The 69,203-nt window shown below is 39.5% G+C and overlaps 1 protein-coding gene across 1 annotated transcript; it reads right to left on the bottom strand.

Annotated features, from left to right (window-relative positions):
- Positions 1–23,881: 23,881 nt before the first annotated feature.
- Positions 23,882–60,688, bottom strand: ubl3b (ubiquitin-like 3b). The gene is made up of 6 exons (XM_061930090.2): positions 60,521–60,688; positions 59,969–60,081; positions 35,848–35,956; positions 35,630–35,716; positions 30,180–30,257; positions 23,882–25,328 (listed from the first exon to the last, which is right to left on the bottom strand). The coding sequence occupies exons 2-6, from the start codon at positions 59,993–59,995 to the stop codon at positions 25,276–25,278; spliced, it is 354 nt and encodes a 117-aa protein (XP_061786074.1). The 5' UTR covers positions 59,996–60,081; positions 60,521–60,688; the 3' UTR covers positions 23,882–25,275.
- Between the last annotated feature and the right edge of the window lie 8,515 nt (positions 60,689–69,203).

The following is a 69,203-nucleotide window of genomic DNA, read 5'->3' on the forward strand; positions in this document are numbered from 1 at the left end:
CATCTAGTCTTGGACTTAGATCAGTCACATTTAGCCTTAGACTTAGATTGGTCACATCTAGTCTTACACGTGTCTGGTCACATCTGGTCTTAGACTTATATCAGTCACATCTAGTCTTAGACTTAGATAGGTCAAATCTAGTCTTGGACTTAGATTGGTCACATCTACTCTTAGACTTAGATCGGTCACATCTAGTATTAGACTTAGATCTGTCACATCTAGCCTTAGACTTAGATCTGTCACATCTAGCCTTAGACTTATATCGGTCACATCTAGTCTTAGACATAGATAGGTGACATCTAGTCTTTGACTTAGATCTGTCACATCTAGTCTTAGACTTATATCGGTCACATCTAGTCTTAGACTTAGATTGGTCACATCGAGTCTTAGACTTAGATAGGTCACATCTAGTCTTAGACTTAGATTGGTCACATCTAGTCTTAGACTTAGATTGGTTACATCTAGTCTTAGACTTAGATCTGTTACATCTAGTCTTAGACTTAGATAGTTCAAATCTAGTCATAGACTTAGATTGGTCACATCTACTCTTAGACTTAGATCGGACACATCTAGTCTTAGACTTAGATCTGTCACATCTAGCCTTAGACTTAGATCTGTCACATCTAGCCTTAGACTTAGATAGGTCAAATCTAGTCTTAGACTTAGATTGGTCACATCGAGTCATAGACTTAGATTGGTCACATCTAGTCTTAGACTTAGATTGGTCACATCTAGTCTTTGACTTAGATCTGTCACATCTAGTCTTAGACTTAGATTGGTTACATTTAGTCTTAGACTTAGATCTGTTACATCTAGTCTTAGACTTAGATAGTTCAAATCTAGTCATAGACTTAGATTGGTCACATCTACTCTTAGACTTAGATCGGACACATTTAGTCTTAGACTTAGATCTGTCACATCTAGCCTTAGACTTAGATCTGTCACATCTAGCCTTAGACTTAGATAGGTCAAATCTAGTCTTAGACTTAGATTGGTCACATCGAGTCATAGACTTAGATTGGTCACATCTAGTCTTAGACTTAGATTGGTCACATCTAGTCTTTGACTTAGATCTGTCACATCTAGTCTTAGACTTAGGTTGGTCACATCTAGTCATAGACTTAGATTGGTCACATCTAGTCATAGACTTAGATTGGTCACATCTAGTCTTAGACTTAGATTGGTCACATCTAGTCTTAGACTTAGATTGGTCACATCTAGTCTTAGACTTAGATTGGTCACATCTAGTCTTTGACTTAGATCTGTCACATCTAGTCTTAGACTTAGGTTGGTCACATCTAGTCATAGACTTAGGTTGGTCACATCTAGTCATAGACTTAGATTGGTCACATCTAGTCTTAGACTTAGATTGGTCACATCTAGTCTTAGACTTAGATCTGTCACATCTAGTCTTAGACTTAGATCGGTCACATCTAGTCTTAGACTTATATCGGTCACATCTAGTCTAAGACTTATATCGGTCACATCTAGTCTTAGACTTAGATCGGTCACATCTAGTCTTAGACTTAGATCGGTCACATCTAGTCTTAGACTTAGATCGGTCACATCTAGTCTTAGACTTAGATTGGTCACATCTACTCTTAGACTTAGATCGGTCAGATCTAGTCTTAGACTCCAAAACCAGGAGGGTGTGCCTGGACAAGGATGGATATCGTCCTCATGTCGTGACATTGCTGGTTTTACGAGCAGAGGAGCATGTTCGGCAGCGCACACACACACAGAGTACTTACAAGCAGACAGTGTGTAGACAGAAAAGGGAGAATGGATGCATTTTGGTGTAAAAAGTAAAGATAAAGGTGAAGTTATAACACTGAAACACCCTCAGGAAGAGATGCTTTAAGACATGGCTAGCTAGCTTGTAGCTAACATGTGCAGTGTTTTAGCTACTTCTAATTCAATAATCCTCGCTTCCAAGGCGACAAAGTACGTTTCTTACAATTAACATTATCACTGGAGGACGAGGAATAGGTAAACATGCTTCACTACACACCGTAGGAGGATACAATAGCTCACCGGCGTCACAATGTAAACAAACGCCATGGGTGGATCTACACCTGACGTCCAGTTGTAATGATACCAAGTACAAGAGCGTATCGAGGCGATACTACTATGAGAACATCGATCTTCATAAAGAAATATAATCATGTGTGGTTACGGACTGTATCCCTGCAGACTGTATTTATCTATATTGATATATAATGTATATATTGTGTTTTTTATGTTGATTTAATAAAAAAAACAAAAAAAAACGGTGATTGGGGACCACTGCTCTCGGGTATGTTTTATACATATTCCAAACAGGAAAAAAAGTAAAACGACTTGCAAGGGACAAGAAAAAAGAAGTACTAAAAGAGATTTGTCCCTGCTTCCACCCACTGGTCTATGTCAGACTCCACTAAGAGACTGGGCTCTCTATTCATGCGCCAAATTCAACTTTGTTCTCCGATGGCAGCCAACATTGACGGTAACACTGGAGAACACGTCCAACATGTCAGTCAAGTCCAATGCGGCCCATTTGATACCCTCTAGTCCAGGGGAGTCCAACTCATTGTCGTTCAGGGGCCGCGTGGAGGAACATCTGTGCACACCGACTATTCAAATCATGGCATTAAAAGTAAAAAACAAAGACAACTTCAGATTGTTTTTTGTCTTACTTTGGCCAAAAATAGAACGAACACATTCTGAAAATATTGTTACGGCGCATGCTCATACTGCCATTATATATGTCATTACTGATATGATGAGGTTTGACGGTATAAGGACCAACGCAGCCGACGATCCAGCGCCGGAACGTAGTTCTCCGTTCCTTTTGTCTGCTCTCCATATTCCCTTGCTCCTTGTGCTGACTTGTCCCTGTCGCCTTGGAAGTGAGCTGTGCGCCTCATTTTTCTGGATCGCCTTCTGGACCCTCGACTTCACTCGCTTTGGACCCGGACCTCAGGACGCCTCTCTCCGGCCCCCACGGACCTCCCGCTTGGATCACGGACCTCTTTCTGCTCAGCCCCTTTGGACTTGTTTGCCTCTCCAAACCACACACACAACAAACTCCTGGTAATTCAAAATGTCCTTTGTGTTCTTTGATGTTTCCCTCTTACACACATGCTTATGTGTGCTATGGCTATGAGTTGTTTTTTCCCTTGGCCTCAGGCTTAGACCTCCCCCCCCCCATTGTTCACCTGTTTCTCACCTTTTTTGTAAGGGGCGCCGGAAGTTGGCAGATCCGTCAGCAATCCTGTTCTGTCTCCCTGGAATGTTTGGTCATGTTCTGTCTCCCTGGAATGTTTGGTCCTGTTCTGTCTCCCTGGAATGTTTGGTCCTGGAATGTTTGATCCTGTTCTGTCTCCCTGGAATGTTTGATCCTGTTCTGTCTCCCTGGATTGTTTGATCCTGCTCTGTCTCCCTGCAATGTTTGGTCCTGTTCTGTCTCCCTGGAATGTTTGGTCCTGTTCTGTCTCCCTGTAATGTTTGGTCCTGTTCTGTCTCCCTGTAATATTTGATCCTGTTCTGTCTCCCTGGATTGTTTGGTCCTGTTCTGTCTCCCTGGAATGTTTGATCCTGTTCTGTTTCCCTGGAATGTTTGATCCTGTTCTGTCTCCCTGGATTGTTTGATCCTGTTCTGTCTCCCTGGAATGTTTTGTCCTGTTCTGTCTCCCTGGAATGTTTGGTCCTGTTCTGTCTCCCTGTAATGTTTGGTCCTGTTCTGTCTCCCTGTAATGTTTGGTCCTGTTCTGTCTCCCTGGAATGTTTGGTCCTGGAATGTTTGATACTGTTCTGTCTCCCTGGAATGTTTGATCCTGTTCTGTCTCCCTGGATTGTTTGGTCTTGTTCTGTCTCCCTGGAATGTTTGATTCTGTTCTGTCTCCATGTAATGTTTGGTCCTGTTCTGTCTCCCTGGCATGTTTGATCCTGTTCTGTCTCCCTGGATTGTTTGATCCTGTTCTGTCTCCCTGGAATATTTGGTCCTGTTCTGTCTCCCTGTAATGTTTGGTCCTGTTCTGTCTCCCTGTAATGTTTGGTCCTGTTCTGTCTCCCTGTAATGTTTGGTCCTGTTCTGTCTCCCTGGATTGTTTGATCCTGTTCTGTCTCCCTGGAATGTTTGGTCCTGTTCTGTCTCCCTGTAATGTTTGGTCCTGTTCTGTTTCCCTGTAATGTTTGGTCCTGTTCTGTCTCCCTGGAATGTTTGATCCTGTTCTGTCTCCAAGGAATGTTTGATCCTGTTCTGTCTCCCTAGAATGTTTGATCCTGTTCTGTCTCCCTGTAATTTATTTTTATTTTTTATTAATCAATCCAACAAAACAATACACAACAATACCATAATAATGCAATTTAATTCCAAAACCAAACCCGACCTAGCAACATTCAGAATAGCAATCAACAGAGCAATTGGGAGGAGACACAAACATGACACAGAACAATCTAAAAGTAGTGAAACAAAAATTAATATTATCAACAACAGTACCAATATTAGTAACAATTTCAACATAGCCGTGATTAAAAATCCCTCATTGACATCATTACAGACATTTATAAAAAAATTTAAATAAAAAGAATAGTGTCACAGTGGCTTACACTCGCATCGCATATCATAAGATCCTGTTCTGTCTCCCTAGAATGTTTGATCCTGTTCTGTCTCCCTGGAATGTTTGATCATGTTCTGTCTCCCTGGAATGTTTGATCCTGTTCTGTCTCCCTGGAATGTTTGATCCTGTTCTGTCTCCCTGGAATGTTTGATCCTGTTCCATCTCCCTGGAATGTTTGATCCTGTTCCTTCTCCCTGGAATGTTTGATCCTGTTCTGTCTCTCTGTAATGTTTGATCCTGTTTTGTCTCCCTGTAATGTTTGGTCCTGTTCCGTCTCCCTGTAATGTTTGTCTGATCTTGAATGGCATTGTGCTGAAAATGTTAATTTCCCCTCAGGGATTAATAAAGTATAAAACTATTTCTGATTCTGCTCATTATAAAACAGCAGCAGGCGGCTGTGTTCTAATACTAATCAAATATCATCCCGGGGGCCATGAATCATTCATTCTCGGGCCGGATCTGGCCCGCGGGCCTTGACTTTGACACCCCTGATGTACAAACGTACATATATGTTATATTTTATATTGCTACTACGGTACATTTTTAGTCTATTTTATACCTGCATTGTCCTTTCCATCCTCACCCTTTCCACCCTTTGTAACTGAGCTACTGTGTGGAACAATTTCCCTTGTTTGTCTAAATCCAAGTCTATCAATATACTTTAATTTAACTTTGTGTAGTCTGTACGTTATTTAATTACACTAAAAGTCAGTCATTTGTGAGGTAATTAATGGCAATTTTTTGGCATATTTAGTCTATTTTATACCTGCATTATCCTTTCCATCCTTTCACTTTCCATCCTTTGTAACTGAGCTACTGTGTGGAACAATTTCCCTTGTGGATCATTCAAGTTTGTCTTAAGTCTGGTGGTTTGGGACATTTGAGTCAGGCGTCCTCTGAGTGGACCCGACCGACACTTTGTGCTGGACGTCATCCCTACTGAGCGGGTGTACCTAAAGTTACAACCCAGCGGAGAATATTCCGGTGGTTTCTTGCCTTCTCACGCTCCGACGCCCGTCCTCTGGACATGATTAAAGTGAGACGACGCAGTGGTTGAGTGTTCACCCGGTGTGTGATTATTGCTCAGTGACTCCACATGATGACCCAGTCTGAGGAGCGGAATTCAAGGTCATGGCGAGGGGGGAGCATCTCTCCAACGTGTCAGCCATGTTGGACGGCGTCCTCCTCCCGTGTGTGCTCGCCTCCTCCATGCCCTCCGTGTTGTGTGTTGTTCATCAGGACGTGCGCACGCTTCACAGCTCTTTTCACCGCCAGCTGGCGTGGGCGTTGTAATTCCAGTCAACGAGGGGTCAGGTGGAGGTCTGTGGGGGGTTTGCGTCCAGCTTCTCCGGGAATATCTTTTATCTGGACTAATGGGATCTCTGGCTGGGGAATCCCGAGGGTGCCGGGGATTAAGATACCTGGCCTGCGCTCCCACGAGCCGCACGCCTTTTAAGCTCGGAAGAGGCCGCAGAGGCGATTATTTCGCACCTTGTACTCGCCTCCACCCGCCGCTACAACTACAAACCCCGTTTCCATATGAGTTGGGAGATTGTGTTAGATGTAAATATAAACGGAATACAATGATTCGCAAATCTTTTTCAACCCGTATTCAATTGAATGCACTACAAAGACAACATATTTGATGTTCAAACTCATAAACTTTTTGCAAATAATAATTAACTTAGAATTTCATGGCTGCAACACGTGCCAAAGTAGTTGGGAAAGGGCATGTTCACCACTGTGTTACATGGCCTTTTCTTTTAACAACACTCAATAAACGAGTGGGAACTGAGGAAACTAATTGTTGAAGCTTTGAAAGTAGAATTCTTTCCCATTCTTGTTTTATGTAGCGCTTCAGTCGTTCAACAGTCCGGGGTCTCCGCTGTCGTATTTTACGCTTCATAATGCGCCACACATTTTCGATGGGAGACAAGTCTGGACTGCAGGCGGCCGAGGAAAGTACCCGCACTCTTTTTTTTTTTTTACGAAGCCACGCTGTTGTAACACGTGCTGAATGTGGCTTGGCATTGTCTTGCTGAAATAAGCAGGGGCGTCCATGAAAAAGACGGCGCTTAGATGGCAGCATATGTTGTTCCAAAAACTGTATGTACCTTTCAGCATTAATGGTGCCTTCACAGATGTGTAAGTTACCCATGCCTTGGTCACTAATACACCCCCATACCATCACAGATGCTGGCTTTTCAACTTTGCATCGATAACAGTCTGGATGGTTCGCTTCCCCTTTGGTCCGGATAACACAATGTCGAATATTTCCAAAAACAATTTGAAATGTGGACTCGTCAGAACACAGAACACTTTTCCACTTTGCATGAGTCCATCTTAGATGATCTCGGGCCCAGAGAAGCCGGCGGCGTTTCTGGATGTTGTTGATAAATGGCTTTCGCTTTGCATAGTAGAGCTTTAAGTTGCACTTACAGATGTAGCGACCAACTGTATTTAGTGACAGTGGTTTTCTGAAGTATTCCTGAGCCCATGTGGTGATATCCTTTAGAGATTGATGTCGGTTTTTGATACAGTGCCGTCTGAGGGATCGGAGGTCACGGTCATTCAACGTTGGTTTCCGGCCATGCCGCTTACGTGGAGTGATTTCTCCAGATTCTCTGAACCTTTTGATGATATTATGGACCGTAGATGTTGAAATCCCTAAATTTCTTGCAATTTCACTTTGAGAAACGTTGTTCTTAAACTGTTTGACTATTTGCTCACGCAGTTGTGGACAAAGGGGTGTACCTCGCCCCATCCTTTCTTGTGAAAGACTGAGCATTTTTTGGGAAGCTGTTTTTATACCCAATCATGGCACCCACCTGTTCCCAATTAGCCTGCACACCTGTGGGATGTTCCAAATAAGTGTTTGATGAGCATTCCTCAACTTTATCAGTATTTATTGCCACCTTTCCCAACTTCTTTGTCACGTGTTGCTGGCATCAAATTCTAAAGTTAATGATTATTTGCAAAAAAAAAAAAAAAAAGTTTATCAGTTTGAACATCAAATATCTTGTCTTTGTAGCATATTCAACTGAATATGGGTTGAAAATGATTTGCAAATCATTGTATTCCGTTTATATTTACATCTAACACAATTTCCCAACTCATATGGAAATGGGGTTTGTAATATTTACAGAATATATGTACAGTATATGATATATACTGATATATATATATATATATATATATATCTCCCATTGGGTTGAGTTTTTCCTTGCCCTGATGTGGGATCTGAGCCGAGGACGTCGTTGTGGCTTGTGTAGCCCTTTGAGACACTCGTGACTTAGGGCTATATAAGTAAACATTGATTGAATGATGATCATCCGTCCATTTTCTACCGCTTGTCCATCAGTGTTGGTGCTAGCAATTTTCAAAATGGGATCCCAGGGACCCCATCAAGTCATAAAAATGGGGTCCCACAGTAAATTTTTGGGGGCCCACTTTTTTGTGAGCGTTTTGAAAACAAATGATAAATGTATACATTATCCTGTTATATCTCACATTCTATATTGTGTTATATCTCACATTCTATATTGTGTTTTGGGAAAAAGGTTGTCATAAAGTTACTTCATTAAAAAAATAATACAAAAGACAACACATTTTTATACATCCATCCATCCATCCATTTTCTACCGCTTGTCCCTTTCAGGGTCGCGAGGGGTACTGGAGCCTATCTCTGCTGCATTCGGGCGGAAGGCGGTGTACACCCTGGACAAGTCGCCACCTCATCACAGGGCCAACACAGATAGACAACATTCACACACTCGGGACCATTTAGTGTTGCCAATCAACCTATCCCCAGGTGCATGTCTTTGGAGGTGGGAGGGGCTTATCCCCAGGTGCATGTCTATGTAGGTGGGAGGAGCCTATCCCCAGGTGCATGTCTTTGAGGTGGGAGGAGCCTATCCCCAGGTGCATGTCTTTGGAGGTGGGAGGAGCCTATCCCCAGGTGCATGTCTATGGAGGTGGGAGGAGCCTATCCCCAGGTGCATGTCTTTGGAGGTGGGAGGGGCCTATCCCCAGGTGCATGTCTATGGAGGTGGGAGGAGTCTATCTCCAGGTGCATGTCTTTGGAGGTGGGAGGGGCTACCCCCAGGTGCATGTCTTTGGAGGTGGGAGGAGCCTATCCCCAGGTGCATGTCTTTGGAGGTGGGAGGAGCCTATCCCTAGGTGCATGTCTTTGGAGGTGGGAGGAAGCTGGAGTACCCCGCGGTCACGGGGAGAACATGCAAACTCCACACAGAAAGATCCCGAGCGCAGGATCAAACCCAGGACCTTTGTATTGTGAGGCACACGCACTAACCCCTCTGCCACCGTGCTGCCCATATGTAAATGTATCCAGTTATAAACATTCATTCACTTTCTTCTTTCCTTCATGGATATAAACTTTACCACTGCCAGCATTTCTGTCTATATTTTTATTGTAATATTTTCAGAATGTGTTTGTTCTATTTTTGGCCAAAGTAAGACAAAGAAAACAATCTGAAAGTGTCTTTTTTTTTGTTGTTTTAATGCCATGATTTGAATAGTCCGTGTGCACACATTTTCCTCCATGAGCTACAATGACTTTATAGACACCCCCGTTCCAAATAAACTGATTTTCAGTGGACAGTAAATCTCCTCTGCTATAAAAACTGTGGACAATGAGTCCTCCACAGTCATTTTATGTCATGTGCACGCTCGTTACCACACACAGTTCATTATTCAAAGAATGAGTCATTAAAAAAGAGAATCAAGATGACCTCAATGCTCCAACTTTATGAGGGGGAAAAAAGCCAAAGCTGCAAAGTTAAGGAGGTGACTAATAACAATTTAGCCACAAGTGAGTGGCGTAAAAGATGAGATTGCACACAAATAAGAGACAAATAAGACACGTGTTCTGCTCAGTCGTCATTGTTTGTTTGGGGAGGAACCTTCTTCCTCTAACTTGAATAACACTGACCACATGCTAGACTCATTACACACACTAGCCAGGCCAAAATGTCACAAACCCAGTCCAGTAAAAATAAGTTTGTTTCTGTGCCTTAAATCAGTGTTTTTCAACCACTGTGCCGTGGCACACGAGTGTGCCGTGAGATACAGTCTGGTGTGCCGTGAGAGATTATCTAATTTCACCTAATTGGGTTCAAAATATTTTTGCAAACCAGTAATTGTAGTCTGCAAATGATGTGTTGTTGTTGAGTGTCGGTTCTGTCTAGAGCTCGGCAGAGTAACCGTGTAATACTCTTCCATATCAGTAGGTGGCAGCAGGTAGCTAATTGCTTTGTAGATGTCGGTAAACAGCGGGAGGCAGTGTGCAGGTAAAAAGATGTCTAATGCTTAAACCAAAAATAAACAAAAGGTGAGTCCCCCAAAGAAAAGCCATTGAAGCTTAGAGAAGGCTATGCAGAACGAAACTAAAACTGAACTGGCTACAAAGTAAACAAAAACAGAATGCTGGACGACAGCAAAGACTTACTGTGGAGCAAAGACGGCGTCCACAAAGTACATCCGAATATGACATGACAATCAACAATGTCCCCACAAAGAAGGATGAAAACAACTGAAATATTCTTGATTGCTAAAACAAAGTAGATGCGGGAAATATCGCTCAAAGGAAGACATGAAACTGCTACAGGTAAATAAATACCAAAAAAACAGGAAAAGCCACCAAAATAGGAGCGCAAGACAAGAAGTAAAACACTACACACAGGAAAACAGCAAAAAAAGTCCAAATAAGTCAGGGTGTGATGTACACCTACTTTGAGACAAGAGCTATAGTGATGCATGCTTGGCTATGCTTTAAAGTAGAGATGTCCGATAATGGCTTTTTGCCGATATCCGATATTGTCCAACTCTTTAATTACCGATACCGATATCAACCGATACTGATATATACAATCGTGGAATTAACACATTATTATGCCTAATTTGGACAACCAGGTATGGTGAAGATAAGGTTGTTTTTTTTTTTATTAATAAAATAAGATAAATAAAATAAAAACATTTTCTTGAATAAAAAAAGAAAGTAAAACAATATAAAAACAGTTACATAGAAACTAGTAATGAATGAAAATGAGTCAAATTAACTGTTAAAGGTTAGTACTATTAGTGGACCAATCAACAATCATGTGTGCTTACGGACTGTATCCCTTGCAGACTGTATTGATATATATTGATATATAATGTAGGAACCAGAATATTAATAACAGAAAGAAACAACCCTTTTGTGTGAAAATATGAGTGTAAATGGGGGAGGGAGGTTTTTTGGGTTGGTGTACTAATTGTAAGTGTATCTTGTGTTTTTTATGTTGATTTAATAAAATAAATAAATAAAATAAACGATAGATAAAAAAAAAAACGATACCAATAATTTCCGATATTACATTCTAAAGCATTTATCGGTTTAAAGTCATATCCAACAATTGCAGCAACAACTTTTTATTGTCTACTGAGTTTCATTTCTTAATGATTTCTGCTGGTGGTGTGCCTCCGGATATTTTCAATGAAAAAAAAAGGTTTGAAAAACACTGCCTTAAATGATGCGGAAACCTGCAATTATGGCAGTTCTTATTTATGTTGTTTGTCACAATCACAATTGAATATAAGTTGAAAAGGATTTGCAAATCATTGTATTCTCTTTTTATTTACCATTTACACAACGTGACAACTTCACTGCTTTTGGGTTTGAATATGTATTTAATGTAACTGGAGAGCCCCTGCTTGACAGCCTTTAACTATTGCATGGACCAGAACTCTTACACAAGAGTGTGTGTGTGTGTTTTCACACCGGCCCACTCAACTTTTACTCTCACCTCCAAAAAAGTAATGCATAAAGTGTTTCAGTCCGACCACTTCCTGTACGGGGCTGCCCCTAATGGAGTGTCCACTGTGTGTCTTACCTGACACGTCACAAGCGGTTCTCCTCAGGCGTGTGTTCACAGCTGCTTCTCATATCTGCCAGATAAGAACAACTATCAGGAGCCCAGAAAAAAAAAAAAACATCAATCTTAACTCCCAGATGACTCAAGAATGCCATTATTTTCTGAAATAAATCTGACAAGGCCACACAAGGCCAGCTTCATTACATGGCTGCACTTGAGCAGATTTATGTTCCTCGTGCACGTTTCTGACGCTCAAGGAACTCTTTGTTTTACAGCTTGTAGCATATGAAAATCACTTTTTCAACATTCCTGACTTGTATAAATGACCGCGCTCGGCATTGAAGGAATACTTGGAGAATTAATTGGAGGCTTCAGTGTTATTCATTCAAATCTACTAAGGAAATGTGCTTTTCCAGCCAGGGTACACACCTCAATTATTTGAAGGCACTTGGTTGGGGGGCACGGTGGTACAGGGGTTAGTGCATGTGCCTCACAATACCAAGGTCCTGAGTAGTCCTGAGTTCAATCCCGGGCTTGGGATCTTTTCTGTGTGGAGTTTGCATGATCTCCCCGTGACTGTGTGGACTTCCTCCCACCGCCAAAGACATGCACCTGGGAATAGGCTCCTCCCACCTCCAACGACATGCACCTGGGGATAGGTTGATTGGCAACACTAAATGGCCCCTAGTCTGTGAATGTTGTCTGTCTATCTGTGTTGGCCCTGCGATGAGGTGGCGACTTGTCCAGGGTGTACCCCGCCTTCCGCCCGAATGCAGCTGAGATAGGCTCCAGCGCCCCCCGCCAAGAGGTAAAAAATTGGATGGATGGATGGATGGTTGTGGGGCTGTTCAAAAAAAAAAAAAGAATTCCCTCAATAAATTGTTGTGTTGTAAAGAAAATCTCATTCTCAATATTTTGTTACCTCAGTGTTTTTCAACCACTGTGCCGCGAGATATTGCCTGGTGTGTCGTTGGAAATTATGCAATTTCACCTAGCCGTTGCTATAGTTATTATCAATTGTGCTGAAGTTGTACTTTTCTATCCGTGCAAAGGGACAGCTGGCAATCCAAAAGCTTGCGATTCGTCTCGTGTCAGTTTTTGTGTCCAGACTCGGCCTGCTGTGTTGTTGTTGAGTGTCTGTGCTGTCTAGAGCTCGGCAGAGTAACCGTGTAATACTCTTCCATATCAGTAGGTGGCAGCAGGTAGCTAATGGCTTGGTAGCTGTTGGAAACAGCGGGAGGCAGCGTGCAGGTAAAAAGGTGTCTAATGCTTAAACCAAAAATAAACAATAGGTGAGTGCCCCTAAGAAAAGGCATTGAAGCTTAGGGAGGGCTATGCAGAACGAAACTAAAACTGAACTGGCTACAAAGTAAACAAAAACAGAATGCTGGACGACAGCAAAGACTTACTGTGGAGCAAAGACGGCGTCCACAAAGTACACCCGAACATGACATGACAATCAACAATGTCCCCACAAAAAAAGATAGCAACAACTGAAATTTTCTTGATTGCTAAAACAAAGTAGATGAGGGAAATATCGCTCAAAGGAAGACATGAAACTGCTACAGGAAAATACCAAAAAGAGAGAAAAAGCCACCAAAATAGGAGCACAAGACAAGAAGGAAAACACTACACACAGGAAAACAGCAAAAAAGTCCAAAGAAGTCAGGGTGTGATGTGACAGGTGGTGACAGTACACCTACTTTGAGACAAGAGCTATAGTGATGCATGCTTGGTTATGCTTTAAAGTCATATCCAACAATTGCGACGACAACTTTTTACTGTCAACTGAGTATCGTTTTTTTAATGATTTCTGCTGGTGGTGTGCCTCCGCATTTTTTCAACGCAAAAAATGTGCCGTGGCTCAAAAAAGGTTGAAAAACACTGATGTAGACCATTCCTAAGTGAAAGTAGACTACCGGTACATCTCAATTTGGACAACATTCAACTGGGATTAAAAATATCATGGCTGAAAACGCCTGAAGGTTGTTGTTTTTTTTTTTACATAAAAACACCATTTGATGAAATGTAAAACTTGTTTTTGCAACTCTTCTTGATACTCCTCATCTGCTGCCAAAGAGGCCGCAAAAAGCGAGCGGTGAAAATTGCTCGGCTCGCCGCCCCGCACTTCAAAATTAAAACAAAAAATAATGTCCGTACGCGTGCTCGGAGTCACGTCGACCCCAGAAAACTCTCCACCGGTTAGCCCAAGTAACACATATTTCAACACGCGGGCCTCGTTAAAACGGCAAGCGATCATCTCCTGAGGTCCGACACGCTCGCACGTTGAAGCTCTTAAGAAAAAAACGTCACTTTGGAGAAAAACATGAGGTGTGGAAAGAAAAGGTTTTCTTGAATTGAGCGCAGGGTCGATGTGGAAACGTGGAAAGGAGGCTGCAGCTGGAAGTGGTTTGAAGTGTTTGGCACATGCAGCGATGAGATCTGGGGGATTAAGAACATCTATGTGACAACATGCCAACATTCCATGTGCTGCACTTCAAGCAAGCAGCAACAGAGGAAAGGAAGAGTGACATTTACATTTCTGCATGTCTTATGTACAGGAGGAGACTGCCACCTACAGGCCAAGTTGCTGTCTTACTGACAGGATGCAGTGTGTGACCTCGGACTAACGTGCAGAGTTCCCCAGGGTTCAGTTCTTGGCCCTGCACTCTTCAGCATCTACATGCTGCCACAAGGTGACATCATACATGTTAGCTTTCACTGTTATGCTGATGACAGACAACTCTACATGCCCGTAAAGATGACCAACACACCAGATTGTAGTCAGCTGGAGGCGTGTCTTAATGACATTCAACAATGGATGTCCAGCTACTTTTTGCATCTTAACGCTAAGAAAACGGAAATGCTGATTATCGGTCCTGCTAAACACCGACACTTATAATATAGTATTATAATAATACCACCTTAACATTTGACAACCAAACAATTATACACTTATTTAATAATACCACTTTAACATTTGACAACCAAACAATTACACTCCTATATAATAAAACCACCTTAACATTTGACAACCAAACAATTATACACTTATTTAATAATACCGCCTTAACATTTGACAACCAAACAATTACACTCCTATTTAATAAAACCACCTTAACATTTGACAACCAAACAATTACACTCCTATTTAATAATACCGCCTTAACATTTGACAACCAAACAATTACACTCCTATTTAATAATACCGCCTTAACATTTGACAACCAAACAATTACACACTTATTTATTAATACCACCTTAACATTTGACAACCAAACAATTGCACTTATTTAATAATACCACCAACCAAACAATTATACACTTATTTACTAATACCACCTTAACATTTGACAACCAAACAATTACACTTATTTAATAATACCACCTTAACATTTGACAACCAAACAATTACACTCCTATTTAATACCACCTTACATTTGACAACCAAACAATTATACACGTATTTAATAATACCGCCTTACCATTTGACAACCAAACAATTACACACTTATTTAATAATACCGCCTTAATGTTTGACAACCAAACAATTGCACTTATTTAATAATACCACCTTAACATTTGACAACCAAACAATTATACACTTATTTAATAATACCACCTTAACATTTGACAACCAAACAATTATACACTTATTTAATAATACCGCCTTAACATTTGACAACCAAACAATTACACTCCTATTTAATAAAACCACCTTAACATTTGACAACCAAACAATTACACTCCTATTTAATAATACCGCCTTAACATTTGACAACCAAACAATTACACACTTATTTAATAATACCGCCTTAATGTTTGACAACCAAACAATTGCACTTATTTAATAATACCACCTTAACATTTGACAACCAAACAATTATACACTTATTTAATAATACCGCCTTAACAATTGACACCCAAACAATTACACACTTATTTATTAATACCACCTTAACATTTGACAACCAAACAATTATACACTTATTTAATAATACCACCTTAACATTTGACAACCAAACAATTACACACTTATTTATTAATACCACCTTAACATTTGACAACCAAACAATTGCACTTATTTAATAATACCACCAACTAAACAATTATACACTTATTTACTAATACCACCTTAACATTTGACAACCAAACAATTACACTTATTTAATAATACCACCTTAACATTTCACAACCAAACAATTCCACACTTGATTATTAATACCACCTTAACATTTGACAACCAAACAAGTATACACTTATTTAATAATACCACCTTAACATTTGACAACCAAACAAGTATAAACTTATTTATAAATACCACCTTAACATTTGACAACCAAAAAATTGCACTTATATAATAATACCACCTTAACATTTGACAACCAAACAATTATACACTTATTTAATAATACCACCTTAACATTTGACAACCAAACAATTACACACTTATTTATTAATACCACCTTAACATTTGACAACCAAACAATTGCACTTATTTATATAATACCACCAACCAAACAATTATGCACTTATTTACTAATACCACCTTAACATTTGACAACCAAACAATTACACTTATTTAATAATACCACCTTAACATTTCACAACCAAACAATTCCACACTTATTAATACCACCTTAACATTTGACAACCAAACAAGTATACACTTATTTACTAATACCACCTTAACATTTCACAACCAAACACCTATGTAATAATACCACCTCAACATTTGACAACAAAACAATTACACACTTATTTAATACCACCTTAATATTTGACAACCAAACAATTATACACTTATTTACTAATACCACCTTAACATTTTACAACCAAACAAGTACACACCTATTTAATAATACCACCTTAACATTTGACAACAAAACAATTACACACTTATTTAATAATACCACCTTAACATTTGACAACCAAACAATTACACACTTATTTAAATAAAACCACCTTAACATTTGACAACCAAACAATTACACACTTATTTATAATACCACCTTAACATTTGACAACCAAACAATTACACACCTATTTAATAATACCACCTTAACATTTGACAACCAAACAATTACACAAGGCGACTCGATAACATTTTTTGGGTATTATCTTCGACCCAACTCTCTCGCTTGAGTCACACATTAAGAGTGTTACTACAACAACCTTCTTTCATCTCCGTAATATCGCTAGAAATTATCCCATTTTGTCCACTAGCGACGCTGAGATCATTATTCATGCGTTCGCTACCTCTAGTCTTGATTACTGTAACGTATTATTTTGGGGTCTCCCTATGTCTAGCATTAAACGATTACACTTGGTACAAAATACGGCTCCTAGACTTTTGACAAGTCTCACCTGCACTGGCTTCCTGTGCATTTAAGATGCGACTTTAAGGTTTAAGGGTCTAGCTCCATCCTATTTTGCTGATTGTATTGTACCATATGTCCCGGCCAGAAATCTGCGTTCAAAGAACTCTGACTTATTAGTGATTACCAGAGCCCAAAAAAAGTCTGCAGGCTTTAGAGGCGTTTTTATTGGGGCTCCAGTACTCTGGAATGTTCTACCGGTAACAGTTAGGGATGCTACCTCAGTAGAAGCATTTAAGTCCCATCTTAAAACTCATTAATACACCCCTTATATAGACCCCTTTTTAGACCAGTTGATCTGCCACTTCTCTTTTCTGCTTTGCTCTGCCCCCCTCTCCCTTGTGGAGAGGTTATCAGGTTACCACGGCACAGTCTCCACATAAGATGAGCGAGCTGTTCAAAGTCGGGACCCAGGATGGACCACTCCTCTGTGCATCAGTCGGGGACGTCTCTGCCCCACGACGTGTCTACATGCAAGATGATCTCCTGCTGGCCCCACTATGGACTGGACTCTCACACTATTATGCTAGATCCACAATGGACTGGACTCTCACACTATTATGTTAGATCCACCATGGACTGGACTCTCACACTATTATGTTAGATCCACTATGGACTGGACTCTCACTATTATGTTAGATCCACTATGGACTGGACTCTCACACTATTATGGTAGATCCACTATGGACTGGACTCTCACTATTATGTTAGATCCACTATGGACTGGAGTCAACACTATTATGTTAGATCCACTATGGACTGGACTCTCACACTATTATGTTAGATCCACTATGAACTGGACTCTCACTATTATGTTAGATCCACTATGGACTGGACTCTCACACTATTAAGAGTCCCACATCTGCGGTCCTCTCCAAGGTTTCTCATTGTCATCCCATTGGGTTAAATTTTTTCTTGCCCTGATGTGGGATCTGAGCCGAGGATGTCGTTGTGGCTTGTGCAGCCCTTTGAGACATTTGTGATTAAGGGCGATATAAGTAAACTTTGATTGATTGATAATCAACATAGTAATAAATAGGGTTGTACAGTATACCGGTACTAGTATAGTATCACGGTACTAATGAATCAAAAACGGTATTATACCCTGTTTGAAAAGTACCGGTTTGCCATATATATATATTCTTTTTTTACAGGCATGACGGCGCTTCGTCGTCATGTCGTGACATTGCTGGTTTTATGAGCAAAGGAGCATATTCGGCAGCGCACACACACACAGAGTACTTACAAGCACACAGTGCGTAGACAGAAAAGGGAGAACGGACGCATTTTAGTCTAAAAATTTTATTTATTTAGAAAAGTACCGAAAAATATCGAAATATATTTTGGTACCGGTACCAAAATATTGGTATCGAGACAACCCTAGTGATAACACAATTCATCATTTTATGTATTTTTCTAACGTTCTGTACGGTTTTAATATGCATGTATTGTATTATTTTCTTTTTAACATGTCTTATGAAGCACATTGGACACCCTTGTAATGTTGTAAGGTGCCATACAGATTGATTTGTTTGGACCTCGACTGATTTGCCCCAAAGATAATAATGGAATTCATCTGTTCCAGGGTCAAAGTGTTGCCATTGGCTTTTCCCTGCAAGTCAGTCTCATGAATGGGTTTGATTTCCTTTCTAAAACCCGATGCCTTTCATTCATTCATTCATTCATTTTTTATTTATCTCCTTCATTGATGTGCATTTTTGATCAATAGACAATTAAACTTTAGCAACTAAACACATATTTACACACCTATGCTTGAGAAGGAACAGGATGAAGAAAATCTTATATTTCCTGCCCCCTCCAACATAATAAGTAGTTAATGGATAGCCCAGATTCACAAGCATACAAACCAAACAAATACATCCAAATATAATGAAAACAAACAAAAAACACACAAAAAAAAACAAAAAGTGCAAAACTTCATGAAGTACAAACCGAACAAAAAAAATAATATACACCTCACGGGATGATACAAAACAAATACAAAACCAGACAAAAAAAATAGTAAAATAATAAATATAAAGCAAAATGTAGACACTTACCATATGATCTTATTGTTCTGTCTTTATATCTTTTTTCAACTGGAATATATTTCTACAATCTTTTATCTCATTGTAAAGAGAATTCCATAGTTTAACCCCCACCACTGATATACACATTTGTTTTAAAGTTGTCCTTGAATACTGATGTTTGACATGACCTTTTCTTCTATGCTCTTCATTCTCAGAAGTGATGGCAAATTGTTTTGGTAAATTTCCTGGTAATGTTTTACTTTTAGCCTTAAACATAACACATAATGTCTGTAACTTTACTAGCTCCTGTAGTTTCAATAAAGCAGGATTAATAAATAATATGTTAGTGTGTTCTACATAATCTGCTTTATGAATAATCCTTATAGCTCTTTTCTGTAGTTGATACAGTGCCTTTATGTTACTCTTTTATGTGTTCCCCCACAGTAGCTGATATATGGCAATATAAGTGCACAATACAATATACGCATTGCCCTATAATCTAACACATATTTTACCTAATTTAATATAAAAATACTCTTAGACATCTTATTCCGTACATGTGCAATATGAGATTTCCATGTCAGACCGTCATCCGGTATCACTCCTAAAAATCTAAGTTCAGAAATCCTTTCAATATCAATTCCATCTATTGACAGTTTGATTGTTTCCTCCCTTTTCCTCTTACAAAAAATCATAAACTTTGTTTTTTTTTTTACATTTAATGATAACTTATTGATATCAAACCATCTCTTAAGTTTAATCATTTCCTGGTCAATAATGTCTGATAACGCTTTTAAGTCATGTCTCGAACTGTAAAAGTTGGTGTCGTCCGCAAATAATACAAATTTCAATAACTTTGATACCTCACATATATCATTAATATATAAAATAAACAATGTTGGTCCCAAAACCGAACCTTGTGGAATTCCACATTCAATCCTCATTTGTTCAGATGTATTACCCACAAAATCCACAAACTTTTGTCTATTATCTAAATAACTTCCTAGCCAGTCTAAAACTACTCCTCTCACACCAAATGAATGCAACTTGGACAATAATATAGAATGATCTATAGCAGGGGTGCTCACACTTTTTCTGCAGGCGAGCTACTTTTCAATTGATCAAGTCGTGGGGATCTACCTCATTCATATATATAATTTATATTTACTTATTTATGAAATATATGTTTTTGTTAACAAGTTAAAGGTGTTTAATGATAATGCAAGCATGTTTAACACATATAGTTAATATTGTTAATAAATTAAAGGTGTTTAATGAAAATAAAAGTATGTTTAATACATATAGTTAATATTGTTAACAAGTTAAAGATGTTTAATGATAATGCAAGCATGTTTAACACATATAGTTAATATTGTTAACAAGTTAAAGGTGTTTAAAGATAATACAAGCATGTTTAACACTTATAGTTAATATTGGTAATAAGTTAAAGGTGTTTAAAGATAATACAAGCATGTTTAACATATAGTTAGTATTGTTAACAACTTAAAGGTGGTTAAAGATTATACAAGCATGTTTAACACATATAGTTAATATTGTTAATAAGTTAAAGGTGTTTAAAGATAATACAAGCATGTTTAACACATATAGTTAATATTGTTAATAAGTTAAAAGTGTTTAAAGATAATACAAGCATGTTTAACACATATAGATTCCTTTCTTTCATGAAGACAAGAATATAAGTTGGTGTATTACCTGATTCTGATGACTTGCATTGATTGTAATCAGACAGTAGTGATGATAACGTCCGCATTTTCGAATGGAGGAGAAAAAAAGTCCTCCTTTCTGTCCAATGCCACATGAAAGTGGTTGGTTTTTGGCATCTTATTTGTCCAGCTTCCGTACTCCTTTGTATGCACTTTACAAGAAATACATTGTCGGCAAACTCCGTAACTTGCTAGCTTTTGCACGCCAGCTTTCTGAGACTCTTATTTTGTTACTAGCGCAGGCAGGATGAAGCAGCACTTTTATTGTGCAACTGTGCAGCCGGTCTTTGAAGTTTTGACGACAGGTACGGCGTCAGAGTCTGTTGAAATAAAGTGTTTCTCGCCTTCCTGTCGGTAATTTTAATGAGCTGGCAGCAGCCAGCGTCATCTCAGAAGACCCTCGGGTGCCGTGAATGTCAATCAAGTGACGAAAGTGACGTCACAGTGAAGATTTATGATCGCTCATTTTTAGGACTATTTTTTTAATGCCTGGCTGGTGATCGACTGACACACCCTCCGAGATCGACCGGTAGCTCGCGATCGACGTAATGAGCACCCCTGATCTGTAGTGTCAAATGCTTTTTTAAGATGGATAAACAGTCCTATAGTGTATTTCTTATTATCAGTTGCTGTTGCTATATCCTCCATTATATTCATTACAGCTGAAGCAGTAGATCTATTGGTCCAGAATCCATACTGGCTTTCACTCAACAGCATGTTCTTTTCAATAAAACTGTCTAATTTTTCTACAAATATTTTTTCAATTATTTTAGAAAATTGTGACAGCAGTGACACCGGTTTTTAATTAGTAAATCTATGTTTATTGTTCAGGGTGTGCCCCGCCTTCCGCCCGATTGTAGCTGAGATGGGCTCCAGCGCCCCCCGCGACCCCGAAGGGAATAAGCGGTAGAAAATGGATGGATGTTTATCTCCCGTTTTAAAGAGTGGAATTATCTTTGCTACCTTCATTCTATTTGGAAAGGTCCCTGTTTGAAAAGAAAGATTAAAAACATAACAAAGAGGTTTGATGATACAGTTAATAGTCATTTTTACAAGTATCATGTCTATACCATCACTGTGTTGTCTTATTTTTCAGTTTTGTTATCATCGATACAATTTCATTTTCACCAACATCTCCTAGAACATGGGTGTCAAACTCTGGCCCGCCGTGTAATTTCACTTGGCCTTTGAGGCGATACCAAATTAACACTAAAGCTGGCCCGCCGATTATATATTATGGCGGTGCCGCGGAAACACTGCAATCACCGCTAATTCTAATACTTGCCAACCCTCCTGGGTGTCTTCTAACCTTCAGCACCCCTCCCGAAAATCGTCAGGTCTGCTTTTCAGTCAGTCCAACGAGTGCTGGCCCAGTCACATAAAATGTGCGGCTTCTGCACGCACACACAATTGAATGCAACGCATACTTCATCAACAGCGATACAGGTTACACTGAGGGTAGCCGAATAAAAAACTTCGACATTGTTAGAAATATACGCCACACTGTGAACCCACACCAAACAAGAGTGACAAACACATTTCGGGAGAACATCCGCACCGTAACACAACATAAACACAACAGAACAAATACCCAGAACCCTTTGCAGCACTAACTCTTCCGGGACGCTACAAAGTGTGTGTGTGTATGTGGGGGGAGGTTTGGTGGTAGCGGGGGTGTATTTTGTAGCGTCCCGGAAGAGTTAGTGCTGCAAAGGATTCTGGGTATTTGTTCTGTTGTGTTTATGTTGTGTTACGGTGTGGATGTTCTCCCGAAATGTGTTTGTCATTCTTGTTTGGTGTGGATTCACAGTGTGGCGTATATTTCTAACAGTGTTACAGTTTTTTTATACTGGCACCCTCAGTGTAACCTGTATCGCTGTTGATGAAGTATGCGTTGCATTCACTCGTGTGTGTGTACAGAAGCCGCACATATCTTGTGACTGGGTCTGAACGATGTTAGAATGGATGTAAAGCGGACGTGACGATAGCTTGTAGAGTACGTTAAAGGCAGTGCATTTCAGGCACGCCCCCAAGACTGTGGTCCGGGTGGACTACGAGATATAATGACCGATGAACACCTTCATTCGATAATGAAGGTTGCCTCAGCTCAAAGCCTGAGCCCCGACATTAATGAACTAGCATCCAAGAAAAGATGCCAGGTATCTGGCTTGGGCACATCAGATTAGATCAGTGTGTTGCAAACTGAGCAGTTTAAAGTCCTGCATGGTTGTTTTATTCATTGTTAGTTTATTTTCAAATTTATTAGCCTGTGGAAAAAGTTAATGTTGATATTTACCTCAGAAGGCTGCAAATAGAAAAGAGGCATTAAATTTTTATTTAAATTGTATTTGATATGCCATTGATATTTTTTAATTATTATTATTATTTGAAACTCGATTTTGCATGTCATTATAAAGTTATATAAGCCTTGCTTGTTCAATATTCAATGTAAAACTTGTTTGGGTCTCTATTAAAAGGTTCATTTGTTCAACATTGGCCTGCGGCTTTGTTCAGTTTTAAATTTTGGCCCACTCTGTATTTGAGTTTGACACCCCTGTCCTAGAAGCATGGACTGTAGCACTTTGCTTCCCCCTCTCCATCCATTCTAGCCGGGAATTGAACCCACGCCCTCTGCCATGCAAGGCAGCTATTCAAGTATAAAAATAAGTTAACACGTCAAGGAATAGGTAGTGTACTCACCCATCGATGATGCTGTGTGTAGGCGTTCTCAAGGCTAGACACATCATGTCAGTAACTGTCAAACAAGTGTAAAAAGAAGCCGAGTAATGCACATGTAAACAATATGACAGTAGTGGAAGTGTGCACTTACCCATGACTTGGATGATGCAGACATGCAAAGTACTATAGAGAGAAAGATCATTCTGCTCTGCTTTTATTGTCGTTGACTTTAACTGTTGTACTTAGCAGCCAGGACAGACACTTGCTTCCACTATGTTGCAATATCCAAAGAACCTACGTACATTGTCAACATTGTACAGCTTCTTTTTTTGTTTTTTTAAACCAGAAATTACTCATTTTGACTAAAGAAATAGACCACAAAGAACAACTGAAGTTGTGTTCGATTTCTGTTTTTTCCCCCACTGGTACTGTTAAACACGCACAAAAAACACACAAAAGTCAAAGAAAAAAAAAACCTTTTTTGAGACATCAGTGATTTTTCCAGAACATTCTCCAAAACGTACACGTCAAGAGGCTTTGGAGTTTGACTATACTTGTAAAACAAGTGGCTTTTTTCAAATGAAGGTAATGCAACCGTGTTGTGCATGTGTGTGAGGAATTTATTTCAGACATAAAGTATTATTATTCACACTTCTTTACAATACGCCATAAAGTCCGGCGGTCATTTCAATACTTTAAACAACTTGACAGTAAAAGTCGACCATTTCAAAGACAGCCTATTAATTAGGTAAAAAACAGATGATGAGGAAAGACTTTGATTAGTCAACACAACCCCGAAGCAGCCGTTCTGATCCCGACACCAGCTTCTCTCCTCTAGAAAAACGGTGGCCTTATTTAAAGATTTACTACTTTATGATACAAGCTTTGATATAGACCACATTGCGTGTTAGTTTGTACATGTATTCATACTGACTTAAGTTCATAGCAGTGATAATCAAAAAGATACTCAAAAGAAAGAAATGGAAACTTTTTCCCACTGTTAGCACTTTTTTCCCCTTTTTCTCACCGTCAGCATCACACACACACACACACACACACACACACACACACACACACACACACACACACACACACACACACACACACACACACACACACACACAAACTCACACAAAGTCGCACGCTCCGAAATTGGAACAAATACCTATACACAAGATAAAAATCGATATATTTAAATTTCAATATTAATGATATTACTGGATTCCACGATAAAAGGCAAACGAGTAAAGACAGCATTCAAATGAAAAAGGACCCAAAAGACAATCCCTTTTTTCCCCCTATTAATGCTTCTTCATGCGAGTGGGAGGAGCTTTCGCCGCCATCGTCAAATTTGCAAGTGACTGGCCTCACGCTCTCCTCCCGTGACCGCGGAGAGGTCAAAGGTCACGCCTGGAGGCGCGACGAGAGCCTGGCTGCCGGTCTGTTCCTCTTTTTCTTCAAGAACATTTTAAAAATTGGTCCAAAGGAGCGAACACAAGTAATTTTCATGGCACGGACGCCACCGGTGCTGAGGCAGAAACGTGGGAAGAAGATGGCACAATTTGTCTCTGTTCCTCCGATGGAGAGGAAAAATAAGATCCATGGAGGAGGAGGAGGAGGAGGAACACCACACACTTGCCGTTAAACTGGTTAAGTGCATTAAGGGGTTAACAGCGTTCAGTCCGCAAATGCATCCGGCGCAATATTTTTTTTCCCCTTCTTTAAAAAGGTGTCCAGCGAGGGCTCGGTCGATGGCGATGATGTCACAGGGCAACCGTGATTCTTGTCGTGTTCGCAGTCAAGTGTGGATCAGTTGGCACAACAGAGAAAAAAGCCTCCAACAGGACGAAAAAAATCCAACCAAACATCAACTAAACTTCCAGTGATTCAGTCCACCGCTGACAGGATGACCAGCAAGAGGAAGGGGATCGTGTGTGTGTATGTGTGTGTGTGTGTGGTAGACGGAGAAGGGTATAGGAAATGTAGATTCCTTACAAGAGGAGACAGCAATTGCTCTCTGTGGTTTTTTCTCTGTTCCGTTGACCTAGAAAGAGCACAGAGAACAAGAAGTGAGAGTTGGCATTGTGGCGAATTCATTGTGGATCAATCATGCCTTGTTTCTTTGTCTACTTTGCCACCTAGAGCAGTGTTTTTCAACCACTGTGCCGCGGCACACTAGTGTGCTGTGAGATACAGTCTGGTGTGGGTTAAAAAAAATTTGCAAACCAGTAATTATAGTCTGCAAATGATGTGTTGTTGTTGAGTGTCGGTGCTGTCTAGAGCTCGGCAGAGTAACCATGTAATACTCTTCCATATCAGTAGGTGGCAGACGGTAGCTAATTGCTTTGTAGATGTCGGAAACAGCGGGAGGCAGGGTGCAGGTAAAAAAGTGTCTAATGCTTAAACAAAAAATAAACAAAAAGGTAAGTGCCCCTAAGAAAAGGCATTGAAGCTTAGGGAAGGCTATGCAGACCGAAACTAAAACTGAACTGGCTACAAAGTAAACAAAAACAGAATACTGGACGACAGCAAAGACTTACTGTGGCGCAAAGACGGCGTCCACAAAGTACATCCGAACGAAGAAGGATAAAAACAAAGTAGATGCGGGAAATATCGCTCAAAAAGGAAGACATGAAACTGCTACAGGAAAATACCAAAAAAAGAGAAAAAGCCACACTCCACACAGAAAAACAGCAAAAAAGTCTAAATAAGTCAGGGTGTGATGTGACAGGTGGTGACAGTACACCTACTTTGAGACAAGAGCTACAGTGATGCATGCTTGGTTATGGTTTAAAGTCATATCCAACAATTGCGACAACGACTTTTTACTGTCAAATGAGTTTCGTTTTTTAATGATTTCTGCTGGTGGTGTGCCTCTGGATTTTTTCAACACAATGTGCCTTGGCTCAAAAAAGGTTGAAAAACACTGGTCTAGAGAAGTACAAGATGACATCCACAGGATGTTGGGCTACGTCTACAGTACAACGCCAGTGGCCACCATTAGTCTGTGCAGTATAAACCTGACTGAGTTTCCATTCACTTAGTCTGCTTTCTCAAATACCATATTTTCCAGACTATAAAGCGTACTTAAAATCTTTTTTTCCCCCCTCAAAACTCGACAATGTGCCTAATAACCCGGAGCGCCTAATGTAAGGAGTAATTTTGGTTTTGCTTACCGACCTCGAAGAAATTTTATTTGGTACCTGGTGTAATGATAAGTGTGACCAGTAGATGGCAGTCAGACATAAGGGATACGTGTAGACAGCAATATGATGGCAATATGACTCAAGTAAACAACACCAACATTTTATATGTTCCAATGAAAATATAGAACATTACACACGGCGCTCAAAAATCTATCAAAGTGTTTTAGTAGGACTTTGGTAAGCTATGAAGCCGCACCGCTTAATTTTTTTTTATTATTATGGTGTGTCTATAAGGTAAGACATTATCTGGCGTTTTGTTTCACAATATTATGCAAAAGCAACTTTTCTTACCTTCTGGTACCTGCTGATGTGTATTTGGGATCTGCATAAATCCTGAAGTCCGCCTTGGTAGTCCTTACCAACACCATAGTCGATAAGCTTCTTCTTTTTCTCTATCTTCTTGTTATGGGACATTTTTCCTCCACTGTTGTCATTTCTAATATAAAGTAGTGTAAAGTTCTTACTTATATCTGTCAGTAAACTCGCCATGAAAACACTAAAACATACCGGTGTAGTGGGCTTACATTATTCACCCGAGGAACTTTAGTTATTAGAGAGTTCCGGTCGGACGGTTTTTCACGGGACACATTTCGGGCGCTGTTGTTGCACGAGTGAGCCACGGATGAGGAGATGCTGCTCCGTTATTGATTGAAGTAAAGTCTGAATGTCATTAAAACAGTTAGCGCCATCTTTTTTGACACTTCTTCCTTCCCGTCCTTGCACGCTACACCGCTACAACAAAGATGACGGGGAGAAGACGCTGTCGAAGGTGAGCCACGTAAATAAGACGGCGCATCCTGAAGAGACTGTCAGAAAGTGACTTGAAGATGATGTGTAAAACATCATCTATGCAACATTTTGACCAAAGAACCACCATTACATGTTATGTAGACCACAAGGAAGTCTTTTACATTTAGAAAAAATATATAAATAATATGACCCCTTTAATGCGCCCTATAATCCGGTGTGCCTTATATATGAAAAAAAGATCGAAAATAGACCATTTATCGGCAGTACGGTCCGGAAAATACGGTAGTTAGTTTTTTCTGTATTTTCACACCTACTTGTGAAGTCCCAGTGTCCGTGCACAGTATCGAATGCAACTATTGCTCGTACGCCGTGTGCCTCCCAAATCACTCGGGGGCGCTAATTTCATTTTAGGCTTTTCCAGTTGACCTATGACATCGCACCAAAACAAAATACCTTTACCACTAAAGCCCAGTTCTTGTTCTTCGAGTGTGAAATACACTGTGGCACTTTATTCGGGCTTTGTGCAATGCAATACGTTTACATTCCTCCTTTTTATTTTCTATTTACCGTATTTTTCGGAGTATAAATTACTCCGGACTATAAGTAGCACCGGCCGAAAATGCATAATAAAGAAGGAAAAAAACATATATATAAGTCGCACTGGAGTATAAGTCGCATTTTTTGGGGAAATGTATTTGATAAAAGCCAACACCAAGAATAGACATTTGAAAGGCAATTTAAAATAAATAAAGAATAGTGAACAACAGGCTGAATAAGTGTACGTTATATGAGGCATAAATAACCAACTGGTATGTTAACGTAACATATTATGGTAAGAGTCATTCAAATAATTATAACATATAGAACATGCTATACGTTTACCAAACAATCTGTCACTCCTAATCGCTAAATCCCATGAAATCTTATACGTCTAGTCTCTTACGTGAATGAGCTAAATAATATTATTTGATATTTTATGGTAATGTGTTAATAATTTCACACATACGTCGCTCCTGAGTATAAGTCGCACCCCCGGCCAAACTATGAAAAAAACTACGACTTATAGTCCGAAAAATACGGTAATTGGTTTGCTATTTTCAAAGTAATTACCTGTTGTTTTTTTAACTCTTTCCTTTAAATTACCTGAATGTTACCGAGTCTGTGGTGGTGATCCTGACTTTTCTGGGGTTTTTTGTTTGTATACACCAACCTGTCTGGGGAATACAGGCTGAAATGAGACATATTTACATATTGCATATATGTCCATTGTTATGTGCTGTCCTTATTCTAAATAAAGCATTTAAATAATTGAAATTAAAATGTTTGTGCTCGTAATATTGGCACAGATGACAAATATGCCTCTGATGGCTATACTGATGTTAAATAGCAGATTGCATCAAGAAATGGTCTTAGATTACACTACGAACATGACACTTCTACCAAGAAGGTCTCCGAGTTGCTGGATTGGAGGACGTGGGTCCAAAGCAAAGACTGGTGGGAGAGACTCGGTGAGTTGTTTAAGGAATTTTTGGACAAAGAATGGAAAGAAAACTTTGTCTCGAAGTTTATTCAACAAGCTCTGTGGATTGATGGAAGGACTTTTAAGTTCGAGGGAAAATACCGCTCGTGCCCTGATTCAGATGAAGGCTGCTAACTTGAAACTTGCTCTCTGTTGTGTACAATCTTGCCAGTTGTGCGGAATATAGTTATTTGGAGTACCCAAATGCAACCGTTCTTTTTAATTTGTCCAGCAAATCAGAATCAGAATCGTTTTTATTGCCATTGTTTGAGAACGGGTTCACAAACTAGGAATTTTACTTGGTGCAATCGTGCAACATAAAACACATATAACACAAAATAGAATACATACAGTATTCTCTTTATTCCAGTTGCAAGTTTTGATTTAATGGGATCCGCTCCCGGGTTATACCTTGTACTTTTGAAACTAGTGCATGAGCGATACGAAGGGTCCCCTCCAGCACCCACACCCACTCGGGAGACCTGGTTTTCAATCGCATAATCTACATGTGTTAGTGCTACTTTTCTAAAGCCAAAAACGATCAGATTAAGGTGTTTCTATGGGTTGTAGAATGCTTATTTTGAGTCGAATTATTTGAGAAATCAGACTTATTTAGTGGATGGAAACTTAGTCAGTGGCCTAGTGGTTAGAGTGTCCGCCCTGAGATTGCTAGGTTGTGAGTTCAAACCCCGGCCGAGTCATACCAAAGACTATAAAAATGGGACCGTTTACCTCCCTGCTTGGCACTCAGCATTAAGGGTTGGAATTGGGGGTTAAATCACCAAAAATGATTCCCGGGCGTGGCCACCGCTGCTGCCCACTGCTCCCCTCACCTCCCAGGGGGTGATCAAGGGTGATGGGTCAAATGGAGAGAATACTTTCGCCACACCTAGTGTGTGTGAGACAATCATTGGTACTAAAATACATAAAAACAGATATCAACAAGTAATAAAAGATGGTTTTACATAATATGAGCCCTTAACAGATAACAAGAGAAGGAAACCAAGGACACTATTAAACATGTAGATAAGAAAAACCAGGTGAGGAAGCACTAGTGACAATGACACTGGGCCAGCTTGTATAAACATACATTGCTTAACAAGACATGTATGTCATAAAATGAGTAAATACATGAATAATGGATTGGGATTTCCATAGCACCTTTCAAGGCACTCAGAAACCCATTATTCATTCATTCACTCCACAGCCACACACTGATGCTGGTAAGCTGCTGTAACCACATCAGCCCTCGGGTATACTCCACATAAATATTTTAGAAAACATGATTACAATTCAAAATGTTATTATTACTTATTTGGCAAATAAAGCCGAACAACCGGTGTTTTTTTTTCACAGGCAACTAAACGTAAAGGTGTCAGATGGTGGTCTAATACATTCGTTCAGCACAGCATATGCTCACCGTGTGAGTTGGGCTCAGGGAGCGTTTCCCTGGCAACCAGGTGCATGACGGTGGTTCGGCCCGGGGGCAATTTCAGAGCTGTAGAGACAGAATATACATACATTTATTTCAGCTAAGTTTGAGGAGAAACACCACACTTGCATTTAAGAAAATACACTCAGAGAAGTGCTCTTTTAGGACTAAACATTTGTACAGCTACAGAATGTCTGTACAGCGATACCACTGAAACTGACATGTTATATATTGGCCGATATGATACAAATATCAGCCTTCTTTTCTCCTTTTATTTAATAGTAATTGCTTTTTGTGCACGTAATCTGCCCTAATATAGACATGGTATTATGCTCCTCTTGAGGAAGAAAGGAAATTGCCCTTAACATGACTCATGTTATTTAATACCGCTGCTGCTTATTTAAACTTTAAACCGACATAGCTTTTAATAGCTTTTTTGATTTGTCACCAATACCAGCAGCACCTTTCAAATATTCATAACAAGTTTTTGAGCAAAAGAAAACGGAACTGTGATTCCAGTGTACACTCAATGACACAGAAATATAACACACCGACCGTGACTTCAATCATTCTAAGTGAACATAAAAACAGCATATCCATTTGAAAATGTACAATGGCACACATTGCAGACTTTTAGTCTGGCTTGTTTTCCAGAACGATAAACATTTCAGTCTTCTCAGCGGTCAGTCTGCTCCTCCTTGTTGAAGATGCACAGAGAAATCTTCCAAAACAGCAGTTAATTGATGGACTTCTTAGCACGAGATCAGGGGTATCCAAACTTTTTGACTCGGGGGCCGCATTGGGCAAAAGAATGTGTATAAATGTGTATGTGTGTACTCTATACTATGTCTCAAAGTTAACATGTGCTTAATGTTTCCTTACCATTATTGCTATGTTGTCTATTACCATTATTGCTATGTTGTCTATTACCATTGTTGGTATACTCATTATTCCTACATTGTTGATACAAATGATTGTTACAGTGTAATAATTATTGTTACCTGTGGTAATGCCCCTATGATACAACATCTGTATTATAATCCTTGAACAAAGTAAGAGTGAAACTCATGTGAATAATCACTGAATGGAGAACTGGGGGTGGGATTAAACAAGTTATCTTTTTCCCACTCCCTTTCAGGCAAAACTGGACAATCATGAATTACATACTATACACTACCTTTTGCACTATATTAATTTATATTATTTGTTGTCAACTTTGTACTTTTTTATGTTATTGACTGAAATAAATAAAATAAAAAAATAAAAATGAAAATGTATGTATATATATATATATATATATATATATATATATATATATATATATATATATGTGTGTGTGTGTGTGTGTGTGTGTGTGTGTGTGTGTGAATATATATATATATATATATATATATATGTATATATACACACACACACACATACATATATACATACACATATATATATACACACACATATATATACATGTGTATATATATATGTGTATGTATATATGTATATGTGTGTGTGTGTATATATATGTGTGTGTGTGTGTGTGTATATATATACATATCTATATATATATCTATATATATATATCTATATATATATATCTATATATATATATATATATATATATATATATATATATATATATATATGTATATATACACACACACACACACACACACACACACACACACACATATGTACATATTATATTATGGACATATAATTAATTATTATAATTGGATATTAAGAGTATGTGGAAGTTTAACTCTTACCTTGTTTACTTCCGTGACGACCTTCTTAAAGTTTTGTAAACACTCAGAAATATCAAGCAGCTAAAATGTGCCAAACAAAGGATCAGTGTTTTACATTTTTACCATCATGCACTCTAATGGATTTAAATGAGTGTAATTTTGAATATTTTAACGTGTTTGGACGTTTTTCATAATATTTACAATGTTCCGTGAGCAAGTAGTGTTGTGTGACCATGTGTGTTGACCTTTATGTTAGCTGCATTTTTTTTTTTTGCACCATGACTAAGGAAGGTTGTTTGGATTGTGTCGTATAAGTAGATGCTGTGCTATAGTTTCAAAGTACTTTCAATGGTTATTGATCTGATTTTCTTTGTCCACAAGATGGCAGTAAATATGCAGCATATATAGACCACTTGGTATTTAAGATGACTTTGAAAGCACTAGTGGTGTGATGCTCATGTGTGGCCCGCAGGCCGTAGTTCGGACTCCCCTGCACTCTATGAATGTATATATACTCTGCATACACCTTGCCATGACACATTTGCAAATGTTTTATCAAGTTTGTGTGAGGCACAAAGTATCAAATCGATAATTTTGATTAGAAAAAAAGGCTTGATTCGTAATTTGTTCTTTCGATGATTTGTTTTAGTGAAATATGCAGACATTGTTTACGCAAGACGGCTCCAATAGAGCTCCGCTGAGAGCGGTGCACCTATTGGTGATGCAGTTCGCTCTAATGTGTGAGTGTGTGTGTGTGGCGGGAGCAGCGAAGTCTGAATCAAAGAAATACCTAAAAAAAACAAAACAACAACCACAAGGTGGAAAGAGAGCAAAGGGCCCAGAGAAGACGAGAGAGGTTTTGCAATCATTTTCAAACTGAAAAAGAGACATCGTGGTGAAATGTTTGCACTGTCAAACAGAGCTGGAATTTCACACAAATCGATGATGCAGCACATTACCAGAAAGCATCCTTCCTATTGAAGAGCAGCAAACAAGCAGAAACAAGGTAAAGGTCTATTTTGGCAGCTAACGCCATTTTGCATGTCGGACTTGCATAATTTAGCAAGTAACACTTAAGAAATGTTTCATTCAAACACATGGGGGCTTGTGAATACATGTTAGCATCTGCATGTATGTTAATGCTAAAGAGTTATTTGTCCAAAAATAAAAAAAACTATTAATACCTTTTTAAATGTACATGTTTAATTGTTAAAATACATTGTCACTCAAGTTATCATACTTTATGAAAGAGTCTTTTTGTTTAGTTTGGTACTTTTTAAAAAAAATAATTATATTCTACTACCCGATTTTAGGCTACACAGGTTTTTTTGTATTACTTTTTCAAATGTATAGTGATGCTCTAATGGTAAAAGAGCAATTTAAAGGGGAACTGCATTTTTTGGGGGGAATTTTGCCTATCATCCGAAATCCTTATGTAAGAAAAGCACACGTTTTTTTCATGCATTCTAACTAGTAAATAAATGCGATCCAAAGTCCGCTTAAAGTGGAGCCTCAGAGTCGCTCTATTCTGCCAATAAAACGCGTTAAATAAACCTCCATCAAGGTTTTATATACATGCTGTAAGTATGTATGTAATGTAGTAACAGGCACATTCATCACATGTAATATTTACGTATTTTGGTAATTTTAAGCATACGTCAGCGCATTAATTTAAAAAACGCATCACGTTTGCTTTTTCGTACGAAAACATCACTGATAATTACTCCCCGCAGACTTCATGAGAGCCAACAAACATAATAAAACATCACTTACTGTACAAGTCCTGCTGTCATTAGGACGACGACTGTTAGGATGTTTATATATTGCCGTTTAGATGAAGAATACTTGTAAAGGAAAAAAAAAAGAGACGGAACCAAGTTCTTGCCTTTCTTGCCATTTGCGGGTCTAAATTGGATGTCAAAGTTGACCAGCTTGTCGGGTTTTATGTCCTCGTCCTTCTACTATCCAGGTGAGAGGCGTTATTTATGATCTAGAATAAACTTCCACAAGCTGAAAGGCGAGGAAGCAGCTCACCAGCCGATGATGCCACACAAGCTAGTTAACTCTCTGTGATCAAGGCGCCGCTATAAAACGTTGGTCGGTGTTTGCGCTTATAATAACAATATAATAATAATAATAATAAATTGTACTTATAAGGCGTCTTTCTGGGCACTCAAGGACACTGTACAAAATCAAAACAATAAAATCAATTGGATAAAAACGATAACAACAACAACAAAGATCGACAAAATTTACAATGAATAAGCAGTCAGGAATAGGTGTGTTATATCACTAATACTTGGTTAATATTCAAGTCACCTAATGTAAAATTAAGTATTGTTGGCGCTTTTTGAATGGTTATTTCGAGGGCTTCATGGGCAGAAATAGAGGACCTCCCGATTGTATTTCCATTTCTATACGAGTTAGAAATATATCCGTCGTCTTGTCTCTCATAAGGATTTTGAATGGTAGACAAAATTCCCCAAAAAGTACAGTTCCCCTTTAAATGTTATGTGCGTTTATAAGAAGAAAGATCATTAGAAAAATCCTTGTTCATTTTAACTATTTCCCCTAAAAGACGCCTTGAGGCTTTAATAAATGATATGATAGATTACTCCAGTGTTTTTCAACCTTCTGTGAGCATTTTTTGCGTTGAAAAAACACAGAGGCACACGACCAGCAGAAATCATTAAAAAACGAAACTCAGTTGACAGTAAAAAGTTGTTGTCGCAATTGTTGGACTTTAAAGCATAACCAAGCATGCATCACTATAGCTCTTGTCTCAAAGTAGGTGTAATAACACCACCTATCACATCACGCCGTGACTTATTTGGAGTTTGCTGTTTTCCTATGTGGAGTGTTTTAGTTCTTGTCTTGCACTCCTATTTTGGTGGCTTTTTCTATTTTTTTGGGGTATTTTCCTGTAGCCGTTTCATGTCTTCCTTTGAGCGATATTTCCCGCACCTGCTTTGTTTTAGCAGTCAAGAATATTTCAGTTGTTTTTATCGTTCTCTGTAGGGACATTGTTGATTGTCATGTCATGTTCGGATGGACTTTGTGGACACGTCTACTCCACACACAGTAAATCTTTGCTGTCGTCCAGCATTCTGTTTTTGTTTACTTTGCAGCCAGTTCAGTTTTAGTTTCATTCTGCAAAGACTTCCCTAAGCTTCAATGCCTTTTCTTAGGGGCACTTACCTTTTTTTAATTTTTGGTTTAAGCATTAGACACCTTTTTACCTGCACACTGCCTCCCGCTGTTTCCGACATCTACAAAGCAATTAGCTACCGGCTGCCACCTACTGATATGGAAGAGTATTACACGGTCACTCTGCTGAGCTCTAGACAGCACCGACATTCAACAACAACATATAATTTGCCGACTATAATTACTGGTTTGCAAAAAATGTTTTAACCCAAATAGGTGAAATTAGATAATCTCCACACAGCACACCAGACTGTATTTTACGGCACACTAGTGCGCCGCGGCACAATGGTTGAAAAACATTGGATTACTCGATTACTAAAATAACTGATAGTTGTAGTACAGATGTCCATAACTGTGAGAGTAGTAAAAATGTGGAGGTACAAATATAGTCTATTTATTATTGTGGCTGTCGTTTGCACAGCATTATACTGAAATCACTTTTTTTATATTTGCCTGGTGGTGGTGTAGCATCTATAGCGATTGTCTCACCTCCAAGTGTCACATTGCCATGAAGGAAGCGCCCCTGGAAGATGAGGCGGAGTATGCTGGAGCTGCTCACCCTCTCCTCCTCCCAGCCTGGCGGCACAACAACATCACTATTAGGACCATGTGATTGTGTAAAAATGTGGCCAGAGATGCGGTAAAGAAAGACCAGGAAAAGGACGGACGGACGTGTGCAAACGTGCTTAGCTGCGAATTGAGCTCACCCGTGGGCCAGTTATCAAACACATGCTTGGCGATGTCTGTGGCCGAGTCGTTTGGCGAGAAGGTGAAGTCCTCGGTTTTCCCACTGACCAGGATGAGGCGGAGGTGTACCTGAGAGAAGCAAAGAAAAACCATCAAAAGTCGTATCAGGGTGGAATCCCTCCTCTTAATCTGACCTCCTCGGACACGAGGCGACACGCAGGGGGCATTCCAGCTTAATGAGATTTACATCCACCCTCCCACGACGTTCATACGTTCACTCGGCCGAGTGAGGACCGACGTAACGAGAAGCCGGACGACGTAACGAGAAGGGTGCGGCTAAAGGCCGGCGAGCTCCCGCCTGTCCGGGCTGTTGGCCTAATGCGATAACCCCGGGTGTCCCAGACAGCTCTGGGCCACGTTATTAAATATACATGGCCGGGGCAGAGCTAAGAGGGAGAGAGGAAGGGGGGGGTGGGCGGTGCATATGTGCAGGGGAGGAACTGCCACCAGGCAACCTGGTCACACAAAGAGCTAAAAAAAGAAATGCTCAGAAATACTTAAAGTTAAAGTTCCAATGGTTGTCACACACACACTAGGTGTGGTGAAATGTGTCCTCTGCATTTGACCCATCCCCTTGATAACCCCCTGGGAGGTGAGCGGAGCAGTGGGCAGCAGCGGTGGCCGCGCCCGGGAATCATATTTGGTGATTTAACCCCCAATTCCAAGCCTTGATGCTGAGTGCCAAGCAGGGAGGTAATGGGTACCCATTTTTATAGTCTTTGGTATGACTTGGCCGGGGTTTGAACTCACAACCTACCCATCTCAGGGCGGACACTCTAACCACAAGGCCACAGAGTAGGTCTGAGTAGGTTATCAGCAATTCAACCTCAGAGTTAATCAAGAACTTAGACCAGTGTTATTTAATTGGTGGCCAGGGGCCAAACCTGGCCCGGGAGTGACACCGTACCAGCCTGTGAGTTCAGTTCAAAACTTGGGAGCCAAACATTTTTTGCAGAAAACTCCTAAAACCACTAGAGAGCTCTGTTGTATAGAATAATATGGACCAGTGTAAACACATTGACAGATCCTAACATTGACATTTAACCTTTGCTAGCAAACATAGAAAACTGGGGCCCAAACTTGTGATTTATATAACTGAGGTGTTCCTCAAGGCACCCCTTTAAGTCCTCTTTTTTTGGAAGTAGGGTTGTACGGTATACCGGTACTAGTATAGTACCGCGATACTAATTAATCATATTCGGTACTATACCGCCTCTAAAAAGGACCGGTTCCGCCCCCCTTTTTTTAACGGGCATGACGGCGCGTCGTCGAAACATTGCCGGTTTTACGAGCGCAGGAGCATGTTAGGCAGCGCACACACACACACACACACACACACAGAGTACTTACAAGCAGACAGTTTGTAGACAGAAAAGGGAGAATGGACGCATTTTGGCCTAAAAATAAGGCGATAAAGGTGAAGTTATAACACTGAAACACCCTCAGGAAGAGAAATGGCTCGCTAACACAGTCGGCAGTAATTGAGCTACTTCTAATTCAGAATCACAATCAGAATAGTTTTTATTGCCATTGTTTGAGAACGGGTTCACAAACTAGGAATTTTACTGGGTGAAACATAAAACACATATAACACAGAATAGAATAACATGAGCTGTAACTGAGCTATCAGATCTTGTTATTGTTCATGTGCCTGATGGCCGAGGGGTAAAAACTGTTCAGGTGGCGGGAGATGTGGGTCTGGATGGACCCTAGTCTCCTGACATGGGGACAAATAAAGTGAGTTTCTTACACGTAACATTATCACTGGAAGACAAAGAATAGCTAAACATGCTTCACTACACACCGTAGCTCACCGGCGTCACAATGTAAACAAACGCCATGGGTGGATCTACACCTGACATCCACTGTAATGATACCAAGTACAGGAGCGTATCTAGTCGATAATACTATGATTACATCGATATTTTTTAGCATCACAAAATCTTTTTTCCTTTTTTAAAAATTCATATTATCTTTATAAACTCAGGAAGTACGTCCCTGGACACATGAGGACTTTGAATATGACCAATGTATGATCCTGTAACTACTTGGTATCGGATCGATACCCAAATTTGTGGTATCATCCAAAACTAATGTAAAAGTATCAAAGAAGAGAAGAATAAGTGATTATTACATTTTAACAGTTGTGTAGATTGAACATGTTAAAACAGAAAATAAGCAGATATTAACAGTAAATGAACAAGTAGATTAATAATATTTTTTTACAGTTTGTCCTTTATAATGTTGACAAAATAATAGGTAGATAAATGACACAATATGTTACTGCATACGTCAGCAGACTAAATAGGAGTCTTTGTTTGTTTACTTACTTACTACTAAAAGACAAGTTGTCTAGTATGTTCACTATTTTATTTAAGGACTAAATTGTTCTTCGATTGCAATATTAAACATATGTTTAATGTACCGTAAGATTTTTTGTTAAAATAACGACAATATTGCCATTTTTTGTGGTCCCCTTTATTTAGAAAAGTATCGAAAAGTATCAAAACACATTTTGGTACCGGTACGAAAATGTGAAGTGAAGTGAATTATATTTATAAAGTGCTTTTACATAGTGAAATCCAATATCTAAATTACATTTAAACCAGTGTGAGTGACACTGGGAGCAGGTGGGTAAAGTGTCTTGCCCAAGGACACAACGGCAGTGACTAGGAGGGCGGAAGCGGGGATCGAACCTGGAACCTTCCAGTTGCTGGCACGGCCACTCTACCAACCGAGCTATATCGCCCCATAGCTAGCAAAATATTGGTATTGGGACAACCCTATTTGGAAGTTACACTTTTTTTTTCTAAATGTGTTCTATATAACTTCAGGTGCAGTCAGTAGTCATTTGTTCAACTTCTTTAGTAACACTAGTAGTATTTCTCAATGTTCCATTTTAGGTCCTCTCTTTTTCATCGTTTGGGCTATTCAACCGGTGGCCCGCAAGTTCAGTTCAACAAATTTATGAGAGACTCACGTTTTTGCAAAGGGTTCTTAAAAACAGCCGATCGCTCCTGTGATTCTGACGAGATGAATAGACCAAAATCAAATGTCTACTGTAAAGGACACTGGTTCTCCGGAAATGTGGACCTCAAAACAATTTAGTTAATATCCCTGTCTTAGACATAGCAATGTTCCAATACACAATTCCAAAACACAATAAATAAAAATAAATCATGTTGTTTACTAAAAAATATGATTAAAGGCCTACTGAAACCCACTACTACCGACCACGCAGTCTGATAGTTTATATATCAATGATGAAATCTTAACATTGCAACACATGCCAATACGGCCGGGTTAGCTTACTAAAGTGCAATTTTAAATTTCGAGCGAAAAATCCTGCTGAAAACGTCTCGGTATGATGACGCCTGCGCGTGACGTCACAGATTGTAGAGGACATTTTGGGACAGCATGGTGGCCAGCTATTAAGTCGTCTGTTTTCATCGCAAAATTCCACAGTATTCTGGACATCTGTGTTGGTGAATCTTTTGCAATTTGTTCAATGAACAATGGAGACAGCAAAGAAGAAAGATGTAGGTGGGAAGCGGTGTATTGCGGCAGGTGTTGTGCCGGATAAAGCACCTCCGCCGTAGAATGCACCCCTTGACTGTTGTGCCGAATAACACAGCCGGTGTTTCATTGTTTACATTCCCGAAAGATGACAGTCAAGCTTTACCATTGGCCTGTGGAGAACTGGGACAACAGAGACTCTTACCAGGAGGACTTTGAGTTGGATACGCAGACGCGGTACCGTGAGTAAGCATGCAGCTGCGGCTTCCAAACATTTGATCGCTTGCCCGTACGTGCGTGCCGCTATGTGCATGTCACGTACGTAACTTTGGGGACTTTGGGGAAATATATGTGCTGTATGAACTTTGGGGAGGTGAACGGTACTTTGGGCTGTGGGATTGAGTGTGTTGTGCAGGTGTTTGAGTTGTATTGGCGGGTTGTATGGACGGGAGGGGGGAGGTGTTTGTTATGCGGGATTAATTTGTGGCATATTAAATATAAGCCTGGTTGTGTTGTGGCTAATAGAGTATATATATGTCTTGTGTTTATTTACTGTTTTAGTCATTCCCAGCTGAATATCAGGTCCCACCCGCCTCTCACAGCATCTGAATCGCTCCGACTGCCCTCAAGTCCTTCACTCTCACTTTCCTCATTCACAAATCTTTCATCCTCGCTCAAATTAATGGGGAAATCGTCGCTTTCTCGGTCCGAATCGCTCTCGCTGCTGGTGGCCATGATTTTAAACAATGTGCGGATGTGAGGAGCTCCACAACCTGTGACGTCACGCGCATATCGTCTGCTACTTCCGGTACAGGCAAGGCTTTTTTATCAGCAACCGAAAGTTGCGAACTTTATCGTCGATGTTCTCTACTAAATCCTTTCAGCAAAAATATGGCAATATCGCGAAATGATCAAGTATGACACATAGAATGGACCTGCTATCCCCGTTTAAATAAGAAAATCGCATTTCAGTAGGCCTTTAATTTCTAGAATGCATTACATTGTAAGTTTAATTGAGACTTTGAGGCAGACTGGAAAGATAAATATTCCAAGAAAATATGACAAGATAATGCTAAGATGTAAGAACAATTTGTCAAGAGGGCACACTGAGATCCCATCATTCAAACGACAATCGGGGGACCAATTTAAGGTCTCAGTACTTTCATCATTACGACCAATTAGGGATGGGCCCATATTGTAATAGATCACAATATATTCTGAGGCATATAAATGGCAAAAGAACCATTAGGGGACAGATGAAATATGTCTTAATGAAAAGATGTCAAAAGAAAAAGCTTCAAATAGAGCGGTACCCCAGATTAAGAGTGTTTTGATATAAGAGCTGTCTCTCGGCTAAGTGTGATGCACTACGTTGCAAGAAAAACATTTGAGTTACAAGCATTTTCGCCATTAGTTGGCAGTGAAAAGTTCACAGTGAACATTTAAAGATTCGACCAAAACCTCCGGTCTTACTCACTAGCATTAGCTCATAGATAAGAGGTCCATATAACGTTGTTGTTCCAATCATGGGAAGTAAGGACAGCGCTGAGAAGAAAAAGGGAATAGATTCATTGAATTCAAAAACTAAATCATCAGAAACATTACTTCACATCAGCAATTTGGCGAAGCCATTTGAGTGCATAAATACTAGTCTGCGCCATACTGAAGCATCCATCCATTTTCTACCGCTTGTCCCTTTTGAATAGGTCTAATGCCCGCCAATAATTTGAAAATAAAAATATTGAGGGTAGGGCTGGGCGATATATGGAATATACTGGATATATCGCAGGTTTGTCTCTGTGCGATATAGAAAATGACGATATGGTGATATTGGAGTATACGTCCTCACGCAGTTACTTTTAGCTGCGGGCTTTACACTACAGGCTCTTCTCACTCTTTCTTGTTTCTACTTCGCACAAAGACATAAAACAAGCACACCTTCTTACATACGTCACATACTGTCGCGCGTGGAACGTCATACGCCCTCGCCGAGCAGAGATGTAGCGGCATGGCTAACGTTAGCTGTGATGCTAGCGGTAATACGAGAGAAAGAAGGTGCAAATCTGGTAACAAATGAAGGAAGAAGAATTATTTCTCAAGAAAAACCGCAGGGAGTCCATCATCCGGCGGTGGTTTGGCTTCAAGCGGGAAGATGTTGAACAGACATCAGTAATATGTCAAGTATGCGGCAAAAGCGTTGCTACAAAAAGTAGCACCACTGGTAATGTGTAGCATCATTTGAAAAGTCACCCACTAGAGCAGTGGTTCTCAACCTTTTTTCAGTGATGTACCCCCTGTGAACATTTTTTTAATTCAAAGACCCCCTAATCAGAGGAAAGCATTTTTGGTTGAAAAAAAGAGATAAAGAAGTAAAATACAGCACTATGTCATCAGTTTCTGATTTATTAAATTGTGTAACAGTGCAAAATATTGCTCATTTGATGTGGTGTTTCATGAACTATTTGGAAAAAAAGATATAAAAATATTGAAAAACTTGTTGAAAAATAAACAAGTGATTCAATTATAAATAAAGATTTCTACACATGGAAGTAATCATCAACTTAGAGTGCCCTCTTTGGGGATTGTAATAGAGATCCATCTGGATTCATGAACTTAATTCTTAACATTTCTTCACAAAAAAAGAAATCTTTAACATCAATATTTATGGAACATGTCCACAAAAAATCTAGCTGTCAACACTGAATATTGCATTGTTCCATTTCTTTTCACAGTTCTTTTTGACAGACATTTAAAAAAAATCTCACGTACCCCTTGGCATACCTTCAAATACCCCCAGGGGTATGCGTACCCCCATTTGAGAACCACTGCACTAGAGAATGAAGAGTGCTTAAAACTCCGCATGTCAACATCTCCGTTCGGTGCCACACCCACAAAATGCCCAAGCAACCATTTCCAGATCAATACCGTATGAAAAAAAAAGTCAACAGAAGGAGATAACGTCCGCAGTAACCTACCACATAGCGAAGGACATACACTATTTGATTTCCTATTATGCAGCTCATTTTTATTTGACACTTATTGAAAAATCTTGTGTGACATCATGCACAAAAGTGCACTTTATTTGTTTTAAACTATTGTAGTGGCGTTCTGTTCAAAAAGTGCACTTTAATTAGTGTTGTTTTGATATGTCATCTTAGTGACATCATGCACAAAAGTGCACTCATAGCTTGTTTTAAAATGTCTCTGACAATCTTGCACTTTCTGTTTTGGAAATGACATGAATGTTTGTGCCACTGCTTAATAACTGTTTAATAAATACACTTTGGGTAAATTTACATAGTTGTGATTTCCCTCTCTGCATGAAAGTATAAAATGAGCATATATTAATGCAGTATGAAGAAGAATGTTTTAATGTAGACACATAGAATCATCATACTGCTGTGATTATATGCATCAAGTGTTCATTCAAGGCTAAGGCAAAATATGGAGATATATATGGTGTATCGTGACATGGCCTACAAATATCCAGATATTAATAAAAGGCCATATCGCCCAGCCCTAATTGAGGGTGTAACGATTTGTTCTTAACGATTTGATTGGAATCATAGTTTGATATTGCACATACGATTCAGCGGCGGTATTAGATCCACTCGACATCCATTGCACCCTGCGGTTTCTCATTGTCATCCCATTGGGTTGAGTTTTTTTCTTGCCCTGATGTGGGATCTGAGCCGAGGATGTCGTTGTGGCTTGTGCAGCCCTTTGAGACACTCGTGATTAAGGGCTATATAAATAAACTTTGATTGATTGATGAGTGATAGTTTATTTACAACGATGCAATCCAAAGTGATTCAGTAACTTTTTACAATAAACAATCAATCGGCGTGATGTAAATAAATACTGGAACCTACAGATGAAGTTTCCTATATCCCTGTTATTTATTGTAAGGGAATTATGGATAATAAAAAAAACCAAGTAAACAACAATTATTGCCCAATACATTCACATCTTATTGAATAAAGCGCAACCAACACTCGAGGTTGAATTAACAAGAGGGAAACACTTTCTGCTCGTATTGTCAACATTTAAGAAATAATGAAAGTACAGTGACCAACATTTTACAGTAGATTTAACCGCTACTTCTACTTTTGTTTTAAATATTGAATACTGTATTTTAAACTGAATACACTAAATTGGCCCTATTGTGTGAATGTGAGTGTGAATGTTGTCTGTCTATCTGTGTTGGCCCTGCGATGAGGTGGCGACTTGTCCAGGGTGTACCCCGCCTTCCGCCCGATTGTAGCTGAGATAGGCTCCAGCGCCCCCCGCGACCCCAAAAGGGAATAAGCGGTAGAAAATGGATGGATGGATGGACAATATTAATTTCTTCAGGTTGAATTAACAGTAGATTTACCTGAGAAAATAAGTGCAAACAAATCTTTTCAGATTAAATTTCATATTGCAATTTAGTCCTTAAATAAAATAGTGAACATACTAGACAACTTGTCTTTTAGTAGTAAGTAAACAAACAAAGACTCCTAATTAGTCTGCTGACGTATGCAGTAACATATTGTGTCATTTATCTACCTATTATTTTGTCTACATTATGAGGGACAAACTGTAAAAATTGATTATTAATCTACTTGTTCATTTACTGTTAATATCTGCTTATTTTCTGTTTTAACATGTTCTATCTACACTTCTGTTAAAATGTAATAATCACTTATTCTTCTCTTGTTTGATACTTTACATTAGTTTTGGATGATACCACACATTTAGGTATCGATCCGATACCAAGTAGCTACAGGATCATACATTGGTCATAATTTAAGTTCTCATGTGTCCAGGGACATATTTCCTGAGTTTATAAACATACAAGATTTTGTGACGCTAAAAGATATCAATGTAATTATAGTAGTATCGACTAGATTGTGTTGTACTTGGTATCATTACAGTGGATGTCAGGTGTAAATTTCACCTGAGCTACGGTGTGTAGTGAAGCATGTTTAGCTATTCCTCGTCCTCCAGTGTAATTGATACTTGTAAGAAACGTACTTGATTTGTCGCCATGGAGACAAGGATTAGTGATTTAGAAGTAGCTAAAACACTGCCGACTGCGGATGGACGTTAGCCGCTAGCGAACTAGCCATGTCTTAAAGCACCTCTTCCTCAGTGTTTCAGTGTTATAACTTCACCTTTGTTGTTAGTTTTTAGGCCAAAATGCATCCATTCTCCCTTTTCTGTCTACACACTGTGTCTGCTTGTAAGTACTCTGGGTGTGTGCGCTGCCGAACATGCTCCTCTGCTTGCAATGTCACGACGTGACGTCATGCCTGGGAACCGGTACTTTTCAAACAGAGTATAGTACCGTTTTTGATTCATTAGTACCGCGATACTATACTAGTTCCGGTATTCCGTAGAACCCAAATATATTTATTACACTGTTTTCAAACTTCCGCCTCAGCCACACATGGGTCGTCAGAACTTGCTCCGCTGTAACTTCAGTTGTGTCCTCCACGTCCTTTGTGGCTTAAATTTGTGTTGTGGCGTTTGCATTTGTTGGTGACCTTTCTCAGCCACCGTAGGTATCCGCCATTCTTGTTTTGCCGACGAATGGCAATGACACCATAACGTCCTATGATTAAAAGTGATAAACTTCATATAAAATCTGCTGTTCTTAAATCCAACGTTTTCCTTTTTCTAATATAGAAAAATTTGAACGATTGCCTTTTAAATTAATGCATATGTTCCTTCTTGACTGTACTTAAATGTAAAACATATGTATAATATATTTATATTATTCACATGTAAATAATGCTGTATAATACTATATTTATATTATTCACATGTGAATAATGCTGTATAATAGACTGTATTTATATAATTCACATGTGAATAATGCTGTATAATAGACTGTATTTATATTATTCACATGTGAATAATACTGTATAATACTATATTTATATTATTCACATGTGAATAATGCTGTATAATAGACTGTATTTATATAATTCACATGTGAAAAATGCTGTATAATAGACTATTTATATTATTCACATGTAAATAATGCTGTATAATACTATATTTATATTATTCACATGTGAATAATGCTGTATAATACTATATTTATATTATTCACATGTGAATAATGCTGTATAATAGACTGTATTTATATTATTCACATGTGAATAATGCTGTATAATAGACTGTATTTATGTTATTCACATGTGAATAATGCTGTATAGTATTTATTGTCTATTGTGAGCGAACTGTGATGCTGAATTTCCCCCAGGGATCAATAAAGTACTTTCTATTCTATTCTAAAATGATATTAGATCAATACCTACAGTGTCTTCCGGAAGGCAAAATTGCTGACCACAGATTGATGCAGTTGAATCTTAGGAATATAAATCAATGTATTGATTAATTAACACCCTTTTAAAGTAATATCAAAATGGGGAACATTTATCTATGAAAATATGGAAAATCTGCTGATGTTGTGTTTGACAGAAAAGCTGTTTGAAGCAGATTCCGCAGAAGTCTGCTTTTCAAAATAAATGCTGCACATTATTATGACATTACTTCATAAAATGACTGTTTGTGGAACATTGTGTACAGAACATTTGTATAATATTTGTTATCTAAAAGTTTGTTTTTTAAAGCCATATTACGTCTTAAATATGAGCAGTTTTACGGGGCCAAGCACCAATGACATTTATTTCAATGAATTTCAATGGGATACGTTGATTTGAGGTACAAGTGTTTTGGGTTAAGAGCTGTGTCACAAAACCAATTACGCTCCTAAGTTGAGGTACTACTCTGTTTCTTTCCTTGAGTTCAAACCTTTTTCAAAAGGCACAACCAGGAGCCAGTTTTATTCCTCGATTACAAAATGCCGCCCAAGATACAGAGAACAGGAAAAACTGGTGTCTTGTTAATCAAGGGATGGATACTTGAATTAAGTAAATATTAGTGAGTATTAGTTAGGCATTAAATACATTAAATAAAAACCAATTCCTCGAGAGTTGTGTACAAATACTTCAAATGAAAACATGTTACAAAAAAAAACCCTGCAGCATTTGGTGCTGTACACATCTATTCAATTACAAACTACAAAAGCAGTGAAGTTGTCACGTTGTGTAAATGGTAAATAAAAAGAGAATACAATGATTTGCAAATCCTTTTCAACTTATACTTAATTGAATAGACTGCAAAGACAAGATATTTCATGTTCAAACTGGAAAACTTTATTTTCTGCAAATATGAGCTCATTTGGAATTTGATGTCTGCTACATGTTTCAAAAAAGCTGGCACAAGTGGCAAAAAAGACTGAGAAAGTTGAGGAATGCTCATTAAAGACTTATATGGAACATCCCACAGGTGAACAGGCTAATTGGGAACAGGTGGGTGCCATGATTGGGTATAAAAGCAGCCTCCATGAAATGCTCAGTCATTCACAAACAAGGACGGGGCGAGGGTCACCACTTTGTCAACAAATGCCTGAGCAAATTGTTTAAGAACAACATTTCTCAACCAGCTATTGCAAGGAATTTAGGGATTTCACCATTTATGCTCCGTAATATCATCAAAAGGTTTAGAGAATCTGGAGAAATCACTGCACATAAGCGATGATATTAAGGATCCCTCAGGCGGTACTGCATCAAAAAACAACATCAGTGTGTAAAGGATATCACCACGTGGGCTCAGGAACACTTCAGAAAACCACTGTAATTTTTATTGCTTGTAGTCGTAACTACAGTTGGTCGCTACATCTGTAAGTGCAAGTTAAAACTCTACTATGCAAAGCCAAAGCCATTTATCAACAACACCCAGAAACGCCGCCGGCTTCGCTGGGTCCGAGCTCATCAAAGATGGACTGACGCAAAGTGGAAAAGTGTTCTGTGGTCTGACGAATCTACACTTCAAATTGTTTTTGGAAACTGTGGACGTTGTGTCCTCCGGAACAAAGAAGAAAAGAACCATCTGGATTGTTCTAGGCGCAAAGTTGAAAAGCCAGCATGTGTGATGGTATGGGGGTGTATTAGAGCCCAAAGCATGGGTAACTTACACATCTGTGAAGGCACCATTAATGCTGAAAGGTACATACAGCTTTTGGAGCAACATATGTTGCCATCCAAGCAACGTTATCATGGACGCCCCTGCTTATTTCAGCAAGACAATGCCAAGCCACGTGTTACAACAGCGTGGCTTCATAGTAAAAGAGTGCAGGTACTAGACTGGCCTGCCTGTAGTCCAGACCTGTCTCCCATTGAAAATGTGTGGTGCAATATGAAGCCTAAAATACCACAACAAAGACCCTGGACGCTTGATAGCAAGAATGGAAAATAATTCCACTTCAAAAATGTGTCTCCTCAGTTCCCAAACATTTACTGAGTATTGTTAAAAGGAAAGGCCATGTAACACAGTGATAAAAATTCCCCTCTGACAACTTTTTTGCAATGTGTTGCTGCCATTAAATTCTAAGTTCATGATTAACATTAAACATGAAATATCTTGTTTTTGCAGTCTATTCAATTGAATATAAGGATTTGCAAATCATTGTATTCTCTTTTTATTTACCATTTACACAACGTGACAACTTCACTGCTTTTGGGGTTTGTAATAAAATAATTCATTTTGCCTTTAAACATTACTAAAGTTGGCCTTGCAAAACTTATTTTTCTTTGTTTTTTTTCAAGCTGATGCAGCCCCCTGAAGTTTTTTGGTATAAATAATATAAAAAATGAATACCACGTGTACATTCTTGGGGGTAACGATTTGATCCTCAATTCAAAATCAATACTTTTTTGAATAACATTAGGTGCCAGTTCTATAATTAACTACATTCCTCCGTAAATAAACAGCTGTAATTATTTTCTATATTACTAAAAAGAAAACTGGTTTTGTTGAATAAAATTCTAGCCAAACATTTAATAAAGTCAAATACAAATAAGACAACAAGAGAAGTATCAACACTTCTCTTTTCTTAAGTAAATGTGTACAGCAGATAAAAGGAAAGGCCATGCAACACAGTGGTAAAAATGCCCCTGTGACAACTTTTTTACAATGTGTTGCTGCCATTAAATTCTAAGTTAATTATTTTTAATTTTTTTTAAGTAAGTTTCTCAGTGTGAACATGAAATATCTTGTCTTTGCAGTCTATTCAATTTAATATAAGTTGAAAAGTAGGGATGTCCGATAATGGCTTTTTTCCGATATTCCGATATTGTCCAACTCTTTAATCACCGATACCAATATCAACCGATACCGATATCAACCGATACTGATATATACAGTCGTGGAATTAACACATTATTATGCCTAATTTGGACAACTAGGTATGGTGAAGATAAGGTCCTTTTTAAAAATAAATAAATTAAATTAAAAACATATTTTGAATAAAAAAGAAAGTAAAACAATATAAAAACAGTTACATAGAAACTAGTAATTAATGAAAATGAGTAAAATTAACTGTTAAAGGTTAGTACTATTAGTGGACCAGCAGCACGCACAATCATGTGTGCTTACGGACTGTATCCCTTGCAGACTGTATTGATATATATTGATATATAATGTAGGAACCACAATATTAATAACTGAAAGAAACAACCCTTTTGTGTGAATGAGTGTAAATGGGGGAGGGAGTTTTTTTTGGGTTGGTGCACTAATTGTAAGTGTGTCTTGTGTTTTTTATGTTGATTTAATTTAAAAAAAATTAAAATTAAAATTAAAAAAACGATACCGATAATAAAAAAAACGATACCGATAATTTCCGATATTACATTTTAAAACATTTCTACATCTCTAAAAGATTTGCAAATCATTGTATTCTCTTTTTATTTACCATTTACACAACGTGACAACTTCACTGCTTTTGGTTTTTGTAAGACAAGAAATTCCAGGAGTAAAATAAAATATTCCCAGTATTAAGGCATGCATACTTGTACTAAAGAAAATATTTCAAGTTGAAAAGTTTATTACCAACAGTGCCATAACGTCTGATTGACTAGTGTTAGTTATTTTTGCTTGAATGGCATAAAATGTCTGTTATCAACTGTGTGTTTTGAGGCGGTAAAAAAAAATTGGTTGCATTGCTGCTCTTTGACCATTTCCCCTTTTTACATTATTTCCTACAGGAAATGTTTACGCAAACACAAACAAACTGAGGTCCCGGGTGGATGCTGTATAAACACTAAGAGGATGCACTGGCCATAGCGATACGTAACATAAATAGATCACGGTGGTTTATTGCTTGAAACACAAATGTTGGCCTCGTAGCATTCTTCAGTCATAATGCTCCTTGAAGAAATACCTCGAGAAAAGCACTCAAGCGTGTCTTATCTCTACTCAGGTGCACCCCGCCCCTCTTTGAAAAAAAGGTGCAACGTGAACTTTGTCAGCTTCAAGAAGGACGGAGGCGAGAACAAAGAGACTTAACCACGAGGTGTGACGTCGAGGCGGGACAATCCCGCTCTCTGATCTGTTTACAAATATGACGCTCCCACTGTGGACCCCCTCTACCTCGCCCCACCCTCCTCCCCCCACTGAACCCAATAACCTCGAGTGGGGTTACATACCCATGTCATACTAACAAGCTCCCCCCCACCCACTATACATGCCTTTCATCCCCCCGTTAAATGAAAACAACCTCAATCTGCCTGGTTCGCCATGGCAACATCTTCCACGGCACATGTCCTTGAGGTTCTCCAATCCAAGGGTCGACGTCAAATCCTTTGAACACTGTTAGAAATTACTTTTTTTTTTATATACAAAGAGGGCTACAGGGCTCTCACCGGCTTAACTGCTCTTGATACATTTAGCTACATTTTCCTAAAAAAACAACCCAGCTAATGCTCCCTTATGAATGTATGCTTATGGATTTTACAGGATGACAATTTAGGATTAGGGCATCTTCAAGCACTTTAATATAAAAAGAAATGTTGTTTGGTAAAGCCATTTGTGGACATTCTTTTCCCCCACAAAATGTGTATGTGTGGCAAAAGAAATAGACCACAAACAAAGAAGGGAATGCGACAATAATAATTTGACCTACAGTTGCACGCAAAATGACCCCTCCCCCCCAAGTAAAGTATATTCCCTCGCCACTTTGCGATTAATTTACTACGATCTTGGTACGTTGCAAATTTTAAAGTACCCATTACAGTTGTCCTGATAAAAGTACGTAGATTTTAGAGTGTATGAGGTGTTTTAAGAGCACAGAAAGTGTGTATAAGTGTGTGTGAAAGAAGTGGCCCAAACATACTTGCCAACCCTCCCGGATTTTCCGGGAGACTCCCGAAATTCAGCGCCTCTCCCGAAAACCTCCCGGGGACAAATTTTCTCCCGAAATTCAGACCTGAGTCTGAGTCCAGCTCCATGCAGACCTGAGTGACGTGTCGACAGCCTGTTTTCACGTCCTCTTTCCCACAACATAAACAGCGTGCCTGCCCAATCACGTTATAACTGTAGAATGATGGAGGGCGAGTTCTTGGTTTCTTATGTGGGTTTATTGTTAAGCAGTTTCATTAACGTCCTCCCAGCGCGGTAACAACACACAACAACAGCAGTCACGTTTTCGTCTACCGTAAAGCAGTTCGTCTGCCGTAAACAGCAATGTTGTGACACTCTTAAACAGGACAATACTGCCATCTACTGTACATGCATATGTGACAATAACATCTAGGGCTTTTAGAGAGTGCAGTGCACAACTGCGCACACAACAAGGAGACGAAGCAGAATGCATCATCAGAGATGGTGTTCAGCATGGTTAGAAAAATAGTGACAGAGAATAGAACAAGGATGGACAATTCAACCCTTAACTCAACAATGAGTAGATGAGTGTTATGTGTGTGTATTTGTGTAAATAAATGAACACTGAAATTCAAGTATTTCTCTTATATATCCAGTATATATGGAATATACTGGATATATCGCGGGTTTGTCTCTGTGCGATATAGAAAATGACTATATGGTGATATTGGAGTATACGTTCTCACACAGTTGCTTTTAGCTGCGGGCATTACACTACAGGCTCTTCTCACTCTTTCTTGTCTCTCCTTCTCACAGAGACATAAAACAAGCGCACCTATTTACATAAATCACATACTGTCGCGCGTGCAACGTCATACGCGAATCTGGTAACAAATGAAGGAAGAATTAATTCCCAAGAAAAACAGCAGGGGGTCCATCGTCTGGCTGTGGTTTGGCTTCAAGCGGAAAGATGTTGAACAGACAACCGTAATATGCCAAGTATGCGGCAAAAGCGTTGCTACAAAAAGTAGCACCAATGCTAATGTGTAGCATCATTTGAAAAGTCACCCGCTAGAGAATGAGGAGTGCTTGAAACTCTGCATGTCAACATCTCCGTTCGGTGCCACACCCACAAAATGCCGAAGCAACCGTTTCCACATCAACACCGTATGAAACAAATAGTCCACAACAGTCCGCAGGAACCTACCACATAGTGAAGGACATACAGTATTTGATTTCCCATTATGCAGCTCATTTTTATTAGACAGTTATTGAAATATCTTGTGTGACATCATGCACAAAAGTGCACTTTATTTGTTTTAAACTATTGTAGTGGCGTTCTGTACAAAAAGTGCAGTTTAATTTAGTGTTGTTTTGATATGTCATCTTAGTGACATCATGCACAAAAGTGCACTAATAGCTTGTTTTAAAATGTCTCTGACAATCTTGCACTTTCTGTTTTAGAAATAACATGAATGTTTGTGCCACTGCTTAATAACTTTTTAATAAATACACTTTTGGTAAATTGACTTAGTTGTGATTTCCCTCTCTGCATGAAAGTTTAAAAGTAGCATATATTAATGCAGTATGAAGAAGAATGTCTTAATGTAGACACATAGAATCATCATACTGCTGTGATTATATGCATCAAGTGTTCATTCAAGGCTAAGGCCAAATATAAATGATAAATAAATGATAAATGGGTTGTACTTGTATCGCGCTTTTCTACCTTCAAGGTACTCAAAGCGCTTTGACACTACTTCCACATTTACCCATTCACACACACATTCACACACTGATGGAGGGAGCTGCCATGCAAGGCGCTAACCAGCACCCATCAGGAGCAAGGGTGAAGTGTCTTGCTCAGGACACAACGGACATGACGAGGTTGGTACTAGGTGGGGATTGAACCAGTGACCCTCGGGTCGCGCACGGCCATTCTTCCACTGCGCCACGCCGAGATATATATCATGTATCGTGACATGGCCTAAAAATATTGAGATATTAATAAAAGGCCATATCGCCCAGCTCTAATTTGAAGCACTTTGGCGCGTTCAAACTGGCAAAAAGTATTAGATGTGTGTCACTAGGGGGCAAAAAAAAAATCTGATTTAGTGTGCAGAGTCATAGTGACTGCTTGTAAAATAAAATGGTTTTAGATTTATATCGGTTTATTGCAAACTACTGTCAACTAAATACAATTTCAATGGAGTTTGTATTAGGTCTGCAACAAATAATTTAAAAAAAGCTTCAATTTATATTCTGTTTTGATTAGTCGTTAAATGAGGGAATCTAAAAAAAAAAAAGTATGAAATCCAGACCACAAGGAGTACTTGGAACTTTGAATACAGTTTCTTTACGGCCATTGCAATAGGAAGGTTGCCATCATGTGACCTAGAGTGCAGAAAATTAGGCTTATTTCGAAATGTTTAGAGGCAAATATAAATGCGATCATGAAAAATAGGATGAGTGGATTTTTACACTCTTAGGATTTTTTTTTTCTTTGAATCCATTTGTCATTACCAAGATGTTACTGCTACCTCACTTCACTTGACACTTACGGTATTTAGAAAATGGAGGCACATCATGTCTTTACATCTGAGGGGTCCACAAATTAAACATTAATCGGTGAAAGACAAAGTCGGACTTATTTGTGCATCGCTAAGTAACATATTTGATTGACATAACGAGTGCTGTGCTGCTGTGATCGTGACGCTAATGAGGAAAAAGGCTAAGTTTGTTTGCAGTTGATTTCCTGCTACAAAAAAATTGTCTCATTTACAATTCATGTCTGCAGTTGTTTTTATGCTGTGAAGTTCATATTTTGTCTCATTATTTAACTATAGATGTCCCTGTTGTTCAGCAATGTCTGCTAGCGATATCAAGATTCAGTTTATGCTGTTGAGCCTACCAGAGATGTATTCATCTACTTTACTAATACTATTAAGGATATTTTCTTGATGCTAACAAATAGCACCAAAGACGCTATAATGTGGTCATCCATGTCTAAGAAAGCACTAGGTTTTCCTGCACAACAACAAAATAAGTTATGAAAATGGACAATAAAAATACAGCGTATTGGACACAATATTACGAGGGCTTAACAAGACACTAGTTTATGTGCACAAGCAGGTCTTCGTAGTTATATTTAGGCATAGCAACCACAACAAAAAACTAAGTCGATCTCTTGTCCTTTCTTTACGTTTAATTCTGCTCGCTAACACTACTTATATAGTATAGAATAAACTTGATTGCATCACAGAAAGTTTCTCAAACAAACATTTTACAAAGTGATCACTGCAGACACAAGCGGTCCGATTGTATTCCACAAGATGAGGAAAGTGATATATTTAAGAGCCATTTCCGTTGACGCACGTTCCTTTTTACCTGACTTTATTAACTTTATGAACCACTTCTTTCGGGACTCTATTAAAGTTATTTCTTATCTCTCCTATTTGAACGATTGCAACACCCGAGAACCGAACAGCAATAGGGCATTTTCTGCTCAAAGGCTACTCTCGCTCTCACTCGTTTTAATGCTACAGAAAAACAGATGCGACGTCAAATGCAACCTTCCTATAAGCGCACATGAGAGCGGTGGTGTGAGTTTTTTCTTTTACTTAAGTTTTACTAATGCACACATTTAAAAGTGCCATTTCAATTTTAATCATGTGCATTTACTATAATTAAAACATTAAGGTTATGGCAAGCAGAAACTTTTTTTATTTTCAACTATTTATATTGTACTTACATATTATTCATATTCATTTATTAATTATATTAATGATTACTAAAATAATCAATAGCCCCCGGTTGGATCATTTAAATACAAGCAAACCCACACAAAAATAAATAGTACATTTGACATTTATTGCCTAACTCCTTGCACTGCAAAAACTGAAATCTAGGTAAGATTAAATATCTCAAATAAGGGTGATATTTGCTTATTTTCTGTCTGATAAGATAATTCTTCTCACTAAGCAGATTTTATGTTAGAGTGTTTTACTTGTTTTAAGTGTTTTGGTCCTAAATGATCTCAGTAAGATATTACAGCTTGTTGCTGAGATTTGATGACCTATATTGAGTAAAACATGCTTAAAACTAGAATATCAACTGTTGCAAAGCTGTGTCATCAACACTCACAAGTATAAAATTACTTTTTTAAAGTAATAATTTCTTAATTCAAGCATGAAACAAAAAATTATGACTTTGACACAATTGTGTCTCATAATTAAAACAGACGACAGCCAAATGGACTTTGCTGTTTTATTTTCAATGAAACAAGAGAAAATACGTACTCATATAGTAGTACAGTTGGCACAGTACAGTAAACTGACAGTTAATATTTAAACATTTAACATGTGACATTTCAAACTATTTTGAACAGAAATAGTTCATGCACATTCAGGTAAATTCTTCAAAATTATAATTAAAAATGTTTTGGCTGGGGGCCGGGCTGTATGTGTATATGTATGTATGTGTATATATATATATATATATATATATCCATCCATCCATCCATTTTCTACCGCTTATTCCCTTTGGGGTCGCGGGGGGCGCTGGAGCCTATCTCAGCTACAATCGGGCGGAAGGCGGGGTACACCCTGGACAAGTCGCCACCTCATCGCAGGGCCAACACAGATAGACAGACAACATTCACACTCACATTCACACACTAGGGCCAATTTAGTGTTGCCAATCAACCTATCCCCAGGTGCATGTCTTTGGAGGTGGGAGGAAGCCGGAGTACCCGGAGGGAACCCACGCAGTCACGGGGAGAACATGCAAACTCCACACAGAAAGATCCCGAGCCCGGGATTGAACCCAAGACTACTCAGGACCTTCGTATTGTGAGGCAGATGCACTAACCCCTCTTCCACCGTGCTGCCTATATATATATATATATATATATATATATATATATATATATATATATATATATATATATATATATATATATATATATATATCCATCCATTTTCTACCGCTTATTCCCTTTGGGGTCGCTGGAGCCTATCTCAGCTACAATCGGGCGGAAGGCGGGGTACACCCTGGACAAGTCGCCACCTCATCGCAGTATATAAATATATATATATATATATATATATATATATATATATATATATATATATATATATATATATATATATATATATATATTCGTCGCGCACTAATTGACTGAAAGAGCATGCACTTGGCGCGACGATGTCATGTTATGGATGGGAAAATGCATTTTTAGACAATATGATTTGCCTGAGCGGCTAGAAGATCCCGAGAGTAACAAGCGGTTGCCTTATTGCCTTTCCATTAAGAAAAATTAACTAGTTTATAGTATAAGTTTGCTGGTTTCAAGAAATGGAATGCCGAGCGCATATCATTATGTCAAGATAATGGCACTAGCATCTACTTAATTTAATAATATTTTTCAACATATTGAGAAAAAGGGTCTCTTTTTTTTCTACCAAGAAAAGTGCACTTGTTATTAGTGACAATATACTTATGTTAAGGTATTTTTGGGTTCATTGAGGTTAGCTAATTTTACTTGTTTTGGAAAGTCTTGACAAGCCAAATTTTCTTGTTCTATTGGCAGATAATTTTCCTTAGTTCAAGTAAAATACCCCTAATTGTATTTTTATTTCTTTTCTTGTTTTTGAACACTGACTTTTTGCAGTGTGCCATCAATCTCTATGCAGATTGTTAAGCATCCAACGCATTCTCATTTAGCCAACACTTGCACAACACTGCATATTTCTTTTCACCCATGAAAATGAATACCCGTCAAATAAAAAAATCGGACGTGCTCTGCTATCTTTTCTCATTACGCCACAAATGTTGTCCATTCCAAAGTCGGGGCGGGGGCACGGCGATCAGGACTTAACACGAGGGTACAATCAATGGGCGTCTAAACCTTAAAAGGAAAGTAGGGCAACGTTTTAACTGAGATTAGACAGATGGTGTTCACGGGAGCTGCAGCTACTGTCTCGGGCTAAGTGTTTATGAACATTGGTTAATCCATTACCCCAGACCCTCATCAACCCGCCGACCTACACAGCCAAAAAATGGCTTCAATTTGGGAAAATAAATGGTAAGTGGGTTTCACTTGTATAGCGCTTTTCTACCTTCAAGGTACTCAAAGCGCTTTGACACTATTTCCACATTCACCCATTCACACACACATTGACACACAGTATTGTCTGGATTCGATAAGAGAATGGATAAGGAATCGAAATCGATAATTTCTTCCTCATCCCTAGATGTGCCTATTGTTTTATACGGTGTTTCAATTTGAGGTTTCTAGTTTTATATTAAAAAAATGTGCCTTGGCTCAAAAAAGGTTGAAAAACATTGCACTACACCAGGGATTCGGCAACCCAAAATGTTGAAAGAGCCATATTGGACCAAAAATACAAAACCAAATCTGTCTGGAGCCGCAAAAAAATTAAAAGCCATATTACATACAGATAGTGTGTCATGAGATATAAATTGAATTAAGAGGACTTAAAGGAAACTAAATGAGCTCAAATATACCTACAAACGAGGCATAATGATGCAATATGTACATATAGCATGTTAGCATCGATTAGCTTGCAGTCATGCAGTGACCAAATATGCCCGATTAGCACTCCCCACAAGTCAATAACATCAACAAAACTCACCTTTGTGCATTCATGCACAACGTTAAAAGTTTGGTGGACAAAATGAGACAGAAAAAGAAGTGGCATAAAACACGTCCTAGAAAGTCGGAGAAAGTTATACATGAAAACAAACTACGGTGAGTTCAAGGACCGCCAAAATTAGTAGGACAAAACAGCGCTCGCCAAATACTCGAATCAGTGAAGCATGTTTAATATAAACAGTGGGATTTATAACAATTCGGGAGGTTTGTGTCATGTTTGGCCTCCTACAGAAACCATATTAAAACAAAAAATATATTTTTCCCCCTCATCTTTTTCCATTTTTCATACATCTTTGAAAAAGCTCCAGGGAGCCACCAGGGCGGCGCTAAAGAGCCGCATGCGGCTCTAGAGCTGCGGGTTGCCGACCCCTGCACTACACAGCCCCCCCTTCTGTCAACCCGCTGACAGAAGGCTTGACAATGAGCTAAATAATATTATTTGATATTTTACGGTAATGTGTTAATAATTTCACACATAAGTCGCTTCTGAGTATAAGAAAACTGCGACTTATAGTCCGAAAAATACGGTAGCCCTGCATTAGTGTCCATCACCGTGACAAAACAGATATTGTAAATTCTACATAATTGCAGTGAGACATGTTACCATTCCTTGGTTAAATGTAGAATAGTAGGGTCAGTTCAGAACAGTAAGAACAAAATGATAGTATGGTTCTTTAATGCCTTGCTTTTGTGTTTAGTCAGGACAGGACATTTGAGACTGAACGTAATGCATGAAAATTGTAAACATTTTTACACCAGTGCTCTGAAACAATCTCCAGCGGGCTTCCTGCATCAAAGATAATATAATATTAAGATAAGATATACATAACATCTCGAAGCACTCTCCACGGTCTTAACAATTCAAATCGATCCAAACCCTTTAATTTCTGTACCGGTATTTGGAATCATTCCTGAAGGGATGGAACTACCTGTCGGGGGTCACAAAATAGTTGCCTTTACCACCCTCCTCGCACGCCGCCTGATATTGTTGAAGTGGAAGGAGGCTGTCCCACCCTTAGTCTCCCACTGGATAAGGGACGTACTAGCAAACCTGAAGCTCGAGAAAATAAGATATACATTACGGGGCTCTGAAAACAAGTTTTTTTAAAGTGTGGAGACCTTTTTTGACTTTTTTTGACCAATCTTCTACACAAGTGCAGGAAGAGCCCTAGATATGTACCTAAATATGGCCTTGTCATGCTGCGTCTACATCAGGGGTGCTCATTACGTCGATAGCGATCTACCGGTCGATCTCGAAGGGTGTGTCAGTCGATCACCAGCCAGCCATTAAAAAAATAGTCCTAAAAATGAGCGATCATAAATCTTCACTATGACGTCACTTTCGTCACTTGATTGACATTCACGGCACCCGAGGGTCTTCTGAGATGACGCTGGCTGCTGCCAGCTCATTAAAATGACCGACAGGAAGGCGAGAAACACTTTATTTCAACAGACTCTGGCACCGTACCTGTCGTCAAAACTCCAAAGACCGACTGCACAGTTGCACAATAAAAGCTCTGCTTCATCCTGCCTGCGCTACCAAAATAAGAGTCTCAGAAAGCTGGCGTACACAAGCTAGCAAGCTACGGAGTTTGCCGACAATGTATTTCTTGTAAAGTGTATACAAAGGAGTACGGAAGCTGGACAAATAAGATGCCAAAAACCAACCACTTTCATGTGGTATTGGACAGAAAGGAGGACTTTTTTTCTCCTCCATTCGAAAATGTGGACCTTATCAGCACCACTGTCTGATTCCAATCAATGCAAGTCATCAGAATCAGGTAATACACCAACTTATATTCTTGTCTTCATGAAAGAAAGGAATCTATATGTGTTAAACATGCTTGTATTATCTTTAACCACCTTTAAGTTGTTAACAATATTAACTATATGTGTTAAACATGCTTGTATCATCTTTAACCACCTTTAAGTTGTTAACAATATTAACTATATGTGTTAAACATGCTTGTTCTATCTTTAACCACCTTTAAGTTGTTAACAATATTAACTATCTGTGTTAAACATGCTTACATTATCTTTAAACACCTTTAACTTGTTAACAATATTAACTATATGTATTAAACATACTTGTATTATCATTAAACACCTTTAATGTATTAACAATATTAACTATATGTGTTAAACATGCTTGCATTATCATTATACACCTTTAACTTGTTAACAAAAACATATTTCATAAAGAAGTGAATATAAATTATATATATGAATGAGGTAGATCCCCACGACTTGATCAATTGAAAAGTAGCTCGCCTGCAGAAAAAGTGTGAGCACCCCTAGTCTACATTATGTTTCAGTTTTCGATTACTTTGTTTTAAGTGCCTTGTACTGAACTTTATTTATTTATTTATTTTTACTCCGGGTATTTTTGTACTCTTACTTTTGTTTTTTGTTTTGAGTGACAGCAGGGGTAGGGGATGAAGAGGGTTTGAATATGTTGTTAACGTATATGTGAAATCAATAAAAAGAACTATGAAAGAAAGAAAGATATACATAACAAGCTATCAGTCTTGACGCTGTAATAAGAAGCTGCATCATGGTGTTGACAATATATTAGGCCTGGTGATTAGTTGAAAAATGTAGTTACCACTGTATGAAAAAACAAAAAAAAACACTTGACTGTGTTCTGCAAGGTGATTATTGAAAACCTCCCCACTCACCATGTCGAGATCCCGGTGGGTGCTCATGGCTCAGCGCGGAGAGGAAGCAGTGGACCCGGGGCGGAGAGGGCAGGACGGGGGGCGCTTCAGCTGCTGGAGACGGGGCCAGAGCCCTGACACAAACAACACGACGTGAGCCGCTTACAGCACGATCTGGCACCAGGACTGCACAGGATCAATTATCTGCACAGATTACTGGCTTTGACAGCCTAGGAAAATCATGCACGCCATTTTTACTGCAAAAAAGGTGCAGCTTTTCTACCTGAAGATATAACACTTGGAACAACCCCCCCTCCATCTTAGCAGCGCGATACTACTAAGAGGAACGCGTATCTCATGTTAGTCGATGCAACCATGGCCTGTTAACTTGCTGGCTATAAAAACAAATAAAACTAATCGATGTCAATCAATCAGTGAAGACAACAGCAAGTAAGAAGAAGAAGAAGAGGGGTGATGCTAATGTTAGCATTAGCTTTCGCCAAAACTGCCGCTGGCTATTAAGCAAGCTCGCCGCTTAGCGAGACGTACGTCGTCCATTTCCCTCGTCCCTACCTGCATTTGATGAATACGATGGAACTGGGCATTCAGTAAAGCGGAGGGAGGGAAAATAGTCGAATTGTTGCTCTCCCACACCGGAAAATATCGATCGCAAATGGCTCAGGCTGAATGTTGGGTATCGCTGGGCTAATGGACGGGAAGACGCCGGATGTCAGCTGATTGTAAACATACAAAACAGCCGCAAAGCATGCTGGGAGATGGAGTTTTTAAATATTTTTTTCCCATCCATCCATTTTCTACTGCTTTAAGACAAGTTTTACAGTTAGTTTTGAAACTTTGAAAGAAAGAAAAAGAAAAAGAAAAGAAAAAAGATGTGTAGCGAAGCCTATATGTTTACTGTTTACTAGGCTCATATTAATTAGGTATTAATGAGTAATATACCAGATAAATATGTATTTTATGGGAGTCAAGTGGCGAAAAGTGTTCTACACACCTTACAATAGAGGGGACGCTAGAGATGCGCGGATAGGCAATTATTTCATCCGCAACCGCATCACAAAAGTCGTCAACCATCCGCATCCACCCGAACTAACATTTAATCAAAACCGCACCCGCCCGCACCCGCCCGCACCCGCCCGTTGTTATATATCTAATATAGACGATGCAAGGCATTAGTGAGGTTATAAAGCTTTTGCCTGTTAAAGAAAGGAGACTGATCCAATGCAGCAGAGACATTCAATGCGTGCCACGCTGTCACGGCCCAGACGCACACTAGTGCGCAATCATCTGGGAGCCGCGCTGAGCGCACCTCCAAGCGCGCTCGCGCCACTCAAACTGCTGCAGGCAGCTGCGTTCTATCTTGTTTTAACATCCTGTGGCACTCTTCTGGGATCACGGTGGACGAAACTGCTCATGCTCAGGGTGTTTGTGGAGGTTCGGGGTTTTGCACAAATGTGATGCACCATGTTAGATGTCCCGGTTTTGTGACTGTCGTAGACATAAACAGCGTCGCAGCTCTTGCAAATCACGTAGCCAGCATTACTATCATCCTGATTTACAACCTCATAAAAACGAGTCCACGCTGAACTTTTCTGGCCTTTTTTTCCCCTGGTCTTTAGTATTCCCTTTTTTAGTTTGTCGCATACAGCGTACCACGTTTGCTGCCGGCGTTGCCATCTCTTTTTTTTCTTCTTCTTCTGTTGTGGCATATACTGCAGGTGCCTGCTCGTTTTTCGTATGTGGGTAACAACATTTAACTATGTATATATATTTCCGAATTGGTTTAACTGCCACCCGCCTGAATCTATTTAAAATCTAATTTTTTTTTATTTCAACCGCCCGACCCGACCCACGGATAAAATCTCTTTTTTTTTTTTTTCAACCGCCCGACCTGCGGATAATCCGCGGACTCCGCGGTTGTGTCCGCAAACCGCGCATCTCTAGGGGACGCTATAATCCATCCATCCATTTTCTACCGCTTGTCCTTTTCGGGGTCGCGGCGGCGACGGGGTGCTGGAGCCTATCTCAGCTGCATTTGGGCGGAAGGCGGGGTAATGAGTTTCCTCCGCCGGGTGGCGGGGCTCTCCCTTAGAGATAGGGTGAGAAGCTCTGCCAAAGTAAAGCCGCTGCTCCTCCACATCGAGAGGAGCCAGATGAGGTGGTTCGGGCATCTGGTCAGGATGCCACACGAACGCCTCCCTAGGGAGGTGTTTAGGGCACGTCCGACCGGTAGAAGGCCGCGGGGAAGACCCAGGACACGTTGGGAAGACTATGTCTCCCGGCTGGCCTGGGAACGCCTCGGGGTCCCACGGGAAGAGCTGGACGAAGTGGCTGGGGAGAGGGAAGTCTGGGCTTCCCTGCTTAGGCTGCTGCCCCCGCGACCCGACCTCGGATAAGCGGAAGAAGATGGATGGATGGATGGATGGCGGGGTGCACCCTGGACAAGTGGCCACCTAATCGCAGGGCCAACACTGTGTGAAGAAAAAATATTTAAAACAAGTTTACACAGTTAGTTTTGAAACTATTTTTTTTTAAAGATGTGTAGCGAAGCCTACATGTTTACTAAGTTGTGGGTGTAATAGGCTCATATTTATTAGGTATTGATGAGTAATATAGCAGATAAATATGTCTTTTATGGGAGTCAAGTGGCGAAAGGTGTTCTACACGCCTTACAATAGAGGGGATGCTATAATTCATTCATCCATTTTGTACCGCTTGTCCCTTTCGGGGTTGCGGCGGCGACGGGGTGCTGGAGCCTATCTCAGCTGCATTCGGGCGGAAGGCGGGGTGCACCCTGGACAAGTCACCACCTCATCATAGGTTCAACACACTGTGAAGAAAAAATATTTAAAACAAGTTTTAGTTAGTTTTGAAACTTTTTTTAATTTAAGATGTGTAGCGAAGCCTATATGTTTACTAAGTTGTGGGTGCAATAGGCTCATATTTATTAGGTATTGATGAGTAATATAGCAGATAAATATGTCTTTTATGGGAGTCAAGTGGCGAAAAGTGTTCTACACGCCTTACAATAGAGGGGACGCTTTAATCCATCCATCCATTTTCTACCGCTTGTCCCTTTCGGGGTCGCGGCGGCGACGGGGTGCTGGAGTCTATCTCAGCTGCATTCGGGCAGAAGGCGGGGTGTTCCCTGGACAAGTCGCCACCTCATCACAGGTTCAACACAGTGTGAAAAAAAAATATTTAAAACAAGTTTTAGTTAGTTTTGAAACCTTTTTTTTTTTTTTTTAAGATGTGTTGCGAAGCCTATATGTTTACTAAGTTGTGGGTGCAATAGGCTCATATTTATTAGGTATTGATGAGTAATATACCAGATAAATATGTATTTTATGGGAGTCAAGTGGCGAAAAGTGTTCTACACACCTTACAATAGAGGGGACGCTATAATCCATCCATCCATTTTCTACCACTTGTCCTTTTCGGGGTCGCGGCGGCGACGGGGTGCTGGAGCCTATCTCAGCTGCATTCGGGCGGCAGGCGGGGTGCACCCTGGACAAGTCGCCACTTCATCGCAGGGCCAACACACTGTGAAGAAAAAATATTAAAAACAAGTTTACACAGTTAGTTTTAAAACTTTTTTTTTAAAGATTTGTAGCGAAGCCTATATGTTTACTAAGTTGTGGGTGCAATAGGCTCATATTTATTAGGTATTGATGAGTAATATAGCAGATAAATATGTCTTTTATGGGAGTCAAGTGGCGAAAAGTGTTCTAAGCGCCTTACAATAGAGGGGACGCTATAATCCATCTATCCATTTTCTACCGCTTGTCCCTTTCGGGGTCGCGGCGGCGACGGGGTGCTGGAGCCTATCTCAGCTGCATTCGGGCGGAAGGCGGGGTGCACCCTGGACAAGTCGCCACCTCATCACAGGTTCAACACAGTGTGAAAAAAAAATATTTAAAACAAGTTTTAGTTAGTTTTGAAACCTTTTTTTTTTTTAAGATGTGTTGCGAAGCCTATATGTTTACTAAGTTGTGGGTGCAATAGGCTCATATTTATTAGGTATTGATGAGTAATATACCAGATAAATATGTATTTTATGGGAGTCAAGTGGCGAAAAGTGTTCTACACACCTTACAATAGAGGGGACGCTATAATCCATCCATCCATTTTCTACCACTTGTCCTTTTCGGGGTCGCGGCGGCGACGGGGTGCTGGAGCCTATCTCAGCTGCATTCGGGCGGCAGGCGGGGTGCACCCTGGACAAGTCGCCACTTCATCGCAGGGCCAACACACTGTGAAGAAAAAATATTAAAAACAAGTTTACACAGTTAGTTTTAAAACTTTTTTTTTAAAGATTTGTAGCGAAGCCTATATGTTTACTAAGTTGTGGGTGCAATAGGCTCATATTTATTAGGTATTGATGAGTAATATAGCAGATAAATATGTCTTTTATGGGAGTCAAGTGGCGAAAAGTGTTCTAAGCGCCTTACAATAGAGGGGACGCTATAATCCATCTATCCATTTTCTACCGCTTGTCCCTTTCGGGGTCGCGGCGGCGACGGGGTGCTGGAGCCTATCTCAGCTGCATTCGGGCGGAAGGCGGGGTGCACCCTGGACAAGTCGCCACCTCATCACAGGTCCAACACAGTGTGAAGAAAAAATATTTAAAACAAGTTTTAGTTAGTTTTGAAACCTTTTTTTTTTTTTTTTAAGATGTGTTGCGAAGCCTATATGTTTACTAAGTTGTGGGTGCAATAGGCTCATATTTATTAGGTATTGATGAGTAATATACCAGATAAATATGTATTTTATGGGAGTCAAGTGGTGAAAAGTGTTCTACACACCTTACAATAGAGGGGACGCTATAATCCATCCATCCATTTTCTACCACTTGTCCTTTTCGGGGTTGCGGCAGCGACGGGGTGCTGGAGCCTATCTCAGCTGCATTCGGGCGGAAGGCGGGGTGCACCCTGGACAAGTCGCCACTTCATCGCAGGGCCAACACACTGTGAAGAAAAAATATTAAAAACAAGTTTACACAGTTAGTTTTAAAACGTTTTTTTTTTTTAAGATGTGTAGCGAAGCCTATATGTTTACTAAGTTGTGGGTGCAATAGGCTCATATTTATTAGGTATTGATGAGTAATATAGCAGATAAATATGTCTTTTATGGAAGTCTAGTGGCGAAAAGTGTTCTACATGCCTTACAATAGAAGGGACGCTTTAATCCATCCATCCATTTTCTACCGCTTGTCCCTTTTGGGGTCGCGGGGGGGTGCTGGAGCCTATCTCAGCTGCATTCGGGCGGAAGGCGGGGTGCACCTTGGACAAGTCGCCACCTCATCGCAGGGCCAACACAGTGTGAAGAAAAAATATTTAAAACAAATTTTACAGTTAGTTTTAAAACTTTTTTTTTTTAGATGTGTAGCGAAGCCTATATGTTTTGGGTGCAATAGGCTCATATTTATTAGGTATTGATGAGTAATATAGCAGATAAATATGTCTTTTATGGAAGTCTAGTGGCGAAAAGTGTTCTACACGCCTTACAATAGAGGGGACGCTATAATCCATCCATCCATTTTCTACCGCTTGTCCCTTTCGGGATCGTGGAGGGGGCGCTGGAGCCTATCTCAGCTGCATTCGGGCGGGAGGCGGGGTGCACCCTGGACAAGTCGCCGCCTCATCGCAGGGCCAACACAGTGTGAAGAAAAAATATTTAAAACAATTAACAACAGTTAGTTTTGAAACTTTTTTTTTTTTACAAACAATGTACTAATATGATCCACTTCAAGAAACTCTCCAAATTTAAGGTTTTTACAAAGTACAAAGAAGAAGAACCATGATAAACATTCTGAATTTATTTCATCCATCCATTCATTTTCAAAATAATCTTACTTATCTCACCATATGAAATATAACTTACTTCACCGAGTATTATTTATTTATCTATTTATTTGTATTGTGATTACTTATGGAGTAAATTTTGAATAAATTGAGGACAGGAAGTGAACAAAAGTGTTAGCAACTGTTATGTAAAAGAAAAGGGGTAGGATTAAATCAGCTCTGCTTCTTCCTACTCCTTTTTGAACATGTTTGAAAAGAGAAACTGGAAATTGTGATGTGTCATGTTGTATGCTTGCATGTTCCAAATAAACTCAAACTCAACTCAACTCAACAGTCAAGTGCACTTTCAACAACAAGGAAAGAAAACAAAAGCAAATACAGAGAGTATTAAATATGAATAAATAATTATGATAAAATATATATATATTAAAAAAAAGACAAAAAGGGCGACCTAAATCACTTTAAATGTTTTTAACAAATATATCAATTTAAGGGCTTTTGTACTCCTAATCATTGTCCAAAATTTGATTGATAATTGATAAGCCAATTAGAAAATCTAGGTCTTACTTTCATAAATCGACATTTTTTTGCCTAGAGCATAATAATGTTGACAAACATTTCTATGTTACAGTCATTTATAAAAATACCAAATTGTATCTCTTGTATAGAGAATGGGGACATTTCCACACCCTTGTTTCTCAGCCAATCTCTCATCTCCTCCCAAAACACATGTACACTCTCACACACACACACACACACACACACACACGTACACTTTCACACAAACTCATGTACACTCTCACACACACACACATGTACACTCTCACACACACACACACACACACATGTACACTTTCACACAAACTCATGTACACTCTCACACACACACACATGTACACTTTCACACAAACACATGTACACTCTCACACACACACACACACACACATGTACACTCTCACACACACACACACACACACACATGTACACTCACACACACACACACACACATGTACACTTTCACACAAACACATGTACACTCTCACACACACACACACACACACATGTACACTCTCACACACACACACACACATGTACACTCACACACACACACACACACACGTACACTTTCACACAAACTCATGTACACTCTCACACACACACACACATGTACACTTTCACACAAACACATGTACACTCTCACACACACACACACACACACACACACACACACACACACACACACACACACACACACACACACATGTACACTCTCACACAAACACATGTACACTCTCACACACACATGTACACTCTCACACACACACACAAGTACACTCTCACACACACACATGTACACTTTCACACAAACACATGTACACTCTCACACACACATGTACACTCTCACACACACACACACACACACACACGCACACACACACACACGTACAGTATCACACATACACACACACACGTACACTCACATTCCACTAACAGATGATTGACATCCTCTACAGCTCCACATATACAACAGCCATCAACCTCCATGTTCAATTTAAGTTTCAAAAAATCCTTTGAAGGGTATACACTATATTGCCAAAAGTATTTGGCCACCCATCCAAATGATGAGAATCAGGTGTATCAAATCAAACACTTAGGCATGGAGACTGTTTCTACAAACATTTGTGAAAAAATTGGGCCGCTCTCAGTGATTTCCAGCGTGGAACTGTCATAGGATGCCACCTGTGCAACAAATCCGGTCGTGAAATTTTCTCGCTCCTAATTATTCCAAAATCAACTTTTCTATAAGAAAAGGGAAGAGTTTGGGGAACAACAGCAACTCAGCCACCAGGTGGTAGGCCACGTAAACTGACAGAGAGGTCAGCATAGTGCAGGGGTCAGCAACCCGCGGCTCCGGAGCCGCATACATGCGGCTCTTTGATCACTCTGATGCGGCTCAGCTGCATACTTGCCGCCCCCCCCCCCCAGATTTTTCCGGGAGGTTTCCGGATTTCAGTGCCTCTCCCGGAAATCTCCCGGGGCAAACATTCTCAGATTTTCACCCGGACAACAATATTGAGGGCGTGGCGTGATGGCACTGCCTTTAACGTCCTCTACAACATGTCGTCGCGTCCGCTTTTACACCATGCTATCTACGTGCCGGCCCGGTCACATGTAGTATGCGGCCTCTGCATACACACGTAAGTGACTGCAAGGCATACTTGGTCAACAGCTATACACATTACACTGAGAGTTGTGATATAATCAACTTTAACACTCTTACTAATATGCGCCACACTGTGAACCCACACCAAACATGAATGACAAACACATTTCGGGAGAACATCCGCACCGCAACACAACATAAACACAACAGAACAAATACCCAGAATACCATGCAGCCCTAACTCTTCCAGGCTACATTATACACCCCCGCTACCACCAAACCCCAACCCCGCCCACCTCAACCAACGCACGGAGGTGGGTTGGTCGTAGCGGGGGTGTATAATGTAGCCCGGAAGAGTTAGGGCTGCATGGGATTCTGGGTATTTGTTCTGTTGTGTTTATGTTGTGTTACGGTGCGAAATGTGTTTGTCATTCTTGTTTGGTGAGGGTTCACAGTGTGGCGCATATTAGTAAGAGTGTTAAAGTTGTTTAAACGGCCACCCTCAGTGTGACCTGTATGGCTGTTGAACAAGTATGCCTTGCAGTCACTCATGTGTCTGCAGAAGCCGCATACAACATGTGACTGAGCTGGCACGCTGTTTGTACAGGTTGTAGAGGGCGGTAAAGACAGTGCCATCATAGCACGCCCTTATTATTGTTGTTTGGGGGAAAATCAGCAGACATTCGAGAGAATAGTTGCTCTGAAATTCGGGAGTCTCCCGGAAAAATTGGGAGGGTTGGCAAGTGTGATGCTGTCAAGCGGCATTCATATAAAACTCGCGGGCAGCACTAACATTCCATTTTCAAATTAAGGTGTGGGCCGCGTGTCTGAGACACCTGGTTTATACACAGCACAAAGCAAAAAAAAACTTTGTATGCAGTGTTATTTCATTTTAAATTTCAAATGAGTTTTGTGGCTCCCATTGTTTTCTTTATTTTGTGAAACGGGTCAAAATGGCTCTTTGAGTGGTAAAGGTTGCCGACCCCTGGCATAGTGCAACGACTTTCTGCACAGTCAGTTGCTACAGAGCTCCAAACTTCATGTGACCTTCCAATTAGCCCACGTACAGTACGCAGAGAGCTTCATGGAATGGGTTTCCATGGCCGAGCAGCTGCATCTAAGCCATACGTCACCAAGTCCAATGCAAAGCGTGGGATGCAGTGGTGTAAAGCACGTCGCCACTGGACTCTAGAGCAGTGGAGACGCCTTCTCTGGACTGATGAATCACACTTTTCCATCTGGCAATCTGATGGACCAGTCTGGGTTTGGA

This window comes from Nerophis lumbriciformis, linkage group LG36 (assembly GCF_033978685.3).
Source record: "Nerophis lumbriciformis linkage group LG36, RoL_Nlum_v2.1, whole genome shotgun sequence".
NCBI classification, from domain to species: Eukaryota; Metazoa; Chordata; class Actinopteri; order Syngnathiformes; family Syngnathidae; genus Nerophis; species Nerophis lumbriciformis.

Coding starts and splice junctions, on each gene's coding strand:
- ubl3b (XM_061930090.2), bottom strand. CDS start 59,995: ATGAGCACCCACCGGGATCTCGACATG. Junction 30,258..35,629: donor TGGCAATGTGACACTTGGAG/GTGAGACAATCG, acceptor CTGTCTCTACAG/CTCTGAAATTGCCCCCGGGC. Junction 25,329..30,179: donor CCCTGAGCCCAACTCACACG/GTGAGCATATGC, acceptor TGCTCTTTCTAG/GTCAACGGAACAGAGAAAAA.